General features: G+C 41.8%; 2 protein-coding genes across 8 annotated transcripts in view; one reads left to right on the top strand and one right to left on the bottom strand.

The window, feature by feature from the left end:
- Window positions 1–5,207, top strand: part of LOC112662681 (dipeptidyl peptidase 1-like) — a 6,125-nt gene extending 918 nt beyond the window's left edge. The window contains exon 2 of the mRNA XM_035710154.2: window positions 3,539–5,207. Coding sequence (XP_035566047.1) covers window positions 3,539–4,984 — 1,446 coding nt within the window. The 3' untranslated portion in view covers window positions 4,985–5,207. The remainder of the gene's footprint in view (window positions 1–3,538) is intronic.
- Window positions 5,208–16,323: 11,116 nt separating this feature from the next.
- Window positions 16,324–53,898, bottom strand: OTULIN (OTU deubiquitinase with linear linkage specificity). Of its 7 annotated transcripts, none has more exons than XM_035710295.2 (7): window positions 53,723–53,898; window positions 45,832–45,908; window positions 41,751–41,845; window positions 37,798–37,941; window positions 22,109–22,234; window positions 19,289–19,558; window positions 16,324–17,055 (listed from the first exon to the last, which is right to left on the bottom strand). In XM_035710295.2, the coding sequence occupies exons 1-7, from the start codon at window positions 53,872–53,874 to the stop codon at window positions 16,861–16,863; spliced, it is 1,059 nt and encodes a 352-aa protein (XP_035566188.1). In that variant the 5' UTR covers window positions 53,875–53,898; the 3' UTR covers window positions 16,324–16,860. The 7 variants fall into 7 exon arrangements, 6 of the variants coding, with proteins under 6 accessions (XP_035566188.1, XP_035566187.1, XP_048961618.1 ...); XM_035710294.2 differs by having other exon boundaries at window positions 41,751–41,848; XM_049105661.1 differs by lacking the exon at window positions 53,723–53,898 and adding an exon at window positions 47,512–52,986 and having other exon boundaries at window positions 41,751–41,848; window positions 45,832–47,278.
- Between the last annotated feature and the right edge of the window lie 18,191 nt (window positions 53,899–72,089).

The raw sequence follows: 72,089 nt of genomic DNA on the forward strand, positions 1-72,089 counted from the left end.
CTCAATGCCACTGGCCATTGGGGAGTAGTAAATTAAGTAGGAGATAACATTATATTCTGTTAGAATAGCTGATTTTATTTAAAAAAAAACCTGACAACGTCAAATGCTGGTGAGGATGTAGAGAAGGAAGACCTTTCTTTGCTGGTAGAAATTGAAAACGCTACAGCAAATTTGGAAGGCCACTTGACAGTTCCTTATGAAGCTAAGCATAGGCTTACCAGATGCTCCAGCAATCACATTGATGGATATCTATCTTACACATTGGAAAACTTATGCTCATACAAAAATCTGCATGCAAATTCTGATAGAAGTTTTTTTCATGATCTCCAAAACTAGAAGAAATTACACTGTCTTTCATAAGTGAACAAGTAAAAATATGGTGGTAAATCCATACAATGATATCCTATTGAACAATAAAAAGAACTAGCTGCCAAGCCATGCAAAAACATGTATGAATGAATCTTAAATTCTTATGGCTACATCATGAAGGCCAATATAAAAAGGCCATATGTGGCCTGAGGCTTGTATATGATCTTCTTCAAAAGGTTAAACTATAGAGATTGTAAAATAGTTCAGTGGCTATCTGGAGTTTGTGTGTTATGGGAAAAATGTTAACCAGAGAAAGGATGAGGGACATTTTATGGTTATAAAACTGTCCCGTGTGATAGTTTAGTGGTAGTACATGACACTTGACAATACATTTGACATAGAGGTTTATAGTACAAAGTGTTCACATATCAATATATATGTATATTTAAATATATTTCTAAATATGTTATATATGTAGGAGGTTAAGGATTATAGGATGCAATGCAGAATGTATACTGTAAATGAACAATAAAGTAAAAGAACAGCATATTATGAGATGTGGGGTGTCAATTTTCTCACTGTTGGATGGGGAAGTTATAGATCAACAAGAAAAGAAAAAGGCAGGATTAGATTACCAAATTAGGATTATAGGTGGAGACATTAGTATAAAGTTGTTTAGCTTACTATTGACACATATGGTTACATATAGAAATATTTGCAGATATGTGCATATACACAGGTCAGTATACCCACGTGTCCTTGCTCTGTCAGCTGAGAGGACCTATAAGCAACAATAATACCTCAGTAGCAACAGACACATCTAGTTCCTAAACGTTGGTTCTAATACTATTCTCTGATCAAAAGAACATAGACTCCTTAATAAAATGGTGGATGCTAGTATTAAACTGGAAACATAGATGAGCCTTGAAGTATTTTGTGGTGTCAAAAAGTAAACACACACACACACACACACACACACACACACACACAGTATGTCAACAAGAGCCAACACGAAGTATTTCCAGTGGTCCAAACTGGAACAATTTGAGTAACAAAGATATATCAGATTATAACTCAAAGTATAAAATATTTATAAGTCTACAGTGATATAAATAAATGATTAAATATGTAAATAAGACAAAGAGAATGGACAAATCTTAAGGGTAGAATAATACCAAATATGCAGGTTCTCTGTAGGTGGCATGGAGATTTTGTCACTCTGCTCAGCTCCTTAATTGTGAACTGTGCATAGTGATTTCTTTTATAATTTGTGGCAGTATCCAAAAGTACATTATAGTGCCATGATTAAGTGTGACATACACAATATATAAAACAGAAACCTAATAAAAAAAAAACGTGTTCCAGGACTCTACTAGCACAAGTTATACTGATTCACTGTTTTTGTTTAATATCAACTTATTGCTTTCAGCCATTGTACACAGGGACATTCCAATAACCTAAAATTGGTAGGAATTCTTTATTTTTAGAGAAGAAAAGAGGTACTCTACCAGAAGATAGAATACCATTTACCGAGAACACTTTAAACTAGAATTCAGATGGAACAAAGATTGAAAATCTACAATATGTTTCATTAAAAGAAGAACAACTTTTCATTACAATGAGCAACTTCCAAGAATATTTGTATTATCTTCTATGGTAAAATGACAAGCACAGTCTTCAAAATAATCCCTAAGGCACAGTGAGAAAAGGAACATGAAAGTAAAATTAAGTAACCTGCTAATTTGGTATTGCTTTTATAAATGGCTTTATAGTCTTTACTTTTAATTAAAATACCAGGCTATGTACAGCTCAGAGCTAATCTCAAATTCTCTTTTTTAAATGTTAAAGTACAGAATATGCTTATTCCCCACAGTCGTTTTAATGACAAACGCTTATAATTATGATTTCCTGCCATCAGGGTGAAGCAGCATTCTATTCTTGCCAGCATACTGTGAATTATTTGTGTTTTCTGCAGGCTCAGGGCAAAGAAAAGGGTTTCATAAAAGCGCTTAATAAAGTTTTAGGTACATGAATACAGCATGGCTTGAAAGGCCAGAAAACATGAGCTAAGACACTTGTGTGGTAGAGTCTTTCCCCTGTATCTTCAAGCATGGTACAAATAGACACCATTCCACTCCAAGTCACTTCTATAAGTTTCTGGAAAATGTTTGAATAGAAAGTAAAAGGTATATATGTGAATACTGGGTAACAGATTTGAAAAAGTTCATCCAATCTATATGTCGTCTTGGAAAAAAAAAAAAGATTTTATTTATTTGAGAGGGAGCGAGCATGAGCAAGGGGAGGGGCAAAGGGAGAAGGAGAAGTAAACTCCCAGCTGGGCAAGGGGCCTGATATGGAGCTCTACCCCAGAACCTCCCCTGCCCCCTCTGAACTCAGTCCCAGGACCCAGGAACCATGACCTGAGCTGAAGGCAGACATTTAACTGACTGAACCACCCAGGCGCTCTTCCATTGTGTCTATCTTTTAAAACATACATCCCTGAAGGGTGCCCAATTAGCTCAGTTGGTTAAGCACCTGCCTTTGGCTCAGGTCCAGATTCTGGGGTGCTGGGATGGAGCCTGGCAGGGAGGGGCAAGGGAATCAAGCTCTCTGTTGGGCGGGGAGCCTGCTTCCTCTCCCCACTGCTCATGCTTTCTCTTTCCCTCGCTCTCTCTCTCTCTCTCAAATACATAAATAACATCTTTAAAATATACACCCCTGAGAAGTTTAGGACAGCACAGGATATTCTAGGCAAAATTCACATGGGGAGGGATGGATTTTTCAATAATACCTAACATTCTAATCCTATTACAATAATTGATTCCTGATAATTTTCAGCCACAGAAATTTCATCATAGAATGATTGGCTAATTAGCTAATTGCTAGATATCTAATGTGCCAAACAGTGGGCCAGACATTGAGACTACAAAGGAGAGTAATGGTGTATTTAAGATACCATATTACAAACTATTGCTTACTTTAAAGAATTTATTTATTTTAGAAAGACAGATGGAGAGAGAGAGAGAGAGAGAGCAGAGGGAGGGGCAGAGGCTGAAGGAGAGAGAGAATCCAAGCCAACTCCTCACTGAGCAGGGCTCGATCTCACAACCCTGAGATCATGACCTAAGCTGAAATCAAGACTTGGGGCCTAACCAACTGAGCCCCCAGGCCAACTCTTAAGTATACTTTAAAAACCAAATAACTAGGGGTTTCCGGCAGCTCCGGCTAGTTTAAGGCACGCGTGGTGCGGCCGGCCTGGCCCTCGGCCTCTGCTCCCCGCCACGGACCTCGCCGGCATGGATCCCCGGCCAGCCCGCTGCTGTCCGCTGCACTCCTGCTGCTCTCCGGCTTCGGCGCCGCGCACCACGACACGCCTGCCAACTGCACCCACCCTGAGCTGCTGGGCACGTGGGTCTTCCAGGTGGGCCCCGCGGGGTCCCGCAGCGTCAACTGCTTGGTGATGGGACCACCAGAAAAAAAAGTAGTGGTGCATCTTGAGAAGTTGGACACGGCATATGATAATTTTGGCAATACGGGCGATTTTACCATCATTTACAATCAAGGCTTTGAGATTGTGTTGAATGACTACAAGTGGTTTGCCTTTTTTAAGTATAAAGAAGAGGGTCACAGGGTCACCAGTTACTGCAACGAGACCATGACCGGATGGGTGCATGATGTGCTGGGCCGGAACTGGGCTTGTTTCACTGGAACCAAGATGGGAACTACCTCTGAAAAAGCGAAGGTGAACACAAAACACATTGAGAGGCTCCAGGAAAACAATTCTAATAGGCTCTACAAATACAACTATGAGTTTGTGAAAGCGATCAATACCATTCAGAAGTCTTGGACTGCAACCAGATACATAGAATATGAGACTCTCACCTTGAGAGACATGATGAGGAGAGCTGGTGGCCGGAAAATCCCAAGGCCTAAACCCACACCACTGACTGCTGAAATACATGAAGAGATTTCACGTTTGCCAACATCATGGGACTGGAGAAATGTTCGTGGTACCAATTTTGTTAGTCCTGTTCGAAACCAAGCATCTTGTGGAAGCTGCTACGCATTTGCATCTACAGCTATGTTGGAAGCAAGAATCCGTATACTAACCAACAATACTCAGACTCCAATTTTGAGTCCTCAGGAGATTGTCTCTTGCAGCCAGTATGCTCAAGGCTGTGAAGGTGGCTTCCCGTACCTCATCGCAGGAAAATATGCCCAAGATTTTGGGTTGGTGGATGAGGCCTGCTTCTCCTACGCAGGCTCTGATTCTCCATGCAAACCAAATGACTGCTTCCATTACTACTCCTCTGAGTACCACTATGTGGGAGGTTTCTATGGGGCCTGCAATGAAGCCCTGATGAAGCTTGAGCTGGTCCGTCACGGGCCCATGGCAGTTGCTTTTGAAGTCTATGATGACTTCTTCCACTACCAGAAGGGAATCTATTACCACACTGGCCTGAGAGACCCTATCAACCCCTTTGAACTCACTAATCATGCTGTTTTGCTGGTGGGCTATGGTACTGACTCAGCCTCTGGGATGGATTACTGGATTGTGAAAAACAGCTGGGGCTCTAGGTGGGGTGAAGATGGTTACTTCCAGATCTGCAGAGGAACAGATGAATGTGCAATTGAAAGCATAGCAGTGGCAGCCACACCAATTCCTAAATTGTAGGATATGGGTCCTGGCATTTCCTGTTGACCACCATTAGTCACGAAAGGGGGTCAATTTATTCAGACCGAAAACTTTTATAGCAGCAATTTCAGATTACAGATAGATTCCTATGAAGATTTTTGCCTTTAAAATTAAAATTGCCTTTGATTTAAATATACCTTTCCATTAACCACTGGCCTACTTTATAGCTACGTAGTAATAAAATGCAGGATTCTGTTCATTATTTTGATTCAAATATAGTATATTTTTTAAAGTCTTTGGGAGAACAGACATTTTTAAAATATAAAAGTCACAAGAAAAATGGCAAAAAAAAAAAAAAACCAAATAACTATGTGGTGAGAAAAATAGTTAAAATTTATCCTATTTTCTTCCCATAAACAAATAAAATATCATATGCTTACCATAGGGTACATGGCTTCCATATGAACTAGTTTTTCAGAGAAATGGCTGGCGATTTCTTAGCCTGATAGCACCTTACTTTAGTCTCTTTCACAATTTGGGAAATGCAATGTACAGTCTATTCTTAACTTTTATTCAAAGTAAAATAGGTTTGTTTGCATTTATATTTATAAATGAAAGTGTTTTTTTAAAAATTCTTTAATTTTATTTTGGAATCATGTTTGAAACAAAGAAACACAAAATTTAAGTAACAGAGCCAATAGATTGGCTGCATGCTGTGTTAAGCATTTTTATATGATTCTCAACATCTTTCTGAAGTATTTTTTTGAAGTATTATATTTAAGGCTAGTAATTGGTTAATCCAGAAGTGAAATCAGAGCATTACTCTCATTTAGGGAAAAAAAAAAAAACAAAAAAAAAATGATTTCTACAAATCTGGAAATTTTAATTTTGCTACAAAGTAGAGTCTCTTGGAAAGATATTTTTTATAAATATTCAAAACTAAATCAGTGACTTATCTGAAAGATGTAAGAGGAGAGTATTTAGAATATTTACTTATTTATTTGTAATTTTAATTTTTTAAAAGATTTTATTTATTCATTCATTCATGAGAGACAACCGAGGAGAAGCAGAGGGAGAAGCAGGCCCCCTGCCAGGAGCCTGATGCAGGACTCGATCCCCAAACCTGGATGGTGACCTGACCTAAAGGCAGATGCTCAACCACTAAGCCACCCAGGTGCCCTGTAATTTTAATTTTTAAAAAAGATTTTATTTATTTATTTGAGACACAGAGAGCACAAGTGAGAAGGGTGGCAGAGAGAGAGATTGGGAGGGAGAAGAAGACTCCCCACTGAGCAGGGAACCCAATGTGGACTTCAGTTCCAGGACCCCAGGATCAAGAGCTGAGCTGAAGGCAGATACTTAACAGACTGAACCACCCAGATGTTCCTGGAATATTTATTTATTGTTATTGTTCCTGAACAACTATTTAAAAGGATATAGCTGAAACTAAGAAAGCATTGTTGCTATTTTAGACTTAAGATCTTAGGGTGTTAGATACAATTACAGAGTGAAAATGGATTTTTTTAACCATCCCATTTACGGCATGATGGCAAAAGAAAAAGTTCAGTGGAGCTAGGGATTTAGAGTGAAAACACCTTACCTCTTACCCTCATGGGAAACACTCTGGAATTTGAAAACAAGGTGTCACAAATAGTTCTACAATCTACATTTTTCTAGCCTCAAATGGTTTGGCATCTTGAGGGTTACTATTGCCTGTGTAGATTATGTTGCCGCTGTGTCTCAAAACTGCTAATGTATTATTAAAGAACGTCACGGCTATAAGGTTTAGTAGACAGAAGATTGAAACTAGACAGGAGACACAAAGATAAACTCAAAATGGATGAAAGATCTAAATGTGAGAAAAGATTCCATCAAAATCCTAGAGGAGAACACAGGCAACACATTTTGAACTTGGCCACAGCAACTTCTTGCAAGGTACATCCATGAAGGCAAGAGAAACAAAAGCAAAAATGAACTATTGGGACTTCATCAAGATAAGAAGCTTTTGCACAGCAAAAGAAACAGTCAAACTAAAAGACAAAATGGGAGACGATATTTGCAAAAGACGTATCAGATAAAGGGCTAGTATCCAAGATCTAGAAAGAACTTGTTAAACTCAACAGCAAAGAAACAAACAATCCAATCATGAAATGGGCAGAAGACATGAACAGAAATCTCACAGAGGAAGACATAGACATGGCCAACATGCACATGAGAAAATGCTCTGCATCACTTGCCATCAGGGAAATACAAATCAAAACCACAATGAGATACCACCTCACACCAGTGAGAATGGGGAAAATTAACAAGGCAGGAAACAACAAATGTTGGAGAGGATGTGGAAAAAAGGGAACCCTCTTACACTGTTGGTGGGAATGTGAACTGGTGCAGCCACTCTGGAAAACTGTGTGGAGGCTCCTCAAAGAGTTAAAAATAGACCTGCCCTACGACCCAGCAATTGCACTGCTGGGGATTTACCCCAAAGATATAGATGCAGAGAAACGCCGGAACAGCTGCACCCCGTGTTTCTAGCAGCAATATCCACAATAGCCAAACTGTGGAAGGAGCCTTGGTGTCCATCAAAAGATGAATGGATAAAGAAGCTGTGGTCTATGTATACAATGGAATATTACTCAGCCATTAGAAACGACAAATACCCACCCATTGCTTCGACCTGGATGGAACTGGAGGGTATTATGCTGAGTGAAATAAGTCAATCGGAGAAGGACAAACATTATAGGGTCTCATTCATTTGGGGAATATAAAAAATACTGAAAGGGAATAAAGGGGAAAGGAGAAATAATAAGTGGGAAATATCAGAAAAGGAGACAGAACATGAAAGACTCTTAACTCTGGGAAACGAACTGGGGGTGGTGGAAGGGGAGGAGGGCGGGGGGTGGGGGTGACTGGGTGATGGGCACTGAGGTGGGCACTTGATGGATGAGCTCTGGGTGTTATTCTATATGTTGACAAATTGAACACCAATAAAAAAATAAATTTATTTTTAAAAATAAATAATAAAAAATAAAAGGCAGAGGAAAAAAGGGAGGTGGGCAGGGGGTGGCGGTGACTGGGTGACGGGCACTGAGGGGGGCAGTTGATGGGATGGGCACTGGGTGTTATTCTATATGTTGGCAAATTGAACACCAATAAAAAAAAAAAAAACTAATGAGAATGAAGATACAACCTTTCAAAATCTTTGGGATACAGCAAAGCAGTCCTGAGGGGAAAATACATCACAGTACAAGCATCCATCCAAAAACGGAAAAGAACTCAAATACAAAAGCTAACCTTACACATAAAGGAGTTGGAGAAAAAACAGCAAATAGATCCTACACCCAGCAGAAGAAGAGAGTTAATGAATATTTTAGCAGAACTCAACGAAATTGAGACCAGAAGAACTGTGGAACAGATCAATGAAACCAGGAGTTGGTTCTTTGAAAGAATTAATAAGATAGATAAACCATTAGCCAGCCTTATTAAAAAGAAGAGAGAAAAGAGTCTAATAAAATCATGAATGAGAAAGGAGAGATCACCACCAATACCAAGGAAATACAAACGATTTTAAGAACGTATTATGAGCAGCTATACCCCAATAAATTAGGCAATCTAGAAGAAATGGACGCATTCCTGGAAAACCACAAACTATCAAAACTGGAACAGGAAGAAATAGAAAACCTGAACAGGCCAATAACCAGGGAGGAAATTGAAGCAGTCATCAAAAACCTCCCAAGACACAAGAGTCCAGGGCCAGATGTCCTCCCAGGGGAATTCTATCAAACGTTTAAAGAAGAAACCATACCTATTCTACTAAAGCTGTTTGGAAAGATAGAAAGAGATGGAATACTTCCAAATTCGTTCTATGAGGCCAGCATCCCCTTAATTCCAAAACCAAAGACCCCACCAAAAAGGAGAATTACAGACCAATATCCTTGATGAACATGGATGCAAAAATTCTCAACAAGATACTAGCCAATAGGATCCAACAATACATTAAGAAAATTATTCACCATGACAAGTAGGATTTATCCCCGGGACACAAGGCTGGTTCAACACCTGTAAAACAATCAATGTGATTCATCATATCAGCAAGAGAAAAACCAAGAACCATATGATCCTCTCATTAGATGCAGAGAAAGCATTTGACAAAATACAGCATCCATTCCTGATCAAAACACTTCAGAGTGTAGGGAGAGAGGGAACATTCCTCGACATCTTAAAAGCCCTCTACGAAAAGCCCACAGCAAATATCATTCTCAATGGGGAAGCACTGGGAGCCTTTCCCCTAAGATCAGGAACAAGACAGGGATGTCCACTCTCACCACTGCTGTTCAACATAGTACTGGAAGTCCTAGCCTCAGCAATCAGACAACAAAAAGATATTAAAGGCATTCAAATTGGCAAAGAAGAAGTCAAACTCTCCCTCTTCGCCGATGACATGATACTCTACATAGAAAACCCAAAAGCCTCCACCCCAAGATTGCTAGAACTCATACAACAATTTGGCAGCGTGGCAGGATACAAAATCAATGCCCAGAAATAATTGGCATTTCTATACACTAACAATGAGACTGAAGAAAGAGAAATTAAGGAGTCAATCCCATTTACAATTGCACCCAAAAGCATAAGATACCTAGAAATAAACCTCACCAAAGAGGTAAAGGATCTATACCCTCAAAACTATAGAACGCTTCTGAAAGAAATTGAGGAAGACACAAAGAAATGGAAAAATCTTCCATGCTCATGGATTGGCAGAATTAATATTGTGAAAACGTCAATGCTACCCAGGGTAATGTACACATTCAATGCAATCCCTATCAAAATCCATGGACTTTCTTCAGAGAGTTGGAACAAATCATCTTAAGATTTGTGTGGAATCAGAAAAGACCCCGATAGCAAGGGAAATTTTAAAAAAGAAAACCATACCTGGGGCATCACAATGCCAGATTTCAGGTTGTACTACAAAGCTGTGGTCATCAAGACAGTGTGGTACTGGCACAAAAACAGACACATAGATCAGTGGAACAGAATAGAGAATCCAGAAGTGGACCCTGAACTTTATGGTCAACTAATATTCGATAAAGGAGGAAAGACTATCCATTGGAAGAAAGACAGCCTCTTCAATAAATGGTGCTGGGAAAATTGGACATCCACATGCAGAAGAATGAAACTAGACCACTCTCTTGCACCATACACAAAGATAAACTCAAAATGGATGAAAGATCTAAATGTGAGAAAAGATTCCATCAAAATCCTAGAGGAGAACACAGGCAACACCCTTTTTGAACTCGGCCACAGTAACTTCTTGCAAGATACATCCACGGAGGCAAAAGAAACAAAAGCAAAAATGAACTATTGGGACTTCATCAAGATAAGAAGCTTTTGCACAGCAAAAGATACAGTCAACAAAACCAAAAGACAACCTACAGAATGGGAGTAGATATTTGCAAATGACGTATCAGATAAAGGGCTAGTTTCCAAGATCTATAAAGAACTTATTCAACTCAACAACAAAGAAACAAACAATCCAATCATGAAATGAGCAAAAGACATGAAGAGAAATCTCACAGAGGAAGACATAGACATGGCCAACATGCACATGAGAAAATGCTCTGCATCACTTGCCATCAGGGAAATACAAATCAAAACCACAATGAGATACCACCTCACACCAGTGAGAATGGGGAAAATTAACAAGGCAGGAAATAACAAATGTTGGAGAGGATGCGGAGAAAAGGGAACCCTCTTACACTGTTGGTGGGAATGTGAACTGGTGCAGCCACTCTGGAAAACTGTGTGGAGGCTCCTCAAAGAGTTAAAAATAGACCTGCCCTACGACCCAGCAATTGCACTGTTGGGGATTTACCCCCAAAGATTCAGATGCAATGAAACGCCGGGACACCTGCACCCCGATGTTTCTAGCAGCAATGTCCACAATAGCCAAACTGTGGAAGGAGCCTTGGTGTCCAACGAAAGATGAATGGATAAAGAAGATGTGGTCTATATATACAATGGAATATTACTCAGCCATTAGAAACGACGAATACCCACCATTTGCTTCGATGTGGATGGAACTGGAGGGTATTATGCTGAGTGAAATAAGTCAATCGGAGAAGGACAAACAGTATATGTTCTCATTCATTTGGGGAATATAAATAATAGTGAAAGGGAATATAAGGGAAGGGAGAAGAAATGTGCGGGAAATATCAGAAAGGGAGACAGAACATGAAGACTCCTAATTCTGGGAAACGAACTAGGGGTGGTGGGAGGGGAGGAGGGCGGGGGGTGGGGGTGATTGGTGACGGGCACTGAGGGGGACACTTGACGGGATGAGCACTGGGTGTTATTCTGTATGTTGGTAAAGTGAACACCAATAAAAATTATTTTATTAAGAAGTAAAAAAAAAAGTGCTGCTTGAATGCAGGTTTCTACTAGCCTCTCACTTTAGGGTGTTGGGCTCTATCTACACAGTACATGTGGAGGTGCAATGGAAATGAGATATACTTAACTCTGAGAAATAAGCGGTGCTTGATTGCGGGTTTCAACTAGCTCTTCACATTAGGGTGTTAGGTCCTCTCTACATAGTACATGTGGTGGTGTACTGGAAATCAATATACTAAACTCTGAGAAACAAGCGGTGTTGAATCCAGCTTTCAAGTCACTTCTCACATAAGTGGGTGAGAACCTATCTGAAAAGTTGGTATGGAGGTGCAATCTAAATGCGATATATTGTACTCTAAGATGCAAGCGTTCCTTGAATGCGTCTTTCACCTAGCATTTCACATAAGGCTTAGAACCTATCTCAACAGTAATTGTAAAGGTGCAAGGGATATGCCATATATTTAAATGTGAGAAACAAGCTTTCCTTGAATGCAGCAGTCAACTAGCTTCCCACATAAGGAGTTACAACCTACCTCAACAGAATTATTGGAGGCCCAGTGGAAATGTAATATAGTTAATACTCAGAAACAACCATTCCTTGAATGCAACTTACAAATAGACTGTCACACAATGGAGTTGTATGAGAAACAACCATTGTTGATGGCAGCCTTCCAATAGCCTCTGATTTAAGGAAGTTAGAACATCTCTCAAAAGTATGTATGGAGGCACATTGGAAATGCACTGTACTTCACTGTGAGAAACAAGCATTCCTTGATTTCAGCTTTCAACAAGCCTCTCAAATAAGGGAGTTAAAACCTACCTCAAAAGTAGGTTGTGAGGTGCAATGGATATGCAATATACCTCACTCTAAGAAACAAGGTATTCCTGAATGCACTTTTCAACTAGCCTTTCACACAAGGCAGTTAGAACATCACTCAAAGTAGGTATGGAGGCACATAGGATATGCATTGTACTTTGCTGTGAGAGACAAGCTTTGGGGAATGTAGCTTTCAACAAACCTCACATAAGTGAGGTAGAACCTATCTCAACAGAATGTGTGGAGGCACAGTGGAAATGCGATATACTTAGAACTGAGACACAAGTGTTCCTTGATGCACCTTTCAACTAGCATCTCACAGAAGGGCCTAGAACCTACCTCAACAATAGTTATGGAGGTGCAAGGACATGCCCTGTACTCAACTGTAAGAAACCAGCTTTCCTTGAATGCAGAGCTTTCAACGAGCTTCCCACATAAGAGAGTTAGAACATCTCTGAAGGGAGGCTCATTGGAAATGTGACTGTCCTGATGAATGGAAAAAGATGTGGTCTATATATACAATGGAATATTACTCAGCCATCAGAAAGAATGAATATCCACTATTTGCTTTGACATGGTTGGAACTGGAGGGTATTATGCAGAGTGAAGTAAGTCAACTGGAGAAGGACAATTATCATATGTTTTCACTCATACAGGGAATATAAGAAATAATGAAAGGGATTATGCACTGTACTTAACTGTGAAAAACAAGCATTCCTTGAATGCAGCTTACAACTAGCCTCTCACATAGGCCATTAGAACCTATCTCAAAAGTCAGTGTGGAGTTGCAATGGAAATGCAATATACTTAACTCTGTGAAACAGATTTTTATCCACTTATAAAACAGGCCAGGAGGTCTGTCTGGCATCTGTTTTGTCTTTTTGTTGTTGTTGTTGAAGTAGGCTTCACACCCAGCACTGAGTCCAAGGTAGGCATCGACCTGGGTCTAGATCAAGAGTCTGACACTTCACCACCTGAGCACCACCACCCCCCCCGCCCCGTGAGCCATGTTGTTTTAAATGACATTTTTACTCTCAAATCAGTTCCTTCTTCCATTCACTTCTTCAGTTCCTTCGGCCATGTTTTGTAAGTTACTTGATACTGTGCCCTACCTTCTGCTGAACGTGGGGATTCTATGCCTTTCACACACATTTCAGATGCGCTTCATACACACAGAGAACCTCCTTTTCATTGTGTTCTAAGTAGTCACAGGCTTTTTAAATATATATATATATATATATATATACTGTATTGGAGCTCGATTTGCCTACATATAGTGTAATACCTAGTGCTCATCCCGTCAAATGCCCCCCTCAGTGCCCATCACCCAGTCACCCCATCCCCCTGCCCACCTCCCCTTCCACTACCCCTCGTTCGTTTCCCAGAGTTAGGAGTCTCTCATGGTTTGTCAAAGACATTTATTTCTATGTATGCCTACAAGTAAGACTCCTTAGAGGTTTACATTTCTGAAAATACTTTGGGTCTTCCAAGTGGGAGTACTTGCAAAGTAATGCTTACTAAGAGAGAAAAAGAAAATAATCAAACGTTACTTTAACACCAAAAAGAAGAGACAGCTGGGAAGTCTATTTGAGTCTGATGCATATGCAGCACTAGTATGAGAGTTAGAGCAGTAAAGGCAGGAGACAGAGCACCTAAAGGCCATTCTCAGGGAGACCTTCAGGAAGCAGACCATGGATACAGAGGTGAGACAGCACCTTGGTGCGAGGGGTAGAGCAGGAGGGAAAACACAGCCTATTAAATAAAAAAGCACATAAAAACCCACAAAAGATGTTTCCTCTGACAGAGGTGTTAAGACTCATGTGGACTGAAGTTTTTACCTGGTAACCCTACATCCAGAAGGAACTAAATAATGAAAGGATACAAAGATAATGTCTGAAAACTTAGCATCATATCTTACTTAACTCAATAACAAACATCTAATACAAGTGTCAATGGCTCTACCAGGAAAGTAGAGTCAATCCTCTTCAGTGCATCGAAGGCATTTTAGGATATGCCATATTCTAAAGACAAGGAACTGCAAACACTTAGATCAAATCCCACCTAGGTTAGGATCACAAGTGAGAAACGACATCCTGGCCTCTAGTTGCCCACTGTGATCATCACTGGTCCCGACGTGAGTGCCATCAGTACGTGCAGAAGGAGCTAAGCAAGTGAGGGGAGGAGGCAGGAGAGGTCCTGAAGAAGCAGTGTTCATTACAGGGATTCCAGGGAACTCCGCATAGGGAAAGTCGTTCAGATTTAAATGTGCCTTAAATAAGCACAAAGGCATAAGTCATGCCTGCTTAGGATAGAGATCATCTTTCTGCCAAGATTATAGGGTCCAAAAATCTCTGAGCTCTGGCAATAAGCTCTGGGAATTAAAGTAAACACACTGTAGTTACCACTGCTTTCTCTTCTTCTAGAACCTTATATCACTTCAGAGACCCCCTCTAAATAGATATCCTGCATCCACTTCAGTCTCAATGCAATTTCTATTCTGGTGCTGCCACCCGACCAGCCCATGACCAGGAATGATTCATGGAATCAAGATTCTAGGCAACTGACGTTGCATGTCACAACAAAGAAACGTTATTCTATAAAGTCGGCCAATCTTTTCTATTTCCCGAAGTCCTGTTTCTTTGAAAGCTTTGCCTCTCTGATGCTGTGATCCCACTAAGCCTGAGTGACAGTCTGAGAGCAGAGTCCAAGAAAGCCTGGGGTCAGAAAGCCACTTAAACACATACTTTCAAACTTCTATCATTGTGGTGGTAAAGGCCACAATTTCTGCACACTCAAACAATACCACAGGCAGGAACAAGAAAAAAGTATGCATGTAAACAATTAAGTTGCCCAGAAGTCCAGTTCAAGTTCACAAAGATCAGAACATTTTCAAAATGCAAAGACAGATGGTCATGACTATTCTTCAATTCAATAGTAGGTATGGACCATCAAACTCAGCGTACACCCTGGAGGACAGAGACTCCCATGCCTTGTGCTGAAACGTTTTAAGTGTGCTTTGGAAAATGCATAAGAATAAACAGTAAGCATTTCCTATTATTGTACAGTTGCAAATACTAAAATGAAGCCTCAAAGCCAATAAGAAGCCATTATTATTAATTTGGCTTCTCAGTACCTCCTTATTCGAAGCACCATTACATTTCACAGTGAAAAACATAAAGCCTCTTCAACACATTCACACACGTTCGGAGAACTTGATTCAAACACTCTGAAGAATAAACACCTCCCAAAATGTGGTGAATATTACTGATGAGGTAATGGGAAAATACTAATGTAACAGTCTGCATAGTTTTGTGTGTCCTCTGAATTTTCTCAAAAAAAAATTTATTTTTAAGTATAAAGCAAAACTTACATTTTCAAAAAAAGGTTTGCCACTCCCCAAAAACACTTAATAGCTTATTAACCATACTATTGAGCCAAGTAGAGGTTTTAATTATTATAAAATAAAGCTTGGGTCCCTCAGGGTGATACTACCTTCACAAATGTTGATACAGCACTAGAGTGATGTCTGGTCCCTGAAAACAATGGACACAGCCCACACCCCCTGTGGATAACACAGCCCTAACCACATGCAACCAGGCCTCTGGGCAGCAATCATTCACCACCAGGAACACCCTCCTCCCTCAGACTTCCTGAACCAAATCACAGGCAGATGCCACTCAGCCACACTTGCGTACTTAGGTTTAGTACATGTTTCTGCTTCATCTTACTGATGAAAAATCTCAGACACTTCACTGTGTTACTCATCCTCTGGCAGGAACACGAATTTGGCAGTGGAAGCACCCTCAAAACCATCCCATGAAAAGGGCACAAGAAGACTGAGATCCAGCTCACCACCTCCTGAACTCAGAGCAGTGCCTTAAGTCACCCAGCCTTGGCTTCCTCCCCCAAAAAACCAGGTGGATCTCAGCACTGTTCTGACTATAAAGCAGGCACGTCTATGAAATGGAAAATCACTAGGAGCCCAATGCTAGAACTCAACTACGAGCAGTGCTCACCTGGCTGACAGTGCACCACCTGCAGGAAGCACCAGGGACTTCAGGCACCTGTCACATTCTCAGAGTCAGGAATTCAGGTGCCATCACATGCCTCCTGCAGCTCTTTCTCTAGCCTTCAAATAACTCCTTTTTGGACCCAGTTTTTAATTTTCTATGAGACAATCTGCTTAGAATAACTTTAATTAACAGGTAAATCCACACCATCACTCAACAAGACTGTCAGAGGATGTTATGAGTGTGCCATTAACAGACTGCATCCCAGAGTTATGCCATGTAAGCTGAATTGCATAGGAAGGGCACTGAAGAGACCCATTACCACCAAAACAAAAAACTCTATCTTAAGAAAAAACTGAGAGCCAGTTTACAATTAAAGAGAATTTGATTTTGAGACATAAAGAACAGATTCCTCTCCAAAATGAGTCTCCTCTGATACAAATGATTTGCTTTATGGAGAAGATGTACCTTGTACCTTCCAAAAGTGCTCTGAAGGCCCCCACTGAAAGTTATTGCATTAAAGATGAGGGAAAACACTTGGTTAACTCTTATTATCAAAAATTGTCTTCAGAACAGCCCAGTCCAGCTTGGCTCATAGGGCCCAAGAGTTCCCATGGGTCATTGTAAGAGACCTGGAGTCCCAAGGCCTGAGCCAAGGAGTTGGCTGTGCACCTTGGCCACGTTGCCAGGCTGTCCAGGCACGCATCTCACAGACTCGTCTCCTCGCACACTCTCACAGGGATGTTGTAGTGCCGATCATCTTCAGCAATCAACGTCACCACAGGCCAGTCCATGGGCGGATCAGTGGGGTAGACCGTGATGAATTCTTCAGTGCTGTACTTGGAGAGCCGGTACACCTGAATGGTATGGCGCACAGCATACGCAAGAAGGAACATTTCAACCTGGGGAAAAGAGCAAACAGGTATGCAGAGGTGCTCCAGGCAGGGCACAGCACAGCTATGCTGCAACGTCTCTTTCACCTCATGGGCCCAGTCCCCAGACTTTTCTAGTGGCTGCTACAAATAAGCAGATCATCCAAAATATACTGTCTGATAAGGGACTTGTATCCAGAATACATAAAGAACTTTTATAACGATTTTTAAAAAAATGACCAGTTTAAAAATTGGGCAAAGGATCTAAATACAACAGACATTAATCCAAAAAAGATATGCAAATGGACAATAAGCACATGAAAGTCATCAGAGGAACACAAGCCAAAACTACAATGAGATTCCCCTTCAGACCCACCAGAACAGTTATAATCAAACAGATAATAAATGAAGCATAACTACTTAACAGGCACCAAGTTTTATTTTGGGGTGATGAAAATATTTTGGAACTCAGTAAATGTACTAAGAACCAATGAGTCATATACTTTAAAATGGTTAATTTTATGTTATGTGAACTTCAATTAAAGAAAAAAGAAGTATATCCCAGGTATATACCCACGAGAAATGAAAACATGTGCCCACACAAAAAAAAACCTGTACATAAATGTTCATAATAGAATTATTCACAATAGCTAAAAAAGCAGAAAGACCCCAAATGTCCATCAACCAATGAATGCATGTGGTATATCTATATGATGGAATATTGTTTGTGACATGTCTTACAATATGAATGAGTCTTGAAAACACTATGCTGAGTGAAAGATGCGAGTCACAAAAGACCACATATTATATGATTCCACTTCTAGGAAATGCCCCAAATAGGCAAATCTACCGAAACAGAAAAGCAGACTAGTGGCTGCCTGGGGCTAGGGGAGGGGGAATTAGTACTAACGAGTACAGGGTTTCCTTTAGTGGTGATAAAATAGTCTAAAATTAGACTACAGTGACAACCACAAAACTCTATAAACACTCTAAAAACCACTAAGTTGCACACTTCAAAGGGATAAACTTTATGGCATGTAAATTGTATCTCAATACAGTTGTTATGTTTTCAAAAATGGACTCGCCATTACAGTACACTTTGTGAGGACTCCAAAAGAACTAACTTTGGTCTAATATGCAAACCATGCTGCACCATGCAAACCTCACTGAGGTTTGGGAGGCATAAGGAACCTACACTCTGAGTTCAGGTACGTGGGTTAAGCAGTCACTTTCAATTCTGCCTGGCCCAGCAGTGACCATCAGCCTTGGCCCTTTGCTACACACCAGGAAAAGGCAAGCAGGAGAGTCAGCTGCCTAAGTACAAAGGTGGCACTTTGGATGGAAAACCTTAAATGCTACTTTAGTAGCTGGCTATTCCACTAAAAAAGACTTTATAAACTTTTTAAGATAATATAATGAGGACACTAAAGATAGACAATTGTGTGGTAAGTCATGGGACAGTACTGCATTGGGTCTCTGTGCAGAACTCTAAACTTAGCATATTTGTAAAAGATCCAAGAGCAGGCTGGTCTCTACTGGGTAAGGTGACCCTATTTCTATTTTTAAAGGACGCTATCTAATATGCCTACGGCTGCCAAGATTAAATAATAAAACTCTTTGCTTCATCTATTTGTAAACTGCCAGGCACAGGGTACTGATCCCATCCAGTATCCCACAAAAGCAAGCCCAGGCTGAAATTAATCTGGTGGTTACAAAACAGCCCCACAATTCTTTTGCACTCCTCACTTGAAAAGCTGGATGGAATGCTTTTCAATGTTCTCCATTGAGTTTGGGATGGATTTAGTGACTTGTTCTTAATAAATAGACTGGTGTAAACAACAGTGTATAACTTCCAAGATGAGGTCATCAAACACACTGTGGCTTCCTCCTTGCTCTATTCTTGGATCACTTCATATGTTGAGAGAAGTCAGCCATCCTGTCCCAAGGCCACTCAAGCAACACTATGGAAGGGCCCACATGTCAAGAAACTAAAGAAGAAACTAAAACCCTCCTTCTAACTACCGATCAGGCCTCTGCCAACAACCAGGTAGTTGCACCATGTGGGAAGTGGACCCTCCAGCCCAGTTGGGCCCACAGACAACTGTAGCCCTGAACAACACAGGACTGCAGCCATCCTTGAGACCCCAAGCAGAACCACACAACCAAGCTGCTCCAGAATTTTTGGCCTACAGAAGCTGTGAAATAATGCTTGATGATTAAAGCTGCTGTTTTGGAATAATACATATCCAAAAGCACAACTCACCTGTTCAAGGCCTCCAGTGTGTCCCACCTGGTTTAGATGGTTCCTCAGCAGCTGTCCAGGATCATTCGATGTGTCCCGAGCAAACAGAAGCACAGAGAAAAATGGTACTTCCTTTCCATTCTCTTTATCATCATATAGTTCAATGGCTCTGTTTAGCATTAGAAATTTTATAGCTTCGTAGAGGCTATATTCTTCTTCCTCATTCATGAACAGTTCATCACAAGCTACCTGCCTTGCTTCAGCAGTTCGCATCTCTGCCAAGCCTGCCCACTACAACAAGAAAGTTACATAACAATGAAATGTTTGCTCTAAAACCTGGTATACTTCCATACTATGAACACAAAATTATTTTCAAAAATAGGAGGCCATGGGTCACATGCCAATCCTCACAACATTCAAGTTTCTAGCTCAAACAATGGTACACTCTATAGACCACACAAATCCCTTATTTCCCATTAATTTAAAACAAAAGTACAATGCACTGAGAAGTAGTGATACCATGGAATGGAATTTTCAAGTCCCCTAACCTCCTAGACAATGAAACTGAACCAGTCACTCAGAAATACTTAATGGAGGAGCAAATATGGTGTGTATGTGTGAAGCTGTGAGGGGTAGCTAAAATTATACCTTCCCTTCAGGGGCTAATGGGAGCACTTACCACCCAGAAACACCAAGCCAACTTGCAAAAATGAAGATGGGCAAGGAAGATTGTGAGGTCGCTTGAATGTTACTTTACTAAACCCACCCCTCTAACTTCCTTAAAATATACATGGAGTTTCAAATGAATACATCTACTCAGGAAATTTTTACTGACTTCCAATTAAGAATAAAGCAGAGCACTAGGTATTCAAATAACATGGACAAACTCTCTAAGTGAATGAGAAAACTCTAAAATATATGCGCTTTTTAGTTAAAGTGAATGAGGACAAGAGATTCCAAAGTGAACTAGTCCTTATGAATAAACCAGTAACAACTGTTGCTTTCAAAAACCATTAAAATTCTAAATTCAATAGTAAATTTTAATGGTAATGACTGTACCAAAGGATTCTCTTCAATATGTAGTTGAAGTATCTCTTATTTTCCAGAAGTAGACCTAGGTGACAATCAAGAGCATGGCTCTAGAGTCAGGAGAGTCAGGATGGAATGAAAGCCTTGCTACCAAGCAGGTGGTGACTTTTTGCTGGGCATTAAAGGACTTCCAGATTTTAGTTTCCTCATCTTTAAAATGGGGATAACAGCAACAACACCTTGGTAGTTATGAGAATTAAACTACACATGAAACATTTAGGACACAGTCTGGCACACAGAAAGTACTAGTAATGCTGGCTCAGATTATTAAGGAATAATTTTAATGTTATTATAAATTGGAAACACTTAAACATTCATCAAAATGAGGATCTGGTTACAGTACACATACTTAATACAGCAAAAATTGCAATTTTACAAAACCTTAAAAAGGATGAAAAGGAAATTGTCACCAGTGGCTGAGCTGAAGAGCCTTCCCATTCACTCATGTAGCCAGAGTCCTACTCTCAGGCCTCACCTAACCTAGATCCTGGGGTCCCTGGCCCCCACAAACCTTGTGCTCCACGCCAAGTGACAACAAGAACAGAATCTCTATTTCCTTCTCTTGTCACAATCTCTCAATCCCTAAACTTGCTTTGACAGTGTACTTTTGATGAAACACTTCTTACATTTGTAAATAAAAACTAGGTTCCAGGAGGTCAAGGCCTTCAGTTCATTCACTAAACAATGTATTTACCAAATGCCTATTATGTGTCAGGCTTGGTGCTGGATACTGGGTGAAAAGGAATGAGCAAGACAGACTCTCGTAGAGCTGAAAGTCTAACTGGCTGGCAGATCATACCGGAGGAAACAGAGCAACACCAGGGGAAAGTGCTAAAGGACTCCTGAAAGCCGTCCCCCGACATCTACAAAGCCTGGAGCAATCAGCAGGCCCTGAACTCAGGGTTCCTGGTAAGAACTTCAAACTCTTCCAAGGCAAGCAACCTAGTGGTCTATGTGAGGCAGTATCTAAGCAGGACCTCCAAAACCCATGGAATACTCCAGAAAGGGATACATTATAATAACCAAATCACTGGGAATCAGCCAACCAAGTTCTCCCTATGATTGTTTCAGAGAAACCCTCATGACAGTCTTCAAAAGAAAAGTTACTGGGGTGCCTAAGTGGCACACTCGGTTAAGCATCTGACTCTTGGTTTCAGCTCCAGTCACGAATCTCAGGAGCATGAGATAGGGCCTACCCATTTTGGGCTCTATGCTCAATGAGGGAGTCTGCTTGGGATTCATTCATTCTCTCTCTCTCTCTCTCCCCACTCCCTACACTTCTCACTCTCGCGCACGCTTTCTTCTCTCCCCCAAATAAATAAATAAATCTTCAAAAAAAAGATAAAAGTTACTAAACCTACTCACTGGACAATCATTCAGATGAAAACAAGTCTAATAAGGACAGTTTTTAGAAACTTAAAACACAAACATAATTGCAAAGAACTTAATAAATACACATCCATATCATTGCTACTACTCTAGGAAATAGAAACTACAGATTATCCCTGAAACTTGTCAATATGACATGGAACAAAGATCACGTTTAAGGTTTCCTTTTAAGAAAGATAAACATTTCAGTGAACATAATAAATGATGTTGCTATTTCTACACTTTACCAAAGACTTAACAGGAAGAGTTTGTGTTCATTTAAATTAAATTGTCTAAATACCAGCCATAGGCATGTGGTCTGCTGGGGCAATCAGGAGTGAGAGTTTTACACTTATCATAGGAAAAACACTACAGATTCCGAACCTTCTTCCTTAGTAATGTGAGTGACTCCTTAATTTTATCAACCAGGTCCTCGTTCTTCCCCTTAAATTTCAGTCCAAGTTTCCACTGCTTAATCCAGTTGTATTTGCTTATGAGTTTTTCTGGTAACTGGATTATCAAGAAAGAGAGAGAAAGAGGTGTTAACATTTCAAGAAATCCATCACAGGATCCTGTAGAAACCACAAAGCCTACAATACAAAACCTACCTTTGTTTCCAGAACTGATTCCCGCACATTTGTCCACTGGAGGGAAATGGATGGTGGTTCTGGCTGAGATACAAAGGCACAATCTACCTTGCTCAGCAATGACCACACCCAGAAAATTCTACAGCACTTTGTGAGGGGACCTCAAGGCAGTGTTTACACCATGTCTTCACAAACCACCCAGGTAGCTCCTGGATCACTGACAGCCTCCCTGCCACTCCCTAATGCCCAACCTGGAAAGGCACTTTGGCCATGCAAGATGGTCCAGGATAAAGTAAAAACCTGACTCTTTCCTGATGAGAAAAATAAAGCCTAATTTCCAATATTACCACATATCCTCAAAAGCTTTAATATTCACAAAAACAATGTGTATCTAGTTTAACTGCCTAAACAATGTTGTAAGATAAAAAAATAAAAAAGCAATGGAGAAGCAGCAGCAGAGGTCAACAGCTACAGTGGCCCAGCTCATTAAAGAGGAGACAGCTGCTGAGCTACACTTTGCCAGTTCCTTTTTTTCCTGGAATGTGTTTTATTTTGTTTTCCCCTAATCATCCACAGACTCTGGAGTCTGCAAGGCAAGCTGGGACACAACATGATGGATGACAGCATGGGAATTCCAACACTCCCGACAGTCTTGGATGTGTCAGGAGAAAATTCTTCATTAGGCCAGGCTCACGCATGTCACTTCACTGCTATAAAAACCAGAAAGGAAAAGAAAGTCCACCAAGTCAAAAGATATTGAAGAATTAGTTCCCACAGCATCCTATGTTGAACTCAAGCTTGTTTAACAATCATAAATAGTTTTAAATGAGGCCACATGTTCAGTTCCCTGGGAATCTAAGACTCTAAAGACCCTTTCAATCACACATGGTGATTCCAGTTTTACCTTCTCAATCTACAGCCATCATATGAAACAGGTGGTTTCATTTCTGCAAAAAACAAACCACACAGGGATGTACAATCCTCCTCAGGTGTAGTTACCACGAGGACCATGATCCACAATCACTCACTAAGCAGAGGAGGAGCTGTGTTCTCCCCATCTTATTGCGACGACCCCACCAAGGGCAGCCTAGCTCCATACCCACTGCTCAGCATTTTGGCAACATGTGGGTAGTTCGGCTACAAACTTTAAATTCAGGTTCTCAGATTTCTCACCAGAACCTAAAATACCTCAAGTGGCAATCAGCTGAAATCACAGCTGGACACAAAGAAGTGCACAACACAGGAAACAGGGGAACTTAAGCTACAGGGTAGAGAGAAGCCTGGAAGACCATCTGAGCCTCCCGCGACATGGTGCACATCCCTGGGCAAGAGTCACAATACAAAACTGAGTCCCTCGGAAGACCCTGAAGTCTAACGACAAATGGGCAAACCATTAGATAAAAGCCCGTTTCCTCATTCCTTCCATGTGCTGGGCAAACCGTGGCTAGCATAATGACCTAGCTGAGGTTTGCAGGCCTCTCAGGAGATGTGGAGATCCTGGAGAAAGTCCAAAAAATGAGGTGTGAAGAAGCAACGAGGAAAGAAGAATTCATGTGAAACACTTTCTTCAGAAGAAAAAATAGATCTAACTTTAGATCTTTAGATCCAAAGTTTTCCAGAGTGGCTGCACCAGTTCACATTCCCACCAACAGTGTAAGAGAGTTCCCTTTTCTCCGCATCCTCTCCAACATTTGTGGTTTCCTGCCTTGTTAATTTTCCCCATTCTCACTGGTGTGAGGTGGGATCTCACTGTGGTTTTGATTTGTATTTCCCTGATGGACAGTGATGCAGAGCATTTTCTCATGTGCTTATTTGACATGTCTATGTCTTCCTCTCTGAGACTTCTGTTCATGTCTTTTGCCCATTTCATGATTGGATTGTTTGTGTCTTTGCTGTTGAGTTGAATAAGTTCTTTATAGATCTTGGAAACTAGCCCTTTATCTGATACGTCATTTGCAAATATCTTCCCATTTGGTTGTCTTTTAGTTTTGTTGACTGTATCCTTTGCTGTGCAAAAGCTTCTTATCTGGATGAAGTCCCAATAGTTCATTTTTGCTTTTGTTTCTTTTGCCTTCGGGGATGTATCTTGCAAGAAGTTACCGTGGCCGAATTCAAAAAGGGTGTTGCCTGTGTTCTCTCTAGGATTTTGATGGAATCTTGTCTCACATTTAGATCTTTCATCCATTTCGAGTTTAATCTTTGTGTACGGTGCAAGAGAGTGGTCTAGTTTCATTCTTCTGCATGTGGATGTCCAATTTTCCCAGCACCATTTATTGAAGAGACTGTCTTTCTTCCAATGGATAGTCTTTCCTCCTTTGTCGAATATTAGTTGACCATAAAGTTGAGAGTCCACTTCTGGGTTCTCTATTCTGTTCCATTGATCTATGTGTCTGTTTTTGTGCCAGTACCACACTGTCTTGATGACCACAGCTTTGTAGTACAACCTGAAATCTGGCATTGTGATGCCCCCAGATATGGTTTTCTTTTTTAAAATTCCCCTAGCTATTCGGGGTCTTTTCCGATTCCACACAAATCTTAAAATAATTTGTTCTAACTCTCTGAAGAAAGTCCATGTATTTTGATAGGGATTGCATTAAACATGTAAATTGCCCTGGGTAACACTGACATTTTCACAATATTAATGCTGCCAATCCATGAGCATGGAAGATTTTTCCATCTCTTTGTGTCTTCCTCAATTTCTTTCCGAAGTGTTCTATAGTTTTGAGGGTATAGATCCTTTGCCTCTTTGGTTAGGTTTATCCCTAGGTATCTTATGCTTTTGGGTGCAATTGTAAATGGGATTAACTCCTTAATTTCTCTGTCTTCAGTCTCATTGTTAGCATATAGAAATGCCACTGACTTCTGGGCATTGATTTTGTATCCTGCCACGCTGCCAAATTGTTGTATGAGTTCTAGCAATCTTCGGGTGGAGGCTTTTGGGCTTTCTATGTAGAGTATCATGTCATTGGCGAAGAGGGAGAGTTTGATTCTTCTTGGCCAATTTGAATGCCTTTTATTTCTTTTTGTTGTCTAATTGCTGAGGCTAGGACTTCCAGTACTATGTTGAATAGCAGTGGTGAGAGTGGACATCCCTGTCTTGTTCCTGATCTTAGGGGAAAGGCTCCCAGTGCTTCCCCACTGAGAATGATATATGCTGTGGGCTTTTCGTAGATGGCTTTTAAGATGTCAAGGAAAGTTCCCTCTCTCCCTACACTCTGAAGTGTTTTGATCAGGAATGGATGCTGTATTTTGTCAAATGCTTTCTCTGCATCTAATGAGAGGATCATATGGTTCTTGGTTTTTCTCTTGCTGATATGATGAATCACATTGATTGTTTTACGAGTGTTGAACCAGCCTTGTGTCCTGGGAATAAATCCTACTTGGTCATGGTGAATAATTTTCTTAATATACTGTTGGATCCTATTGGCCAGTATCTTGTTGAGAATTTTTGTATCCATGTTAATCAGGGATATTGGTCTATAATTCTCCTTTTTGGTGGGGTCTGGTTTTGGAATTAAGGGGATGCTGGCCTCATAGAATGAATTTGGAAGTACTCCATCTCTATCTTTCCAAACAGCTTTAGTAGAATAGGTATGGTTTCTTCTTTAAACGTTTGATAGAATTCCCCTGGGAAGCCATCTGTCCCTGGACTCTTGTGTCTTGGGAGGTTTTTGATGACTGCTTCAATTTCCTCCCTGGTTATTGGCCTGTTCAGGTTTTCTATTTCTTCCTGTTCCAGTTTTGGTAGTTTGTGGTTTTCCAGGAATGTGTCCATTTCTTCTAGATTGCCTAATTTATTTCTGTATAGCTGTTCATAATATGTTTTTAAAATCGTTTGTATTTCCTTGGTGTTGGTAGTGATCTCTCCTTTCTCATTCATGTTTTTATTAATTTGAGTCTCCTCTCTCTTCTTTTTAATAAGGCTGGCTAATGGTTTATCTATCTTATTAATTCTTTCAAAGAACCAACTCCTGGTTTCGTTGATCTGTTCCACAGTTCTTCTGGTCTCGATTTCGTTGAGTTCTGCTCAAATCTTCATTAACTCTCTTCTTCTGCTGGGTGTAAGATCTATTTGCTGTTTTTTCTCTAGCTCCTTTAGGTGTAAGGTTAGCTTTTGTATTTGAGTTCTTTCCAGTTTTTGAATGGATGCTTGTATTGCGATGTATTTCCCCCTTAGGACTGCTTGTGCTGCATCCCAAAGATTTTGAAAGGTTATATCTTCATTCTCATTAGTTTCCATGAATCTTTTTAATTCTTCCTTAATTTCCTGGTTGACCCTTTCATCTTTTAGCAGGATGGTCCTTAACCTCCACGTGTTTGAAGTCCTTCCAAACTTCTTGTTGTGATTTAGTTCTAATTTCAAGGCATTATGGTCTGAGAATATGCAGGGGACGATCCCAATTTTTTGGTACCGGTTCAGACCCGATTTGTGACCCAGTATGTGGTCTATTCTGGAGAAAGTTCCATGTGCACTTGAGAAGAATGTGTATTCAGTTGAGTTTGGATGTAAAGTTCTGTAGATATCTGTGAAATCCATCAGGTCCAGTGTATCATTTAAAGCTCTCGTTTCTTTGGAGATGTTGTGCTCAGAAGACCTATCGAGGGTAGAAAGAGCTAGACTGAAGTCACCAAGTATAAGTGTATTATTATCTAAGTATTTCTTCACTTTGGTTAGTAATTGGTTTAAATATTTGGCAGCTCCCACATTTGGGGCATATATATTGAGGATTGTTAAGTCCTCTTGTTGGATAGATCCTTTAAGTATGAGATAGTGTCCCTCTTCATCTCTCACTACAGTCTTCGGGGTAAATTTTAGTTTATCTGATATAAGGATGGCTACCCCTCTTTCTTTTGAGGACCATTCGAATGGTACATGGTTCTCCAACCTTTTATTTTCAGGCTTGTAGGTGTCCTTCGGTCTAAAATGAATCTCTTGTAGACAGCAAATAGATGGGTCCTGCTTTTTCATCCAGTCTGAAACCCTGCGCCTTTTGATGGGGTCATTAAGCCTGTTCACGTTCAGAGTTACTATTGAGAGATATCAGTTTAGTGTCATCATGATATCTATTCAGTCCTTGTTTTTGTGGATTGTTCCACTGGACTTCTTAAAGGGGAATTTTAAGAGTCCCCTTTAAAATTTCTTGCAGACCTGGTTTGGAGGTCACATATCCTTTCAGTTCCTGCCTGTCTTGGAAGCTCTTTATCTCTCCTTCCATTTTGAATGAGAGCCTTGCTGGATAAAGTATTCTTGGTTGCATGTTCTTCTCACTGAGGACCCTGAATATATCCTGCCAGCCCTTTCTGGCCTGCCAGGTCTCTGTGGAGAGGTCTGCTGTTACCCTAATACTCCTCCGCATAAAAGTCAGGGATTTCTTGTCTCTTGTTGCTTTAAGGATCTTCTCTTTATCTTTGGAATTTGCAAGCTTAACTATTAAATGTCGAGGTGTTGAACGGCTTTTATTGATTTTGGGGGGGGGGGGAATCTCTCTATTTCCTGAATCTGAATGCCTGTTTCCCTTCCCAGATTAGGAAAGTTTTCAGCTATGATTTGTTCAAATACATATTCTGGACCTCTGTCCCTTTCGGCACCCTCGGGAACCCCAATTAAACGTAGGTTTTTCTTCCTCAGGCTGTCATTTATTTCCCTTAATCTATCCTCATGGTCTTTTGTCTCTTTTTTCCTCAGTTTCCCTCTTTGCCATCAACTTGTCTTCTATGTCACTCACTCATTTTTCCACCTCGTTAACCCTTGTCGTTAGGACTTCTAGTTTGGATTGCATCTCATTCAATTGATTTTTAACTTCTGCCTGATTAGATAAATTCTGCAGTCATGAAGTCTCTTAAGTCCTTTATGCTTTTTTCTAGAGCCACCAGTAGCTGTATGATAGTGCTTCTGAATTGGCTTTCTGACATTGAATTGTAATCCAGATTTTGTAACTGTGTGGATGAGAGGACTGTTTCTGATTCTTTCTTTTGAGGTGAGGTTTTCCTTCTAGTCATTTTGCTCAGTGCAGAGTAGCCAAAAACAAGTTGTATTGGGAAAAGGAGAAAAAGGAGAGAAAGAAGGAAAGAAAAGTGAAAAAAGAAAAAAAAGGAAGAAAAAAGAAAAAAAGAGAAGAAAAAATAAAGAGAAAAAAGGGTGGGGGAAGCAAACAGAAAAAAAAAAAAAAAACACAGGGGAGTATCTTCTGATTCTGTATACTTTAAGTCCCTTGACTTCCACTGGAACTTGTCCATCTAGCTGGTCTTCTGGGGGAGTGGCCTGTTGTGCTGATTTTCAGGTGTTAGCACTTGGGGGAGCTGCTCTGCCCCCTGCCTGGTGCAGGGCTCAGTGGGGGTTGTTTACCCCGTGAGGCCCCAGGAGGAACAACCACAGTGGCAGTGGCCAGCTCTGGAAACCTGGATTCAGCTCCCGCAGTAATACAGAGCTCTCCGTCTGCAGGGGTCTGGATGCTCCGGGGCGGGGCCGCTGACCTGCTCAGTTTGGGGCAGGAGCGTCCTTGCTGTCCTGGGCCCTCCTAGTCTCTGCCTGTCCGGGTGGAGGTCGGATCCTGAGCTGTGTCCCTGCGCCCTGTGCTCCTGGGCCTGTGCTGTTGGATTCGCGCTCCTGGCCGTGCAGCCCCCTCTCCACGGAGCCGCCCCCGAGCCCCTCCGAGCTGCTCCAGGGTCAAGCCGTGGGCGCGCTGCAGCCCTTTAGGGAGCTCGGCGCAGTCTCCCGGGAGCGAGCGCAGTTGTCTGTTACTGTCCCAGGGAACCTGAGGGCATCCCCGCCCTCCTGGGGTCTTGCTCTCACTCCCTGCGAGCCCCTTTCTGCCCGGGAAGGTTGGTGCAGCTCCTGCTTCTGCAGGACGGGGCTCTCCTGTCCTGGGGACACTCACCCCAGCCTTAGCCCGGCTCCTCACGGGGCCCCTCCCCCTTGGAGGCCTTTTGTTTCTTTATTTCTTTTTTCCCCGTCTTCCTACCTTGATAGAAGCATGAACTCTTCTCATTGTAGCATTCCAGCTGTTCTCTCTTTAAATCTCAGGCCGAATTCCTAGATTTTCAGGATGATTTGAAGGTTATCTAGGTAATTTGGTGGGGACAGGTGACCCTACTCTTCCGCCATATTGCCCCTCCCTCTCCTCAAGTAACAAGATTTAAATAAGAAACCATGATTGGAAGTATTTCAAAATAAGGTAGGTAATTAGCTCAGATGGAATTTCACTTGAGCCCGTACTGTAAAAGTACCTGTTTTTTCTAGCAAGTGTCTACAGTTCTTGACATCACCACCATGACTAAAAGGATTGTGGGATAACAAACATGAGTTCCCACAAATAACTCATAAAAAAGAGCTTCCACATTCTGTCACAGGTCCCACCTGTTCACAGACAGTCTAAAACTTAGTGAATTTGGAAACCAAAGGATCTCTGCCTGAAAGACACCTCGCAGGGGCCAAGGAGCTGCTCCCAAGTTTAAGAACAGTTGGACCAAGCCAGGGTCAGGGTCAGATGATCGACTCCAGTCAAATAGAAAGACTGGGATCTGGAGACAGGGAACCCAAACAGGGCAGGACGAGAGGGGCAGCAGGGCAAAGCTCAGCCTCCCAGGCTGAAAATGAGGCAAGGCTTGAGGAGGTGAGTGTGGGCACAAACCGGTCTCTCCCAGCGAGCTCAGTTAAGGGGAAGGTCTCTCAGCCTCGCTCTCCTCTTTCCCTTTAATGTTCTGAAACCAACTATGATCTGAGAAAGAGGGAAAGTGGCAAAATGCTACAGAGAACATATTTCAACCTGCAAACAGAAGCAGATCAGCCAGCTGAAGGGTGCCTGTCCCTTGGTGACAAAATACGGCTTCTCAGGGCTTGCCTGAAATCTTGATGAGGTCAGAGATGCTCAGCAGTGCACGGCCTATAGGCCACAGGCTGACACTGGTTCTGAGTCTCAGCACAAGCTTAGGTGTCCTGGCACCTCTTTGACCCTGAACTGTGTGGGTTAGCCAAGAGCCCACACAGTTCAGGAGGCCCTAAAAATGCAAAACTACATTCCCTTCACAGCTTACCTGCTGACAGCTGCTTCTTTGTGTCTCCAGGAGTGGTCAGTGCTCCCACAATTCTAAAAGCCCCATGGACACACAATAACCACAGCTCTTTGGCCGTGAACCAACCCAGACTGTCACTGTCACCGGGCACAGGGTGTGATCAGAAGAGGCCCCAGGCATTTCAGAAAGATCAAGCATCAGGGTAAATGGAGACAGATCCAACACTGGCTCTGCTCCAAGTGTTTACAATGGCATGCCTATGCCACCTTTAACACAAAAAAATTTAGACTAAGCTCTAATGGCAACAGGATTTTACTTAATATGACAGGATACACCTTATTCTGATATATCAGGAAGATGAGTAAGAAAAGACTTTCATATTACAATTACTGTATGACTGTCTTGTTCTGTAGCAATAAAGTATCAGTTGATGTGTTTGTCTTGAGCAAGTATGTTACCAAATAGGTATTTTATAGTAAACAAGTTACTAACTAGAATAAACACCAGTAGTACTAGAAGACAGAGACCCCACTCTCGAGGAGAGTTGGTCCCGCACCGTTCCAGCATCAGGCACACTGCCAGCCTCTGTAAACCACTCCATCCCTCCACCTGCACACCTGGTTCTGCCCCAATGTCTTCCAGTCACACTGTGCCACCGCTTGCTCATTTGAAAGGCCCTTGTCAGAGTGGACTTTCTGAGGGAAGACCACGGGAAGGACCAACTGAGAACAGGAGTGTAATGACCTGCACTGGTTGTGCTGAGGACAGGTGAAACTCCATATAGCTCATCTCTAGCTTGGCTTTGTTCCAGGCAAATACCTCAGCTCCTTCAACAGTTCCTGGACAACATGAATCATCTTCATCACACTCCAATCTGTACCAAGGATACAGGCACAAGGCGACAACCCTCAAGACGGGATCTAAGCAGCTCAGTTCAACATGGGACTGTCACTGCCTGTGGTGTAGGAGGGTTCAAGACAACGCTTCACTCCCACTGCCAATCACATATCATGTGGGCTCTGACTGAGCTTGGAATCAATTAATCTTGATGATCTTTAGAAGCTGCCAATTAATCCTGATGACCTTTGGAAGCTGCCAATCAATTAATCCTGACAAATTTTGGAAGCTGCCATTAAGGTAGAACTTTCACAGTGTGCACTCTTCGGTTTTCTTAGTGTTTGTGTTTTTTTATTTGGGGGGGGGTTAAAATATTTTTAAATTATTTTTTTATTGGAGTGGAATTTGCTAACATATAGCAAGCATATCACCCACCTCATCCCATCAAGTGCCCCCCCTCAGTGCCATCATCCAGTCACCCCCACCCCCACCCACCTCCCCTTCCACTACCCCTTGTTTGTTTCCTAGAGTTAGGTGTCTCTCATGTTCTGTCTCCCTCTTTGATATTTCCCACTCATTTTCTCTCCTTTCCCCTTTATTCCCTTTCACTAATTTTTATATTCCCCAAAGGAATAAGACCATATAATGTCTGTCCTTCTCTGATTGACTTATTTCACTCAGCATAATACCCTCCAGTTCCATCCACGTCGAAGCAAATGGTGGGTATTTGTCGTTTCTAATGGCTGAGTAATATTCCATTGTATACATAAACCACAGCTTCTTTATCCATTCATCTTTTGATGGACACCGAGGCTCCTTCCACAGTTTGACTATTGTGGACATTGCTGCTAGAAACATTGGGGTGCAGGTGTCTTGGTCTTTCACTGCATCTGTATCTCTGGGGTAAATCCCCAGCAGTGCAATTGCTGGGTCGTAGGGCAGGTCTATTTTTAACCCTTTGAGGAACCTCCACACAGTTTTCCAGAGTGGCTGCACCAGTTCACATTCCCACCAACAGTGCAAGAGGGTTCCCCTTTCTCCGCATCCTCTCCAACATTTGTAGTTTCCTGCCTTGTTAATTTTCCCCATTCTCACTGGTGTGAGGTGGTATCTCATTATGGTTTTGATTTGTATTTCCCTGATGGCAAGTGATGCAGAGCATTTTCTCATGTGCATGTTGGCCATGTCTATATCTTCCTCTGTGAGATTTCTGTTCATGTCTTTTGCCCATTTCATGATTGGATTGTTTGTTTCTTTGCTGTTGAGTTTAGTAAGTTATTTATAGATCTTGGAAACTAGCCCTTTATCTGATATGTCATTTGCAAATATCTTCTCCAATTCTGTAGGTTGTCTTTTAGTTTTGTTGACTGTTTCTTGGGCTGTTCAGAAGATTTTTATCTTGATGAAGTACCAATAGTTCAGTTTTGCTTTTGTTTCCCTTGCCTTCATAGATGTATCTTGCAAGAAGTTGCTGTGGCCAAGTTCAAAAAGGGTGTTGCCTGTGTTCTCCTCTAGGATTTTGATGGAATCTTGTCTCACATTTAGATCTTTCATCCATTTTGAGTTTATCTTTGTGTATGGTGTAAGACAATGGTCTACTGTCACTCTTCTGCATGTAGATGTCCAATTTTCCCAGCACCATTTATTGAAGAGACTGTCTTTCTTCCAGTGGATAGTCTTTCCTCCTTTATCGAATATTAGTTGACAACAGAGTTGAGGGCCCATTTCTGGGTTCTCTATTCTGTTCCATTGATCTATGTGTCTTTTTGTGCCAGTACCACACTGTCTTGATGATCACAGCTTTGTAGTACAACCTGAAATCCCACATTGTGACGCCCCAGCTCTTTTTCAATATTCCCCTATTTGGGGTCTTTTCTGATTCCACACAAATCTTAAGATGATTTGTTCTAACTCTCTGAAGAAAGTCCATGGTATTTTGATAGGGATTGCACTGAATGTGTACATTGCCCTGGGTAACATTGACGTTTTCACAATATTAATTCTTCCAATCCATGAGCATGGAATATTTTCCACCTCTTTGTGCCTTTCTCAATTTCTTTCAGAAGTGTTCTGTAGTTTTTAGGGTAAAAATCCTTTATCTTATTGGTTAGGTTTATTCTTAGGTAACTTATGCTCTTGGGTGCAATTGTAAATGGGATTGGCCCCTTCATTTCTTTTTCTTCAGTCTCATTGTTATGTGTATAGCAATGCCGCTGATTTCTGGGCATTGGTTTTGTATCCTGCCACACTGCTGAATTGCTTTCTGAGTTCTAGCAATCGTGGGGTGGAGACTTGGGTTTTCTAAGTAGTATCATGTCATCTGCAAAGAGGGAGAGTTTGAATTCTTCTTTACCAATTTGAATGCCTTTTATTTCTTTTTGTTGTCTGACTGCTGAGGCAAGGACTTCTAGTACTATGTTGAATAGCAGTGGTGAGAGAGGATATCCCTGTCTTGTTCCTGATCTTAGGGGAAAGGCTCCCAGTGCCTCCCCATTGAGAATGATATTTGCTGTGGGCTTTTCATAGATGGCTTTTAAGATGTTGAGGAATGTTCCCTCTATCCCTACACTCTGAAGAGTTTGGATCAGGAATGGATGCTGTATTTTGTCAAATCCTTTCTCTGCACCTATTGAGTGGATCATATGGTTCTTGTTTCTTCTCTTGTTGATATGATAAATCACATTGATTGCTTTATGAGTGTGAATCAGCCTTGCAACCCAGGGATAAATCCCACTTGGTCATGGTGGATAATCTTCTTAATATATTTTTGGATCCTATTGGCTAGAATCTTGAGAATTTTTTGCCTCTGTGTTCATCATGGATATTGGTCAATAATTCTCCTTTTTGGTGGGGTCTTTGCCTGGTTTTGGAATCAAAGTGATGCTGGCCTCATAAAACGAGTTTAGAAGTATTCCATCCCTTTCTATCTTTTGGAACAGCTTTAGTAGAATAGGTATTGTCTCCTCTTTAAACATTTGATAGAATTCCCCTGGGGAAGCCATCTGGCCCTGGACTTTTGTGTCTTGGGAGGTTTTTGATGACTGCTTCAATTTCCTCCCTGGTTATCAGCCTGTTCAGGTTTTCGATTTCTTCCTGTTTCAGTTTTGGTAGTTTGTGGTTTTCCAGAAATGCGTCCATTTCTTCTAGATTGCCTAATTTATTGGCGTATAGCTGCTCATAATACGTTTTTAAAATCGTTTGCATTTCATTGGTATTGGTGGGGATCTCTCCTGTTTCTTTCATGATTTTATTAACTAGAGTCTTTTCTCTTTTGTTTTTAATAAGGCTGGCTAGGGGTTTATCTACATTATTAATTCTTTCAAAGAATCAACTCCTGGTTTTGTTGGTCTGTTGTTCCACAGTTCTTCTGGTCTATTTCATTGAGTTCTGGTCGAATCTTTATTAACTCTCTTCTTCTGCTGGGTGTAGGTTTTATTTGCTCTATTTTATCCAATTCCTTTACGTGGGAGGTTAGCTTGTGTATTTGAGTTTTTCCAGTTTTCTAAGAGATGCTTGTATTGCGATGTATTTCCCTCTCAGGAAAGCTTTTGCTGTATCCCATAGAATTTGAACAGTTGTATCTTCATTCTCATTAGTTTCCATGAATCTTTTTAATTCTTCTCTAATTTCCTGGTTGACCCTTTCATCTTTTAGCAGGATGGTCCTTAACCTCCACGTGTTTGAATTTCTTCCAAATTTCTTCTTGTGACTGAGTTCTAGTTTCAAAGCATTATGGTCTGAAAATATGCAGGGTACAATCCCAATCTTTTGGTATTGGTTAAGACCCAGTATGTGGTCTATTTTGGAGAATGTGCACTGGAGAAGAATGTGTATTCAGTTGCATTTGGATGTAAAGTTCTGTAAATATCTGTGAAATCCATCTGGTCCAGTGTATCATTTAAAGCCCTTGTTTATTTGGAGATATTGTGCTTATATCTGTCATTTACAAAAGTGCCGTGTTGAAGTCTCCCAGTATAAGTGTATTATTATCTAAGTATGTCTTAACTTTGTTATTAATTGATATACTTGGCAGCTCCCACATTAGGGGCGTAAATATTCATGATTGTTAGGTCCTCTTGTTGGATAGATCCTTTAAGTGTGATATAGTGTCCCTCTTCATCTCTTACAACAATCTGGGATAAACTTTAATTTATCTGATATGAGGATGGCTACCTCTGCTTTCTTTTGAGGATCATTTGAATGGTAAATGGTTCTCCAACCTTTCATTTCCAGGCTATAGGTGTCCTTGGGTCTAAAATGAGTCTCTTGTAGACAGCAAATAGATGGGTCTCCCTTTTTTATCCAGTCTGAAACCCTGCGTCTTTTGATGGGATCATTAAGCCCATTCACATTCAGAGTTACTACTCAAAGATATTAATTTAGTGTCATCATACCTATTCAGTCTGTTTTCGTGGGTTGTTTCCTTGGACTTCCTCTTTCTTTTACAGTCCCCCTTAATATTTCTTGAAGAGCTTGGTTTGTTTGGTGGTCACATATTCTTTCAGTTTCTGCCTATCTTGGAAGCTCTTTATCTCTCCTTGTATTCTGATAAGAGCCTTGCTTGATAGAGTATTCTTAGCTGCATGTTCTTCTCATTTAGGATCTGGGAATATATCCTGCCAACCCTTACTAACTGCCAGGTCTCTGTGGAGAGGTCTGCTATTAATCTGATATTTCTCCCCATATAAGTTAGGGATCTCTTGTCTCTTGCTGCTTTAAGGATCTTCTCTTTATCTTTGGAATTTGCAAGTTTCACTATTAAATGTCGGGGTGTTGAATGGTTTTTATTGATTTTAGGGGGGGACCTCTCTATCTCCTGGATCTGAATGCCTGTCCCCCCCCCCCCCCCAAGTTAGGGAAGTTCTCAGCTATGATTTGTTCAAATACACTTTCTGGCCCTCTGGCCCTTTTGGCGCCCTCTGGAACTCCAATTAAACATAGATTCTTCCTTCTGAAGCTGTCATTTATTTCCCTTAGCCTTTCCTCTTGGTCTTTTAATTTTTTCCCTTTTTTTCTCAGCTTCTTTCCTTGCCATTAACTTGTTTTCTATGTCACTCCCTCATTCTTCTACCTCATTAACCCTCGTCGTTAGGACCTCCAGTTTGGGGCAGCCCCGGTGGTGCAGCGGTTTAGTGCCGCCTGCAGCCAGGGGCATGATCCTGGAGACCCGGGATCGAGTCCCAACGTCAGGCTCCCAGAGTGGAGCCTGCTTCTCCTTCTGCCTGTGTCTTTGCCTCGCTCTCTCTGTGTCTCAATAAATAAAAAAAAAAAAAAAAAAAAAAAAAAAAAAAGGACCTCCAGTTTGGATTGCATCTCAGTGAATTTTTTATTTCAGCCTGATTAGATCTCAGTTCTGCAGTCATGAAATCTCTTGATTCCTTTATGCTTTTTTCCAGAGCCACCAGTAGCTTTGTAATTGTGCTTCTGAATTGGCTTTCTAACATCAAATTATAATCCAAATTTTTAACTCTGTGGGAGAGAGTACTGTTTCTGATTCTTTCTTTTGTGGTGAGTTCTTTCTAGTCATTTTGCTCAGTGCAGAGTGGCTAACAACAAGTTGTACTTGTTAGAAGCACGAACTCTTCTCTCTGTAGCATTCCAGCTGTTCGCTCTTTAAATCTCAGGCCGAGGGGAATCTCTGGATGGCTCAGTGGTTTGGCGCCTGCCTTCAGCCCAGGGCGTGATCCTGGAGACCTGGGATCGAGTCTATGTCAGGCTCCTTGCATGGAGCCTGCTTCTCCCTCTGCCTGTGTCTCTGCATCCCTCTCTCTCTGTGTGTGTCTCATGAATAAATAAAATCTTTAAAAATCAATCAATCTATCTATCTCAGGCCGAATTCATAGGTTTTCAGGATGATTTGAAAGTTATCTAGGTAAGTTGATGGGGACAGGTCACTTGGGGACCCTACTCTTCAGCCATCTTGCCCCACCCCGTTTGTGTTCTTTTGGCTTCTTTTTAAGCACAAGGCTTCCAATTTTCTTCCAATTAATATCTTATTATCAGTTCTGCCCAATCATTCCTGCCCACCAAACTCTTTTTGAGATATTCTATCATCCAATGTATCATGTGACCTCATCTGATATAGGTCATAGATACAAGTCACACTGGCATGACATTCTAGGTTGTCACTACCACACTGAAGATTTAAAACAAGGCTAGGCACAGACACATCCCCTGACCCTCATCTCCCAGGGTGACATGAGCCTCCTACTACAGCAATCCTCTTAACAAAATGCAGAAAGTGCCCAGTTCTTGAATTTGAGCTAAAACCACAGGGTGTGCATTCTAAAACCCTGACAGGTTTTCATATGGTACAACACACAGCCCACTTACTACAGACCCCAACACTGAGGTCAAAATACTAGTAAGTACCTTTTACAAAATATAAACACCAGCTCTCTAATTCAGCTGAACTGAATATTTAAATAAATTTTTCCACTTTTCTCTTCTGGGAAATAGCAATTATTCTTGGTCACTCTATTATGCAACACCATCCTGCCACACAAAACTGAACAAACCCACATGCTGATGTCACGCTGCTGACAGTACTGGCATACAGTGCAGGCTGTAAAGAGAGTTCCTTCTCACAAAAACAACTGGAAACATTGCGGACTCAAACCTGCAGCAGCAGCGTACCAGCGTGAGCTCGGGGTCCTGCAGCCAGGAGGGCAGCGCTGCCGGCTGGCTCATCGCCTGGAACAGTGTGGCCCTCAGCGCACAGTAATTATCTCCACGGACTCGCCTTATGGAGGTGAACTTCTGAGACACCTCCTCATAGCCCTGGGTAAAAGCATCAGAGAAATCAAAATGGTCATTACTGACTCCAGACAGTAGGGAAAGTTTTATTCCTATGGAAAAAAAAAGGTGCCTCTGATCACTGAAAGAAAGAAAATAAGGCTGGCTGAGTCCTTCATATAAGCTGTTCTAATCCCTTCCTTTATTAATCAAAAGAAATAAACAAATATTAATACTATATAAAACATTAGCTTATGTAACAGATACAACATTAAAAACACATAAATGAGGGGCCGCCCAGGTGGCTCAGCAGTTTAGCGCAGCCTTCAGCCCAGGGCGTGGACCTGGGGACCCAGGATCGAGTCCCACATCAGGCTCCCTGCATGGGGCCTGCTTCTCCCTCTCCCTGTGTCTCTGCATCTGCCTCTCTCTCTCTCTGTGTCTCTCTCCCTGTCTCTCTCTCTCTCATGAATAAATAAATAAAATATTTTTTTTTAGAAAACCATAAATGATAAACCAAATAACATGAAAACACTAGCCACCCCCCAGGGTGAGAGTTAGCTGTCCTGTTCTAAACAACTGTTGTTTAACACTCACTAATAACCAACATTCTGAGGGGGTTAATCTGTGTTGAAAGTGACCCAAACTCTAATGAAGAGATAGGAAAGAACAGAGAGGTGTACTAAGTTTATACCTCCGTATTTAAAAATAAAATAAAAATCCCAAGTTTTCACAGTATATTATAAAAAAAAAAAGTCTACATGCTAGGAGACATCTGGATAAATCTATCAGATTCTTTAAAAAGTGGATTTAAGTGTCATTCTTACTTGGTCTGGAAGTGAAATGAGGAAATGAAAATGTTCAGTGACATACATGCTGTCACCCAGAAACAGCCATCCAAATGGAGCATTTGGAAGCATACTCCAAAAACAGCCACCATATAATGGTCCACAGGTACGTAGACAAGCTGATTTCTCCAGCAGAAAGATGCTTGAGCATCAGAATCAACTTTGCTGCCTCCTGCACCTCACTAGCTTCCTCCCATGGGGCCTACTGCTCCTTTTGCTCATCAGTACCAGTCCCTTGAATCTCTGCTTCCTTCCCTGCACTTAAACAAAGAAAGGAGCATTGCCCTCATCATGGGGTCCATGGGGTGGGGCACCATGCAGACTCTGCTCCAGCACTGGACCCTTGTTATTAGTTGTTTTCAAGGCTCAAGTCATAGAATGATGTTCTCAGTGGGTGTGAGCAGCGTTTTCATTCAGTGCTCCAATCGCTTCAACATACTGAGGGCTGGTCAAGCACCATTTCCCTTTAGCGGACTCCCAGTTACCCTGTATACTCGCCACGGCTGACTCAACCATAATTGCATCTTTTCAAATGCATAAATTACTCAGGTTATTTCAGAGATGAATCAAGCTTCTAAAATTAAATTTGGGTTTATACACACTTACTTTCAAAAGAATATCCAAAACAAAAATAAACCGTAAGACCAATAAGGACAAAAAGAGAATTAAGATCCAAACTGTCATTGGGCCACTGAGATGCTCTCCTTACTGCCACAGGTCCCAAGTGACACTTGTCTAACTGATGTGCCTTTTTTTATGTGGTCACTAAAAGAGTCCAACTACATGGTCAAATCTTTCATTCAAACTAAAATCACAGAGAAAGGGTTATTTATTTATTTATTTATTTATTTATTTATTTAGAGAAAGGGTTTTAGCAGGAGTTCCAAAATATGGAATATTTGGATAATTTAATAGATACTTTCAAATTAGGGATCTTGAGGTGTCAACTGTTAAAACAGATCATTTAAAGAGTCTGAGGTTGTAAGATAAAATTGCAAGTCAGGGAAACGATTTCTAGGGAAGGTGAGAAAACATATGTTAGGTAACCTGGTTATCGAGTCTGGTACAGGGCTGGAGTCTGAAAAACCTATAAGTGGCCAATATACACATTCAGCAGCTGGCTTCACAAATGTCAGCATTCATAGTCCCAGGCATTTCATGATCAACCTCTCTACCAAGTGCCTGAGACACAAAGAGATTGGCAGGGAGCAAAGCTAAGACTGGCTCTCAGAGCTTTAAGGAGCAGCTACAATCTGAGGAAGGTCAGCCCATTTCAGGGCAGGTGTGAGAGCTGAAATGTGTGTTAAAGAGGCATAATGTTTTCTATAAAAACGAGCTTGGAGGAAAAGAACAGATATATACAAGATGTTTAAAAATGTTAAACCCTGCTCCTAACTCTGGGAGATGGGCTGGGGGTGGTGGAGGGGGAGGTGGGTGGGGGGTGGGGATGGCTGGGTGGCGGGCACTGGGGGGGGTGGCGCTTGATGGGATGAGCACTGGGTGTTATTCTATATGTTGGTAAATTGAACAACACCAATAAAAAATAAATTTATATAAAAATAAATAAATAATAAATAAATAAAAATGTTAAACCCTGAACAATACAGATCTAAACAATAGAACAGATATTCCTATCAAATAGGACAGGTCAGTATCTCTAATATAGCAAGTATGTTCAAATTCGTAACATAAATAATCCTAAGAGAAAAATGAGCAAAGGATAAACCCAGAGGTTACAGAAGGTGATGGAAGTTTTAGGTTGAAACTGGCATTTTGTAGCTCAGAAATGGTCAAAGGGTAGCAATTTCACATCATTCAACCCACTAAGGAATGCTGGGTACAGGAGACATTCGAGGGAAGAACCAACAGGGTTCTTGTGCTTGACCAGTGTGCAATGGGTATGGGCCAGCGGTCTGACTTGGACAATGACCCAGCCCAGTCACAGCAGGACCATATGTCATGGGAATCCCCAATGTCCCACAGCCTTGGACACTCCATAAGGGTCGTCAGTCTATGTGATGGGACCAGGAGGGGCAGCTCCAGGGACACCCTAACAAAGGGAGTAGTTTCCCTGCACAGGGAGCGTGGGAGAGCCTAGACCCCTCGGACAGGAGGGCAGACCAAACCGAGAGAGACCTCAGTTTGGCATCTGCTAGTCCCATCCCTAAAGCTTTTACCAAACAAGGCCAGAAGGACATTCCCAAATGACCCCAAGAGGACAACCAATGATTGGCCCAACTCTGAATAGCACAGCATCATTTAGATGCATTTTTCAAAGAAACTAATGCTGGCCCTATATTAATACTGTGACTCGAAACCAGTCCCTTACATTTGAAGTCTGTCTTCTCATCTCTAAAATTCGACCACCAATATTTATGTAGTCTAGGAACAGTTGTAACTACGTCTAAAAATATAAAAGGACATATTATATATATATTTTTTATTTTTTATTGGTGTTCAACTTGCCAACATATAGAATAACACCCAGTACTCGTCCCATCAAGTGCCCCCCCTTAGTGCCCGTCACCCAGTCACCCCCACCCCTGCCCACCTCCCTTTCTACCACCCCTTGTTCATTTCCCAGATTTAGGAGTTTCTCATGTTCTGTCTCCCTTTCTGATATTTCCCACTCATTTTTTCTCCTTTCCCTTTTATTCCCTTTCACTATTTTTTATACTCCCCAAATGAATGAGACCATATAATGTTTGAAGGACATATTATATAATTACTTATGACAGACTATTGGAAAGACTTGAGGGGATTCCTGGGTGGCTCAGAGGTTTAGTGTCTGCCTTCGTCCCAGGGCGTGATCCTGGAGTCCCAGGATTGAGTCCCACATCGGGCTCCCTGTGAGGAGTCTGCTTCTCCCTTGCCTGTATCTCCGCCTCTCTCTCTTGCTCGCTCTCTCTCGCTCTTGCTCTCTTTCTCTGTCTCTCATGAATAAATAAATAAAATCTTTAAAATAAAAGGAAACACTTGAAACCTTCTTGTATCTAGGGATCATACCTTTTTCATACATGTGGCTTTTTGTGTATTGCCCCTCCATTCTTTTTTGCAGTAGTCCATGATGTCCATTTCAGGAGCCACACTTAATCTAGCTTCTGCTGAAGAATCAGAAAGGAAGGTGGGTGGATAATGAAAGAAAGCATAATCAAAATAACAGCACTGCTTTACTCAGGTTAATTTTTCTATAACTTCATTCCAAAAAGATCCAGAACCCCGCCACTACCTACAACCATCCCCTCGCTCCTAGAAACCCAGAGATCTACCAGCCAGAGTGATGCATTTAAAACCGAAGTCAGACAATTATCATCACTCCTGGGTTCTGAGAGCTCCAGAACCTCCCACTGGAGTGGAATCAATGTCCTTACTTCCTACAAGGGCCCCTGTCCTGGCCTCCCACTGCCTCTGGCCTCAGCTCTCCAAACTTGGACTGCTCTGGCCGGATCAGCAGCCTCCCTGTACTTCCACACACTGTGGGGCTCCAGCACTCCCTACAGGTCTCTGCTCAAATGTCACCCAACACTCATATGTCACAATGTCACACACACACCTTCACTCTATTCCCCTTTTACTGTTTTGTTTTTCTTCTAGGCACTCATCAACACCTGACATATTTCTTTTTCTGCATTTCTCCCTAAACCCCCACTCATGAATACAGTAAAACATAAGTTCCTTGAGCCCAAGGACTTATTTTGTGTCTCAGCTGTGTCCTGAGCACTTGGAACTTCACTGACATAAGGTGTCCAAAAATATTAATCAAACTAATTGTGCAACAGTCAGAGCTATGAAAAAATACATCTAATGGTTTTTAATTAGTTTTATATAACCATTATACAAAGAGATAACACCTACCATAACAGAAATTATATGTCTTTATTTATTTATACTCTGCCCTCATCCCAAAAGGCTATAAACTATTGATAGGAAGCCAGAAACTAATGAAGCTCTCAATGTTAGCTGAGCTACAGACCTCACATTGGATTCTAGTAATACATTAAAAATATAATTTCCAATCAGACAAATTATATAATAAAAAAATGGGCTTTAGATTTTCCTTGTTTAACATATGGGCTCTGGGGTCTGATTTTGTGGTAAACATGTACGCACGCACATGGGTATGTGTGTTTTAGGAAGATAACTTCTCAGGCAAATCTTGACTTCCTTTTTTAAATTATTAAAGAAGTAAAGGTTAGCAAGGAAATTAAGACATAAACACAGAAGTACCTTATAATGTATTTACTCCTGAGGAAAGATGTAAACTAAAAACACATTCAGCTTGATTCAACAGGTATTTACTGAATGTCTGCTATATGGCAGGCATTGAGCTAGAAACTGAGCTTACTGAGCCAGTTTACAGATGACTAAAGAAAAGACTACAAGTGCTGACAAGCCAGGGTGTGACAGATGCAGGGATGAGGCAGCACAAAGTCTTTGCAGCTTACAGACAACTCTATGGCCTAAGTTAGGACTGGCTTTACAAGTGTAACACACCACTGAAAGAGTAATACCCGGAGACCACAAATACCAATGCTGCACAGCCAATGCTAAATAGAGACCCATCAGTGTTTTAATTCAAGAAACATTTTTTGAACATGTACTTAGTGGAGGGAAGAACTCCTTGTACCTGCCTTCTCACTCACTTCCCCACAAAGTAGAAGGAATGGCAAACATCTGGAGTTGAGGACACTAATAAGGCCCTGTTTTCCCACCAGGCAACGTGAGGAGCCTCAACAGACAACACACTTCCAGCTCAGGAAGGCCCTCCACAAAGTGGAGCCTCCCTGCTCTCCTGGCCGCAATCCTCACTGCAGTCCCCAGTCCTGCCCACAACGAGATAAGCCCAGCCTGTGAGCCCGGCTGGCAGGTCCACTGCCCCCAAACTGAGAGGACACAGCAGGGGACCTCACCGGGTCAGTCAAGAGGCCAAGCCACATGTCACAGCCCTATGCTGAGAGGCCTCAGGGGACAGTGAGGGCGGGGAAGTGGAGGACCCACACAGCTGCCAGCACCAAAATGTTACCTGAAGTTCCATCCTGCTGCTGTTGTTGGGGAGGAGGGCTCCAGCAGCCAATGCATGCCCTCCTTTAGGACAGGAGGTGGGGGCACAGGACAAGGCTAGCCCTGACCTCAAGCTGCTTAGGGTCACCACAGTTCCTTTCTTTGTTGAAATACAAACTACACAGACTCTGTTACTGCTTCCAAGAAAGAACACTACTAATGTCAAAAAACCAAAACCAAAACAAAACAAAGGAGAAGCTGAAAACCAGAGTGGTAAACAGGAGCTCAAGTAACCAACAGGTCTGGTCCTTAAGCACCATATGGTAATAAAGATCTGAAGAAACTGCCCAGAGTGGAACAGAGGCTATAAGATAAAAGTCTATGAAGGGGCATGTCATGAAGGGCTTTGGATGGCTGAGGGAGGCAAGCAAAATTTCCTTCCAGTTCTGGAAGAGTAAGTAGAGAGAATAAGAAAAGGACAATATTCCAGAAAATAACGGCTGAGAATTCTTCCAAACTAATGAAAACTAGGCTTCCGGGAATCCAAAAAGAAGACTTCAAGCAGTAGGTTTTTAAAAGTCCACACTTAGCAGACATCAGAAAGAAAGTGCAGGATACCAAAGAAAAAACTGACATTATCCACCAAGGATTAGTCTGACTGCAGTACTGTCAACAACCTCATCTGCAAAAGGATTAAACAACTACTCATCTGGAGTTCTTAAAAAAGAGGTTGAGATACATTTTCAAGCAAACAGAGCTTTCCACTGACAGACCCGTACAAAGGCCTTCCAAAAAGCCTCATTTCAGGAAGGCCAATGAACCTAGAAGGACTGATATGCAAGGAGTATACAGGGACCCACTTTAACCTCGGACAAAAGCTGGAAATGACACAGCTCCCTGAAAAGCTAAAACACTTGCACAGGGAGGGCTGCCCCTGCAGACAGGGGAAACCCACGGCAGAGCACCTGCAGAGCCACAGGAAAGCAGGAGGTCCCCGCAGACGCAGCAGTGACCCGGGATGACGGAAGAAGCACTTTCTCCTGAGGAATACGACTAACAAGGACTCCACGCCCGAAGTGAATGGTGTCCAATGGCAGCAGCAGAAACAGAGCATCCTCTCAAGTGTCATGGAGGACCAACACAGATGGCACAGGGACACACCTGACTGAACAATTACAGAGACGCTCATCTCTATCACAGTAAAAATTTCCACCAGTTCCTTGTGAGGACAACTCAAGAAAAACCTGGAAATGATCAAAAACCCCACTGTGTGTCATTTGTTCCTAATTACACATATGGCAATATTTTTCTTAACCATAAACTAAACACAAACTAGTTCTCAAAACCAACCAGCAGAACATGTACATGCAAAGGTAATGAGAGAGGAAATGCCACCTGGGAATCACTAGTGGCATATCCTGCAAGTGCAACATCCCCACTTGGCTCCTGCACAAGCTAGTAGGGAAGTTCTTCTCTGAAGACAGCCCTGCTGGCCATTCCCCACAGCAGAGGACGCCAGGGGTCGGGCCTCACCCTAGCAGCAACAGCCCATAGGTATGAAGGTCTGGGAAGGATGAATGAGAAGAGCAGGCATAACTAAGAAGAAACATGGACAAAAGGTCATGAAACAATGAGACAATTCCTGCTACTGATCCCATAATCATCCTTTAAGTCAATCAAGTGCACATGGCCATTTTCATAAAAGACACATGGAGCCAGCTTCTTGAGAAGTCCTCCCATTTGAAATGAAAAGTGCATTTCAAATCCAAACTCTCCCTCTAAGAATACAAAGGAAATCACAAACTGAGAGAGGGTGGTGTCAAGGGTACACAAATACGCACATGTGCAAAAATGACATGAACATAAAGGATGCAGAGAGAATATCTGCATTACAATTTTAAAACCTCAGGAAACAGTATTCCTCAAACATACTCAGCAAAATGAATAATAGATGCAGCTAAGACCATATGCATAAGAATGTTTCCTAGGAAGGACATCTCAGCATTTTATGAAAATGGATATATTCACTTACTGCATTTCCTACTATAAATAGTAAGAACTCACAAATAAACAATTCCAAACATACCTGATAACTCTCTTTCATGTGTAAGTAATTCTTTCTCCTTTTCTATTTCATCCGCGTCACGATACATATCCTCCTCACTGAAATCACACCAAATTAAGACATTTCAAAAATTGGTTGCACTGACATTTTCCCTCCTGTTACATTATGCACGTGCTTAAAAAATTTATTAGACACTAAAAGTCTAACTTTCTCATGTTACATGATGATGATCTGATAAAATATGAATCTTAAATCTTGGATGTTCATATTTCTATCATTCCACTTCAGGGTTTCTTAATTTCAATGAGATACTTAAACATCACTTTAGTGGCTACATAGCTCTGAGGTCATTTGAACTGTAACATTTATTAATATGGGCCCTCAACTATATTCATAAGCATCTCAGCATGTGTCTTATCATTGAAGCCATGTCATGATCCTATCAAGTTCCATGAATGAAGAGAATACTAATAAAAGTATTTACACAGGAATGCAGGCCAATTGTATTATGTCACAAGCACATTTTACAATCACTAATTTAAAAACAAGGATAGGAGAACAGCAATTATTATAAGCTCAACAAAACTAAAAAACAAAAACAAAACAAAAAAACCTTCCAAGGCTCCTTCTGCTCCCTGACCCCCACATTCAAGCAGCCAGTCACATGAAAAATTAGAGAGGTTGACAATCCATGAAAGACTCCTAACTCTGGGAAACGAACAAGGGGTGGTGGAAGGGGAGGTGGGTGGGGGGATGCGGTGAGTGGGTGACAGGCACTGAGGGGGGCACTTGACGAGATGAACACTGGATGTTATACTATATGTAGGCAAACTGAGCTACAATACAAAACAAAAAATAAATTTTAAAAAAGAATATATCTCTACTGTCCCACATACCTGAAGTGCTGCCACTCTGACCAACTTATATAATAGGTTTCTAAAATATCTAGTCTCATTTAGCAAGTGATCAAGAACCTACTATGTACTAGAAAGGGAAAAAAAAACCCATTGGGTGCTAGACAAGGATTGAAAAAGGGTATTTCCTTTAACCCCTCAAGATAAGCCACAATTTGATAATGATGAGAAACCGAAATACCAACTATCTTTGCTAAAACCACAAGACATGTGAAAGCCCAAATAGCTTCAAGGGAGATGAAGAAACAGTAAATGACAGAGGACAGGGAAGCTTCCATGCCTCCATGCCAGAAAAGGAACATCTGCTGGATGGTAAGACAGTAAACCTGCAGAACCCTCAGAAGCACTTAGGAACTGGAAGTGTCAAGTACTTTTCAGGGTACAGGAGGCACCCAGAGCGGAAAACAAGGAAACTGACTGATGTACACATAAAGTGTAATCAGACCTCCAAGTCCCTAGGTTTCCTCCCCATGACGGCACATCTCCAATCTTCACACAAGACAGAGGCTCCAGGTATGATGACACACAGGAAGTAGTTAATAACAAATAAGGACCTGAGTGAAGGGGATCCCTGGGTGGCGCAGCGGTTTAGCGCCTGCCTTTGGCCCAGGGCGCGATCCTGGAGACCCGGGATCAAATCCCACATTGGGCTCCTGGTGCATGGAGCCTGCTTCTCCCTCTGCCTGTGTCTCTGCCTCTCTCTCTCTCTCTCTCTCTCTCTCTCTCTGTGACTATCATAAATAAATAAAAAAAAAAAATTTAAAAAAAAAAAAAAAAAAAAAAGGACCTGAGTGAAGGACCTGAGATACTCCTGTCCCCAATTCCCTCAGCACCCCAGCTCCTAGTACATGGCCCAGCATAGCAGGGGGAAAGAAAGAAGAGATGAGCAGGAGCAAGAGACAGATGAAGAAGGGATAGTGAGAGAAGCAGATGAAGTGGAGAATCTAACATAGCCACCTTCCCCACCTCACTGAAACCCTGTAATGGCTCCCAAATAAGCAGGGAAGTCTGTATGTAGACCTAGCCTGTATTCCACAATTCCTCTACACATACCCACACTTCAGTCCAAATACTTGACCAACACTAGCCTACGCTTTTACATCTGTGCTTGGCTCAATCCATTCCCTTTGCTAGAATGGCTCACTGCCTAACATAGTAGGACACATGTGATATGGGTGATCCCGCTGTAGAGTGCCATGGTTAGAGTGAGGACCCGAAAGTTACAAGGTCTCATTAGCCCTGTGTGTGTGTGACTATGGAGATAAAGCAACTATACCTCTTGGTGCTTAAATTTAACCACTTAAACTTAACCACTGTAAAAAGGACAGTAAGAGAACTCATCTCTAAAGATTGTTGTGAAAATGGACACATGTAAAATACCAGCTTTCCAAAAAGTTCTTCTTATTCTCATACTACACCACTGGTGTGGAATACTAATAAACAATTCACCCACTGGTCATTTATTGTTCCTTTTTTCCTCTCTAAATAAAAGTAATGTGTATGGGCCTATTTTTTTTTAAGATTTATTTATTTATTTATTCATGATAGACAGAGAGAGAGAGAGAGAAGCAGAGACACAGGCAGAGGGAGAAGCAGGCTCCATGCCGGGAGCCTGATGCGGGACTCAATCCCGGGTCTCCAGGATCGCGCCCGGAGCCAAAGGCAGGCGCCAAACCACTGGGCCACCCAGGGATCCCCGGGCCTACTTTTAAAAATAGTGTGGGGCTGAAGGGACATATTAGGAAAAGATACTTTCCATGTTCTCCCACCCCCTGTGAGATTCCAAGTAAAAGGTATGGTGTCACCCAGGGAGCCTACACTAGAGGTAAAAGCAAACAGAAACCAGATTCACAGGGACTATACATCAAAAGCCTAAAATAAAAAGTGACTAAATGTGTTAGTTCTTCTTTTAATAATTTCATTATATCTTTTGGCCTCCATTCTAATCTTATCAAATAAGAGAGAAATTCTGATCCTATAAAATAAGCATTTAAGTGAACCACTTTCTTGACGTCATCAGAAGCATGCCTTTGGGCAAGCCACTTTCCTAATCTTGGCCTTGGTTTTTCTCATCTTCAAAGTGAGAAGAGCAGATAAGATCTGTACAATCTACATGGTTCCTCTTCCAGGGCTTAAGTTCTAACAAACTATGAACCTATGCATTGTTAAAAATTGTGCTTCAAGAGAATTCTGTGGCTATGCTGCAGGCACATGTGGCTCCACTTTTGTCCTCTTCCTTTTAATTTGCAAAATAACCCAAGTGCAATTGCAACACCAGTGCCCAGAGGAAGTTCTCTAAACAAGCATCTCTTAGTACAGCTACACATACAAATTTCCACAAAGGGCAATAGGACTGGAACGAAAAGAAATCAACATGAGAACTAAATGTGAAAGGAAGACAGAGTAGAAAGGAAGATTATTGGAAATAAAAAAGCACTTATTCAAGATATACAAATGCAGTAAAGTAGAAATGGGTGAATGGGAGGCCAGAGTACATTCAAATTACTTAAACCACAACCAGATTTCATTCAGATCCTGTGCATAAATGTTTGCTAACTTCCCTGGCCACCAAGGACAAGTATCCAAGGACGTTTGCTGACTTTACAAGGCCACAAGGAAACCGTATAATATGGCCTTTAAAGGCCACTTTTAAAATGATACTAAAGCTGTAATTCCTTGGAGAGAGAATAAATTTTAAGCAATAAGTTCAATTAGTATGGTCAGAAAAGATATTTAATAGCCAAAATGAAATAAGTCATCCAACATAAGGGCAATCAACTGAAGAGATAGAGATGTGTAAGGACAAGAAAAATAAAAATATTATTTAATAGTTCACTCAATAATCTTTTGCTTTAACCTTTTTAAATATCAAAATATTAAAGCTGAAAATAGCAACAAAATATTTATATATTTATATTTTGTATTTATATAATTTATGCTTATCATACATTATATTTAAACTAGAGGTTTGAGTTTTTATGAGAAGGGAAGGTAGTGAAATAATGAAAAGAAAAAGGATATCACATTGTAAGATAAAATCGTCACGACTGGTTTCAGAAATTTGGTAAACTTTTGTGTTTACATGTCAAGTTGGGGTGGGGAGTGTCTACCATTTGACACAGAAGAGGCCACTGAAGCTCAAACTCTCAAATGATCACCATGGCCAAAGGTTTCCTTCTAGAAAACATAAAAGATAGGTAGAAAAGTAAAACGAAGTCTTAAATGTGACTTGATATCTTGGGGACCATTGCATGTGAGTCATGGTCAATAACACAAGTGAGTTAAATTTTAAAACCAAAATCCTAGTAAGTCCTACTTAAAAAAGTCTTTTTTTTAAAAGGGATTTGTTTATTCATAAGAGATAGAGAGAGAGAGGCACAGACATAGGCAGAAAGAGGGACTTGACCCCAGGATCCCAGGACCATGACCAGAGCCAAAGGCCCAACCAAAGGCCCAACCACTGAGCCACCCTGGTGCCCCTACTTAGAAAATTAAAATTCTTAGTTTAGTATATTGTTATTTCAAAGTATGTATTTTCTTTTTTAAAATTTTTTATTTATTTATTTGACAGAGACAGAGAGAGAGCACGCGCACCCACACATGTGCACACAAGCAGGGGGAGGGGCAGAGGGAGAGGAAGCAGACTCCCTGCTAAGCAGGGAGCCTGATGTAGGCTAGAACCAAGGACCCCGGGATCATGACTTGAGCCACCCTGGCGCCCCTAAAATGTGTATTTTCAAGCTTCCATTCTCTTAAGCTAGAGATGAAATATCTTATTCTTAACATCGAAGCAATATACATGATTGAGTCAACTACATGATTTTGCATACCAAATTATAACCCTTCTTGATCTGTTCAAAGACCTGCATAAGAATAAATGTTTAAAAATTTAATTTAAAAATGGTTACCACATACAAACAAAATTATACTGTTGCCAGGAACAAAAGCTATCAACTAAAGTCATAGAGCTCAGTGAAGCAAGGCGTTTCTGTAAAGCCAATTTTTCAAGTTCTGATAAAAGTAAACATGTAATATGAAAAAAGCCAATTCTAATGTATATGCAAAACTAACAAGAGAGCATTGTAATCACTCACCATTTTGAACATTTGCATTAAGTTCCCCTTAGTTGTCTAAAAAAGCTAAGCTGAGTATGGCTTTATTCAGCTTTCTAAACTTGAACGCTGCAGTTCACGCTTAACTTAGCCTATCCTAGAAGACCAATGGCCCAGGCAGTGTTGGTAAGACAGTGTCAACCGCTGTGACACCAATGTACCTTCCCACAAATGCACAGGAAAAGCAAAGACCACTCAACCCAGCCTTTCTCCACCACTTAGCAGTTTTAGAGATAGGTGAACAACACATCAAATGCAGGAAAGTACTGACACCCAAGCCAACATTCCACCTCCCTTCCGCAAGTGGACTTTCCATGACTGGCTCATGCTACTCCACGTGACTTCCAGAGGTGTCTGGGGACAACCCAGATATCCTCAACGATGAGGTTTGAAACAGTCTTTACTTCCAGGTGGGAGAAGGGATAGGAGGGAGTAGCTGTTACCTCATCAAACATAGTCCCACAGGAGCTAAGGAGTGAGGTAAGTGGGACAACACATTCACACGACAACATATTTAGCAACATCCAAGAACAATGGTTTAATGACTTATTCACAGCCCTTTTGAAGATCCAAAGCTTTCATTAGAACCTTGGCCCAGAAAAACAAATATACATAAAATTTTACCTTCAATTTCAGAGGGGTTCACAAACATGTTCCCCACCACACACTGCCAACCTATGGACCCCAGATTCAAACCATGTCCCGTCATTAGGCAGACAAAGATGGGCCTTGCCATAATCTTGCTTCTCAATTCCCTAAGCATGTCTAGCCTGGCCACCAACCATGTCCCAGGACCATCTTTGTCTTTAAGGATGGTAGTTTACTTTAGCTAAGGGCAAGAAGTAGACACAGTCTCAGCCTCAAATGCGGAGGGGGGGGGCAGGAGGAAAGAGCACAGAAGACATGCTCACAGGAAGAGTGAGGCAGCTTCAAGGAAGTCAACTGAATCTGGTGTGACCTAAGACTTCTTCAAACCAGACCGTTAAGTCATCTGTAAGCCATCCTTAGGGCTTGTCCAGGGGATGCCAGCCAACACCAGCTCTCAAATGAGCTAGAGGAGGAAAGGGGAAGGTCATTATAAATCATGCTCCTCTGCCTGGTTTTGCTGAGAAAGCCAGAAAAAGATGGAGGTAGGTTCCCACCGAGGCATCAGGAAACTTGGCCCTGAAACCTACTCCCTGTCTCCCTGGCCAAGAAGCACTTCTGTTATCTGCAACTCAGTTTCCTAATGTGTAAAATGGCAAACCTAGGCTGGGTGGTTTTGTTTTGTTTTTTTTATTCCTTTCAGACTAAGTCTGTAAATCTATTGACAGCAGTAAGAAGTATGCCTCAAAACCTTTTCATCAGCAAAGAGCCCTCCTTCCTACCGTGGCCTAATTCCCCAGGTTCTGACTCTGGAAACCACATACAACAGAAAAACTTGCCAAATAACTATGCATACTTTTAGGAACATGGTTCTGGATTCAAAGTTTCTCCATCTCAAAGGGGCATGAGAATGCTAAGGTGCAGCTTCTGAGGGGCAGGGTCTCTAACCGGGGAGTCATAGCTCCGACCACCAGGGCAAGAGCAAGGCTGCAACAGTTAGAAACCAGGATGGGCTGTGGAGGGGCAGAAGCAGAAGACACTCCCTCTCTCTCCCGGCAGCCCAGCCTGCTCTACTCTCTGCAGAGTCAGAGGTGCTTCTCTAACCCTGAAGCGAGAGACCACATTAGCTCACACATGGGCCTACACGGTGGTTTCAATTAAAAAGTAAAATGATACTACTTAAAAATCAGGATATTTCATTAAAAAGTCAGGATACCCGGATGCTTTGAATACAGAAAATCCAGGAAGCAGAGGGTAGAACCTAGTGGCCTCTGACCCCAACAGTGATGGACACAGCTCTCCAGAAACCCATGGTCCACACCTGGCCTCACTCACTCAGGTCACCTGCATAGCTCCCGGGGTTTGAGACCGCCTTCGCCAAATCTTTCCCAGTAGCCATAAACACATTGAAAGTGGATAATAATACCATCCCAAGAGGGTTTGGGTGCTCAATAAATGAGAAAGTCAATGCCCATGGTAAAGAACCATACACATGAAAGTTATTATAATACACTAGCTGCACAGGCCTGCCAAAGATTGCTTTATAGGAAATGCCAAAAAAAAAAAAAAAGAGGTCACATTTGAACGCACCTAATAATTCAACTTGCCAGCCAATAAGCTACCTGTCAAAATAGTTATCTGAGTGCTTTCATCAATTTTGGAATTCAAAGGCATTTATATGTGCCTAGAACCTGAATGTGTAGAAAAAGTTTCTACGCTTCAAGTCTATATTCGGCTTCCACCTCACTCCCACACCCTTGCTGAAATCATCAACGCTTCCGATTTATGCTGCCTTCTTTACAATTCACTAAGCAGTTGATCTAACCAGCACTGCCCTTCGTATTTAAAAATAAAGGGGGAGGGGGATAGCTAGTGAAGCCGTTAATGGGCAGAGAGCATTGGGTCAGACTCCGTCCAAAGTCTGCTCCACAGGTGGGGAGCTCATCCAGCAGCGACCTGCCTTCCGAGAACAAACTTGTCGCAGGGCTCAGTTTTCCCTCGGCTCCGACAAAAGCAACCTCACTTTCTTCCCCAACCAAGTCGGAGGAAAGACGCACTGGGAGTTAGTCAACAGTACGCTGTTCCGGCTGGTGTCCCAAGTTCCCGGCGCTTTAACTTTAGAGCCTTGCAGAAATAAGAATAGAGGGCGCTGGGGGCCGGACCCGGGAGAGCGCGGGCTCTGAGCGCCAACGGCCGAGAGCTCCTCTCCGTCGCCCACCACCCGCCCGGGCCCGGGGAGCGACGGGCTCTCCGCCCGCGCCTCCGCAGCCCCGCCCGCCCCCGCCGCACCCCCCGACTCACTGCTCGGCCGGGCACCGCACCGCGGTCCGGGGCTGCCCGCCGGCCGCCGCCTTCCCGCCCTCCCGCGGCGCGGCTCCCGCTTCCCGCGCCGACTTCTCGGCGCAGCCCGCGCCCGGCCACGCTCCGGGCTGGGGCATGGCGCCCCGACTCATGCGGCCGCCTCCGAACGACCCGGAGCCCCACCCGTCCGGGCGCCCGGCCGCAGCCGCCGCCGCCGCCGCCGCCGCCGCCGCCGCCGCTCCCAGCCCGCCGGCTTCCGAGGCTGCGCAGAACACTTCCGCACGCGTCCCAGCCGCCCGCCCCGCGGCCTCTGACCCGCGGCGGGGGCGTGGCCTCCGGGACCCGGTGGCCGCGGAGCCCTTCCGCGCCGCGTCGGCTCACGCGGCTGCGCAGGCTCAGCCCCGGACGACCAGGGCCGCCCGCCGGGGGCGCGCACTGCGCATGCTCCACGCGGCGGGCCCGCGCCGGAGTGTCCCCGGACGTTGCGGCCCGGCCGAGGCGTGACGAGCGAAGCCTGCGCGGCGGAGGGACGCGGCCTTGGGGCCGGGGAGGCGGAGGAAGGCCGCTCGCCGTGTGCTCGGGGGCCGTATTCTTTACAGTGAAATTCGATGTTAGGAGAATATGAGCAAAGGGAAAATGTTAGGAGACCTCAAAGATCGGGAGAAGGCGAAGTGTTTCTTCCCCGGGGAGAGAGCAGAGACCCCTCTGAAGCGGAGCAGCAGCCAGCGCGGGGCAGTACCGGCGAGCGCAGCCCCGCGGCTCGGAGGGAGGCGGCCCGTGTGCCGGGGACGGCTCGGCGAGGAGGCGAGTAGCCGGGGTTCTGCCGAGGGACGCTGCTGGAAGAGGGGGCCACGGACCCGAGCGGGAAAGGCTTCCCGAGGCTGGGGAGGCAGCTTGTGCTTCATCCTCGCTGAAACATCGGAAACTGGTGACTAGTTGTTTGTTTACGCAGATACCAAGAAGTCTTCTTTTTCTACTTTTTGTTTCTTTGATATTTTATTTGAATTCGATTTGCCAACATATAGTTTGACACCCAGTGCTCACCCCATCGCGTACCCCCCTCAGTGCCTGTCACCCAGCCACCCCGTCCCCCGCCCGCCTCTCCTTCCGCAACCCTTTGTGTCCCGGGGTCAGGAGTCTCTCTTGATTTGCCTTCCTCTCTAATTTTCCCCCACTCCGTTCCCCTCCTTTCCCTTATAATCTCTTTCGTTATCTCTTATACTCTGCTTATGAATGAAACCTTATGTTTGTCCTTCTCCTACTGACTTACTTGACTCAGCATAATACCCTCCAGTTGCAAACCCGTGGAAGCAAATGGTGGGTATGCATCCTTCCTGATGGCTGAGTAATATTCCACTGTGTATATAGACCACATGATCTTTAACCATATTCATCTGTCGATGGACATCAGGCTCCTTCCACAGTTTGGCCACCGTGGACATTGCTGCTGTGAACATTGGGGTGCAGGTGTCCCTTGTGGGGGAGGGAGGTGGTGACTGTTTTAAAAGACCACTTTGTTAGAGAAAAGGTTGGAAAGGGATGAGGCTGGAAGTCCAGTTTTGGGGAGACTGGAGAGTAGTGGGCATCAAAGGGAGAAACTGGATGGAAAAGAGACTATTTCCTCCTCCAAGAATATTGGAGGAAAGTAGTCAAAAGGCACAAACTTCCAGTTACAAGATTATTTATCTAAATTATTTATCTAAATAATTAGTAGGGATGTAATGTACGACATGATGACTATGTCTAATGCTGCTATATGGTACCTAGGAAAGCTTTTAAGAGTAGATCCCAGGGATCCCTGGGTGGCGCAGTGGTTTGGCTCCTGCCTTTGGCCCAGGGCGTGATCCCGGAGACCCGGGATCGAATCCCACATCCGGCTCCCGGTGCATGGAGCCTGCTTCTCCCTCTGCCTGTGTCTCTGCCTCCCTCTCTCTTTCTCTGTAACTATCATAAAAAAAAAAAAAAAAAAAAAAAAAAAAAAAAAAAAAGATGAGATCCCAGGAATCCCTTGGCGGCCCAGCAGTTTAGCGCCTTCAGCCCAAGGCCTGATCCTGGAGACCCGGGATCGAGTCCCACGTCAGGCTCCCTGCATGGAGCCTGCTTCTCCCTCTGCCTGTGTCCCTGCCTCTGTGTGTGTGTGTGTGTCTCTCATGAATAAATAAATAAAATCTTTAAAACAAACAAAAAAAGAATAGATCTCAGGAATTCTAATAACAAGGAGAATTTTTCTTGTATCTCTCTGATAGTTGTTAACTAAGCCAATTACAGTAATCATTTCACAATATATGTAAACCAAGCATCTTGCTATACACCTTAAATTCATACAGTGATGTGTACCAGTTTTTTCTCAATAAAACTGGAAAAAATGATAAAAAATACTTGTATTTTGAGGAAAGAACCATGGGATGGATTTTTTCCTTTAATTCGAAAAAGTAATAAATGCATGTGCTAAAAATATTCAGAGCATACAAAAGAATATAGGAGTTATATTTCCAATGGCTATTAAGGAAGTGGGATTATAGTGGGTTGAATAATGTCTCCCAAAATTCATGTCCACTTGGAACCTCAGTGAGACCTATTTGGAAATTGGGACTTTGTAGTTGTAATCAGTTAAGATGAGGTCATAATGGGTTAGACTGGGCCAGAAATCCAATGACTAGTATCCTTAGGAAAGGATGCTGAAATACATAGTGACAGGAAGTACGGACATGTGAAGATAAAGGCAGAGATTGGAGTGTTGTGAGTATATATGGAGAAATGCTGGGAGCCACTAGTAGCTAGGAAAAGGCAAGGAAAGATAATTCCAAAGAGCCTTCAGAAGAAGCGTGGCCCTGCTGATAACTTGATCTCAGGCATCTATCCTCCAGAACTATGAGAAAATACATTTTTAATTTTTTAAGCCCTCAGTTTGTGGTACTTTGTTGTAGCAGTTCTAGGAAAGTAACAGATGAAGACTTATAAAATTCTATCAGGCTGAATTTATTAATAAGGGCCCACCAAGCAGATATTCTAGATACAACATGTTACCTCCAGGGATTAGAAAGCTAACAATTTGTTTGAATGGTTACTGAGTATGTCTTTTTCTATTATGCATGTGAATCTGGGAAAATAATCATAAGATGGGTTTAGGGACCCACTGAGCCCACTATAAGAAGGACCTGAGTGAAATCCTATTGATCACTTGACTTCCATCCACCCCAAAGTGCTTACACTAAATGAGATGCCAGAACTGCCTAGGAGACTATTGAGGAAGGTATCCTAAGCCTTGGAGGTAAGTGGGGTTGACACGTTAGAATGGATTTATCATGTAAGACTTGCTCACCCACCCCTGGAGTGTCCAAAGGACACTACCCTTCACCATGACTATGAGAAGTAAATATACGAGGGAAGCCCCAGCATCTTTGAAGATACGCAATTGCTCTTTTCTGTAGTCAGATACATCTTACAGTGGAAACTACCACCATCAAACTCAGATTCCTAAATGCAGTGGGGATAAGGGAATCTAGGAATGCAGGAACCAAGAGGCGGCACTTAATTGTCAAAAACTAGAAAGGTGTGGTTACTGTAATGGACAGCTGAACCAAAAGAGTAATCAGAATTGTCTGACTTGCAGAGACCTATGACATTGGCCATTTGATCATAGTGTCCCTAGGGAAAAAAAGAAATGGACAATCTACTAAATTCATACTTGGTATGAGCAGAAGAGTTCTAGGTCTAGCAAACAGAAGTCCTAACTTGCACCACCAGAACAGTGTGTCACATCCCCTCCACTATTTTTCATACTTGAGCCAGGTTATACCCTCAGAACTCTTTGAATGAAGGAGAGACCAACAAGTCCTTTTGGGGAAGGACCTTGTTCCACTGCCAAAAATGTATATTACTAATTTGTTCCCAGCCTTCCCCAAAGGGTCCTATGGCCATCTATCAGGGTGATTGCTCACTGGGGAAAAGGAAATAATCAGACTTTTGAGAGATTAGTAGACAATGGGTCTACTTTGACACTGATTCATAGAAACCCAGAACATCATTGTATCTACCAATCAGAGTGTAGCGGCTTATGATTAATGGAGTTTTAGCTCCGGTTCATCTCACATTATGCCCGGTGGGTCTCTGAACACATCCTATGGTTACTTCCCCAGTTCCAGAATGTGCAATTAAAATAGACTTGCTCAGCAACGAGCAGAATCCTCACATTGTTCCCCTGAGTTGTAAAGTGAAGGTTGTTATGGTAGAAAAGGTCAAATGGGAACCACTAAAACTGTTTCTGCCTATAAAAATGTAAACCAAAAGCAATACCACATTCTTGGAGGGATTGCAAAGATTAGTACTACCATCAGGGACTTGAGAGTTAGAGATGTGATAGCCACTACATTCCTTTCAAGAATTTGTCTATTTGACATGTACGGAAGATAGATGGCTCATGGAGAATGACAGTGGATTTTCATAAATTGAATTCTGTGGTGATTCTAGTTGAACTGCTATTCCAGATGTGGTTTCATTGCTTGGGCAAATCAGCCTGTTTCCTAGTACTTGGTATGTAGGCATTGAACTGGCAAATGCTTTTTCCCCTCTACACCTGTTGAAAGTCTACCAGAAGGGATTAACTTTCAACTGACAAGGCCAGTGATTCACTTTCACTGTCTTACCACAGGATACATCAACTCTTCAGCCCTATGTAATGATTTAATCTACAAAGACCTCCTTTCCCTTCCTCAGAAAATCATACTAGCCCATTACATTGAAGATGATAGTACTGATTAGTCCTGGTAGGCAGGAAGTAGCGATTACTGTACACATATTGGTAAGATATTTGCACATTAGAGAATGGAAAATAAATCCTCCAGGATTCAATGGCCTTCTTCCATGGTGAAATTACCAGGGATCCAGTGGTACGGGGAATATCAAAATAACACTTCTAAGGGGAAGAATAAGTCATTACTAAAGGAAGAGGAAGGAGAAGTTGGCCACAGGTCCAGTCTATTGTGCAAGTTGCTCTGCCATTTGGGTCATAAGATCCAGTAGATCAATGGAGTTTGAAGTGGAAGTGGCAGATAGAGATGCTACTTGTAGTCTTTAGCAAGCATTTTTAAGTGAATCACAAGGCAAACCTCTAGGATTTGGAACTAAAGCCCTGCTATCCTTCGTGGAAATTACTCTCCTTTTGAGAAACACCTCTCGGACTGTTACTGGACCTTACTAGATAAAGAATGCCTATCCATGAGTCACAAGTTACCATGTGACCTGAGCTCAGCAATAAATCATGTCAGTGGATTGTAACCTTGATAGATGTGATCTGATGAAAATGGCTCTGCACTCATGTGATCTTCCAAAATCCCATAACCCCAGTCTAATCATGAGAAAAACATTGGACAAATTACAAATTCCATGAGAGGAGCATCCTACAAAATACTTGACTAGTATTTTTCAAAACTGTCAAGGTGATCAAAAACAAGAAAAATCTGAGAAACTATCATAGTGAAGAGGAGCCTAAGGAGATAGACTGACAACTAAGTGTAATGTGTCCTGGATGGGATCCTGGAACAAAACAACAAAACAAAATCCTCCTTCCTTAAAAGAAGTGGAGTAAACTATCACCTTTGTTAATAATAATGTATTGGGGCATCAGAGTGTCTCATCAGTTAAGCATCCAACTCTTGATTTCTGCTCAGGTCATGACCTCAGGGTCCTGGGATTGAGCCCTGCATCAGGCTCTGCACTTAGCCTGCTTGAAACTCTTTCTCTCTCCTTCTTCCTCTCACCATTTTTGTGCACACACACTCTCTCTATAAAATAAATATTCCAAAAAAATTAATGTAGCAATATTGGTTCATTAACTGTAGTAAATGTACCATACTAATGTAAGATGTTATCAGCAGGGAAAATTGGGTGCAGGGTATATAGAAACTCTCTTCTCCATTTTTCTGTAAATATGAACTATTCAAAAAAATAAAGCCTATTATACAGAAAAAATCAAATCACATCACAAACTGTTAAACAAAGACTTTCCTAAATAATGAAGAGTATCTAGTCACATTGTTCTTATTTTGCACTTCAATAGAAAATTTTCAATGTTAACGTTTCATCTTTAACCTTTTTAAACTTCCTATTGTGTATCTTTTATCATAAACATAATAAACACAGAGGAACACATACATTTTTAATATATATGTGCACATTGGAGATACACTGAATTTTTTCTGACATCACAGAACTAAATTATTAGAGGGCAAGTATGTTAGACTTAATTAAAAAATTAGAGTTTCTTAAGTCAAAAATTAGAGGAAATTGTAAAAAGTAAACCTATGAACTGTGATATAATTACAACTAGTCTAGTCTTATGTCAAGATGAATAAATAATAACAAAAAGCTATAAGCCTATACAGTGACATTGCTAGAACAAACCCAGTTAGTTTCTGGCTTCCCCTTTGATTCTTTCCTAATTTGATAACTAAAAATGATATGGTGTTGGGGATCCCTGGGTGGCTCAGTGGTTTGGCACCTGCCTTCGGCCCAGGGTGTGATTCTGGAATCCCGGGATCGAGTCCCACGTCAGTCTCCCTGCATGGAGACTGCTTCTCCCTCTGCCTGTGTCTCTGTCTCTCATGAATAAATTAATTAATTAATTAATTAATGTAATAAAAAATTATATGATGACATTATAATCTGTAAGTCCTTACACTTGGTAACTTACATTTTTTAATCACCTTGAATTGATATAATTACCTCTTCAGCTGCCTTGCCTAAAATAGTTAATTCGTGAAAGACTCCAAGTTCCTTTACTTTGAAAACACCAGCCCTTATTTGTAATAACTTCCCAAGGAACAGGGCCAAACCATTAGAGTGGTTTTTTTCTTAGTTTGATTAATTCTCTGAAAGGAACTTAATTGGATGCATATCCCCCCATTCAATACCACAAACTTACATTTTACAGCAAAGTCAAATTTTGCTCCCATTTTTACTCTATGGAATTTCCCGATGTCACAGCAATAAAAAAATAGATTTCAACTATTCTGTACATCAATTTCAAAAGTATTAACAGGAAAGGTACTTTTTAGTTTATTCTAGTTTCATAGGTTATATACTTCTCAAGCTTGAAAGGAAATATTGTTAGTTTTGCTTAAAAATTAACTACTCTAGGAATAGCCAAAATTTGACAGGCCTTTTTCCAGCCCACCCCCGGATTGTGGGATGCTCATCACTTTAAACAGGATTTGGCAGGGGGAGATACCTACTGTGTCTTGGCAGTTCTGAAACTAGAAGAAATAACTTTAAATAGAAAAAAATAGGGGAAATAGTTCATTAGAAAAAATATCTTTCAGCAGTATTAATTTACCTGGAAAGCCCCAAAACTGTCCCCAAGAGTTTTCCTGGGAGAAGTATGGGTCATAATGAAATTTATCATGAAAATAAGACTTTCTTTTTTTTTTTTTTCGATTTGATAAATTTATTTTTTATTGGTGTTCAATTTATCAACATACAGAATAACACCCAGTGCTCATCCCGTCAAGTGCCCACCTCAGTGCCCGTCACCCAGTCACCCCCACCCCCCGCCTACCTCCATTTCTACCACCCTTAGTTCGTTTCTCAGAGTTAGGAGTCTCTCATGTTCTGTCTCCCTCTCTGATATTTCCCACTTATTTTTTCTCCCTTCCCCTTTATTCCCTTTCACTATTTTTTATATTCCCCAAATGAATGAGACCATACACTGTTTGTCCTTCTCCGATTGACTTACTTCACTCAGCATAATACCCTCCAGTTCCATCCACGTCGAAGCAAATGGTGGGTATTTGTCGTTTCTAATGGCTGAGTAATATTCCATTGTATACATATACCACATCTTCTTTATCCATTCATCTTTCGATGGACACCGAGGCTCCTTCCACAGTTTGGCTATTGTGGACATTGCTGCTAGAAACATCGGGGTGCAGGTGTCCCGGCGTTTCACTGCATCCAGATCTTTGGGGTAAATCCCCAGCAGTGCAATTGCTGGGTCGTAGGGCAGATCTATTTTTAACTCTTTGAGGAACCTCCACACAGCTTTCCAGAGTGGCTGCACCAGTTCACATTCCCACCAACAGTGCAGGAGGGTTCCCTTTTCTCCACATCCTCTCCAACATTTGTGGTTTCCTGCCTTGTTAATTTTCCCCATTCTCACTGGTGTGAGGTGGGATCTCATTGTGGTTTTGATTTGTATTTCCCTGATGGCAAGTGATGCAGAGCATTTTCTCATGTGCATGTTGGCCATGTCTATGTCTTCCTCTGTGAGATTTCTGTTCATGTCTTTTACCCAGTTCATGATTGGATTGTTTGTTTCTTTGATGTTCAGTTTAATAAGTTCTTTATAGATCTTGGAAACTAGCCCTTTATCTGATACGTCATTTGCAAATATCTTCTCCCATTCTGTAGGTTGTCTTTTAGTTTTGTTGACTGTTTCTTTTTTTTTTTTAATTTTATTTATGATAGTCGCACAGAGAGAGAGAGAGAGAGAGAGAGAGAGGCAGAGACACAGGCAGAGAGAGAAGCAGGCTCCATGCACCGGGAGCCTGACGTGGGATTCAATCCCGGGTCTCCAGGATTGCGCCCTGGGCCAAAGGCAGGCGCTAAACCGCTGCGCCACCCAGGGATCCCAGTTTTGTTGACTGTTTCTTTTGCTGTGCAAAAGCTTCTTATCTGGATGAAATCCCAATAGTTCATTTTTGCTTTTGTTTCTCTTGCCTTCGTGGATTTATCTTGCAAGAAGTTACTGTGGCCGAGTTCAAAAAGGGTGTTGCCTGTGTTCTCCTCTAGGATTTTGATGGACTCTTGTCTCACATTTAGATCTTTCATCCATTTTGAGTTTATCTTTGTGTATGGTGTAAGAGAGTGGTCTAATTTCATTCTTCTGCATGTGGATGTCCAATTTTCCCAGCACCATTTATTGAAGAGACTGTCTTTTTTCCAGTGGATAGTCTTTCCTCCTTTGTCGAATATTAGTTCACCATAAAGTTGAGGGTCCACTTCTGGGTTCTCTATTCTGTTCCATTGATCTATCATACATAAGGAGATGACAGAATGATGTTATTCAAAGACTTGGGATTCTGAAAATGTTAAACTCGTCATTGGCCTCCAGATAAATAGAATTTCATACTAAATAAATCATCCAGATAGATAATAATCTTAATTTATTTACAGAGCTTCTGAAATAGAATATCATACTCTTACATACCTCAACATCTGCTATGGACTGAAATATACCCCCCCACACACAAATTCATATGTTGAAGCCCTAACTGCCAAAGTGACTATATTTGTGTCACAGCTTAAACATTTGTGCCCCCCATCCATATGGTTGAAATACCATATGGTATTAGGAGGCAGTTCTTTGGGAGGTAATTAAGATTAATTAAATGAGGTCAGGAGCCTGGAGCTTTCCTGAATGAGATTAGTACCTGTTTTAAGGGGACGGGCTCTCATGACTGAATAATAGACTCTTCAGTAATCCAGATGGTTTCTAAGTCTTTTTTGTTGTTGTTTTTTGTTTGTTTGCTTTATTGGAGTTCGATTTGGCAACATATAACACCCAGTGGTCATCCTGTCAGGTGCCCCCCTCAGTGCCCAGTCACCCCATCCCCCCATCCACCTCCCCTTCCACCATCCCTCATTCGTTTCCCAGAGTTAGGTGTCTCTCATATTCTGTTTCCCTCACTGATATTTCCCACTCATTTTCTCTCCTTTCCCCTTTATTCCCTTTCACTATTTTTTACATTCCCCAAATGAATGAGACCATATAATGTTTGTCCTTCTCTGATTGTAACTCCTTGTTTTGAATAGATTTGAAGAATCTAAAAAGTAAAATATTTTTTAAAATAAATCTTTAAAAATAAGATATTCCATGCTATGAATAGATTTGAAGAATCTAAAAAGTAAAATATTTTTTAAAATAAAACAAATCTTTAATAATAAGATATTCCATGCTCATGGAATATTTAACAACAACAAAAAAATGTCTATGCTACCCAGAGCAATCTACACATTCAATCCAATCTCTATCAAAATACCATCAACATTTTCAAAGTGCTGGAACAAATAATCCTAAAATTTGTATGGAACCAGAAAAGACCCCAAATAGCCAGAGGAATGTTGAAGAGAAAACCAAAACTGGGGGCATCACAATCCCAGACTTCAAGCTATACTACAAAACTGTGATCATCAAGACAGTGTGGTACCGGCACAAAAACAGACACATAGATCAGTGGAACCGAATAGAGAACCCAGAAATGGACACTGAACTCTCTAGTCAACTAATCTTTGACAAAGCAGGAAAAAAATATCCAATGGATAAAAAGACAGTCTTCTTTTTTATTTATTTATTTATTTTTATTTTTTTATTGGTGTTCAATTTGCCAACATATAGAATAACACCCAGTGCTCATCCCATCAAGTGCCCCTCTCAGTGCCCGTCACCCAGTCACCCCCACCCCCCTCCGCCCACCTCCCTTTCAACCACCCCTTGTTGGTTTCCCAGAATTAGGAGAACAAATGGTGTTGGGAAAATTGGACAGCCACATGCAGAAAAATGAAACTGGACCATTTTCTTATACTATACACAAAAATAAACTCCAAATGGATGAAAGACCTAAATGTGAGACAAAAATCCATGAAAATCCTAGAGAACAACACAGGCAGCAACCTCTTTGACCTCAGCCATAGTAACTTCTTGCTAGACATGTCTCCAAAGGCAAGGAAAACAAAAGCAAAAATGAACTATTGGGACTTCATCAAGATTAAAAACCTTTTGCACAGCAAAGGAAATGGTCAACAAAGCCAAAGGCAACCTACAGAATGGGAGAAGATACTTCCAAATGTCTCATCAGATAAAGGGCTAGTATCCAAAAATCTATAAAGAACTTATCAAACTCAACACCCAAAAAACAATCCAATCAAGTCAAGAAATGGGCAGAAGACATGACAAGTCTATGTCTGGCTGGGTGTTTCTCTAAAGAAGACAGACAAATGGCCAACAGACACATGAAAAATGCTCAACATTACTCAGCATCAGGGAAATAAAAATCAAAACCACAATGGATACCATCTCACACCAGTCAGAATGGCTAAAATGAACAAGTTAGGAAATGAGAGATGTTGGCAAGGATGTGGAGAACCCAAAGGGGTTCCCTTTTGCACTGTTGGTGGGAATGCAAGCTGGTGTAGCCACTCTGGAAAACAGTATGGAGGGTCCTCAAAAAATTAAAAATAGAGCTACCTTATGACTCAGCAAATGCAATACTAAGGTATTTACCCAAAGAATACAAACATAGTGATCAGAAGGAGGGTCTGCACCCCATCATTTATAGCAGCAATGACCACAATAGCCAAAATATGGAAAGAGTCCAGATGTCCTGATGGACAGTGATGAATGGTTACAGAATACGTGGTATATGTATACAACGGAATATTACTCAGCCATAAAATGAATGAAATCTTTCCACTTACAACAATGTAAATGGAACTAGAGAGTACTATGCTAAGCAAAATAAGTAAATCAGAGAAAAACAATTGTCATATGATTTTGCTCAGTGGTTTAGCATCTGCCTTTGGCTCAGGTTGTGATCCCAGGGTCCTGGGATGGAGTCCCACATCAGGCTCTCCATAGGGAGCCTGCTTCTCCCTTTACCTATGTCTCTGCCTCTCTCTGCGTGTCTCTCATGAATAAATAAATAAAATCTTGAAAAAAACAAAAAGAAACAAAATAGGATTATAGGGGAAGGGAGGGAAAAATAAAATAAAATGAAATCAGAGACAGAGACAAACCATAAGAGACTTAAATTGAGGGTTGCTTGAGGGGAGGTGGTTGGGGGGATTGGGGAATTGGGTGATGGACATTAAAGAGGGCACTTGATGTAATGAACACTGGGTATTATATGCAATTGATGAATCACTAAGCTCTACTTCTGAAACGAATAATACACAATATGTTAATTAATTGAATTTAAATAAATAAAATACTTAATGAGAGATTGCTGATACTTTTGGCATGCAATTGAGAAGCTGAAAGAATTTAATGATTTTGTTATGACAGAAATCCATTTTCATCTATCTATGAAAACAGTGTTTCTCAGTGCTTATATCTGTAAAACCTGAAACTAGGAATAGAACTGAGATTAAATCCTGTCTCTTCCTAACAATAAATAACATTCACTGATAGATTTTGAAAGGGATATATCAATAGAATCTTACTAAGGATGTGTAATAATTATCAAACTTCACAATGTATTGTAATCAAATTTTTACTATTAATAATTATAAGTATAGTTAAAACTTTCAAGTAATTTTTTTAATTTTAAGATTTAAAAAATCTTAAAAGATTTTATTTATTCATTCATGAGAGACACAGAGAGAGGGAGAAAGGCAGAGACACAGGCAGAGGGAGAAGCAAGCTCCATGCAGGGAGCCCGATGTGGGACTCAATCCCAGGACTCCAGGATTACGCTCTGTGCAGAAGGCAGACACTTAACCTCTGAGCCACCCAGGTGTCCCTCAAGTAATTTTATTTATTTATTTTTTTAAGGTAATTTTAAATAATAAAAGGCTTTCAAACATAAAAATATGCTGCGTTAAAGTTCTGGGAAAGGAGAATGGAAATGAGATTCCAGTAGGAAAAGGGAATGATGTAAAATCACAGTATTTTTTAATAAATGAGAGTGAATTTCTAATAAATATATTACTTAGATTCCATTGCAAACTTGAGTTATGTGATGATCTTATTATAAAATATCAGTAATCAGGGACACCTGATTATCAGTAATAATTTATAATACAGTGGAAATTATATCCTTTAAATTTCTAATGGGAAATTTTAAATGTCAGTTTTCAAATGTGGAAATGGTTTCAGACTTTTTCCAAAACTCTTTTACAGGGGTAGGTGGGCAAAAATATTCAGATGGATGCCTTAGATGGCAACTAGTGAAAACCCCTTCATTTAATATATGTGGCAACTGAGGACCAGAAGTTCTTGTCTTGAACCAGAACCCAAGACCACATTCATCACTGGCTCCATCTCCCATGCAGAGAAGGCCCATGGGGTTCTGTGAGAAAGTCACGTTTCTCAGTGATGAGGGACCTCAAAGCAAGAGGTCATCCTTCTGAAATGTATTTGTCTCAGAGTACATCTGCAGTACCCTGTCAGTGCTAGTCCCACCCATTGTCAGGATCCCTTTAAAGCAATTACTTACTAGTATGAGCTAGTCATACATCTATCCTAGCAACTTGGATCGTGTTTTATCTAATTACTGATTTCCCTAACCAAGCTTGAAGCACCTTGAGGGAAGTAGGTATTGTCTTACTTAGCTTGGGCTGGGCTCCCTTAAAAACTAACAAACAGGGGCGCCTGGATGGCTCAGTTTCGGCTCAGGTCATGATCTGAGGGTTGTGAGATTGAGCCCTGTGTTGGACTTTGCAAGGTCATAATTTCTGTGTTGTGGAATGAAGTAGTTCACTGAACTGGTCTAGTCCTCAGGGTAATTAAGAAACCAGGTTAAGAAATCTACCTGGTAGGGAGAGAGAAATATTAGGTGTTTTAATAGCTATTTTCTTGCAAAATTAATTAATTACTTGCAGTTTCCTTAAATGAATTATTTTTCAGAATATTTATAGCCTCGGGACACATGGCTGGCTCAATCAGTAGAGCATGCATATGACTTTTAATTTCGGGGAGGTGAGGTAAGCCCCACATAGGGGATGGGCATGCTTAAAAATATGTATGTGTGTATTTATAGTCAAAGCTTTGTGGGAAGTCCATTCACGGACACTAGGTGGCACTATAAGAACCGCTGTTGGACCAGTTCCTGACCATCCAACAGTTGGTCCCCGCCATTTATTTACAGCCTGAACACTTTTAGCAAAGAATTGGATGAAAAAAAAACATAGAGAAATGTTCTTCGTTTTCTAGGTAGAGTCTATACGTTTTCTTTCTAAGGGATTGAACTCCTACCATAACTAGTATGTAGAGAAACAAGGTTCTCACAGAAAACTACAGCTAGCATGGATCAGGTCAGGATACAATCTGAATCCCGGTGCTGATGCTTAACAGCTGGTTTTCGGGGAGAAAGTCTATTTCCTGCCCTGTGTGCCTCCCATGGGACTGCTAGGAGGACCGTATGAGAATGGCCACGCTCTACAATTAAAAACCAAAGTTCTTTCTGGGGAGGCTCCTGCCTTGCATCAGCTCTGGGTCTTTCCTCCTCTGACCCCTTGCAGATTCTTCATCAACTCCAAGATCACTCTCAAACATTTATGAAGGACTTCAACGTCAGATACCTTCATTTCAACATTCCCTTGGAAAAATGACTAAAACTCGCAGCTCAGAGTGGCCGCCCCACCGATGGTGGCCAACTTCTCTTCAGCAACTTTGTCCAATGGCTACACCCTAGACCTTGTCATCATCTGGAAGTAAAGCCCATTAGACTTGTCAACCTCACACTCCACTCTCTGGCAGAAGTCACCCCCTGCTCATTAATGTCAATGGGACTTCCAGCTCCTTCATTCCCCTCCTCCTCTCCTGTTTATCAGTTTCCCTTTCTCTATCCACAGAACCCCTTTCTCTTCTTGCCTCTGTGTTTGCAGTGAGAAGCTACTCACTCATCAACTCCTACAACTGCCCCCCACCACTTCTCCGGGTCCCCCACCTGGACCATTGTGGTTCTTCCAGGCAATGCAGAGCACCTGGGGGAGTGAGCACAGACAAAGAATTAAATTACTACTGACAAAGAGCTGTGTAGCTCTGAGCACATTATTAATCCCTCTGAGCACCAGACTTGGGTATATTAAAGGGATGAGAACATCTATTCATAGAATTAAGAGAGGTAACAGGTGAAACAAGATTTTTTTTGAAATATATTTTCATGCTTTTATCTTTAGCACTTTTTATATCTGTGCTCTTTCCCTGCATCCAGAGGTACCTACCCAGAGGGCATGTGGATGAACGGGTGGACCAGGATTATTAGAGTGCAAATGGCTGCGCAGTGTAGTTTACTTCTAAAATAGGTAACTGAGATGCAAAATCAAAAGCCCCAAGAAAGTGGGACTTAGAGATTATGCCAAAACATAGCTTGAAAAGACAATAGGAAAGAGCTGGGTATACCTGCACCTTATTCACCCACCATCCATGAAGAGGAGCCTGAGCAGGACCAGCCCTCAGAGAAAATGGGTGAGGACAGGAGAGGAGCTGGGTTTGTTGCTTTTCAAGAGCCCAACACTCACCCAAGCAGAAAACCATGAAAGCTATCTGGGGCTGGGGACCTGGAAGGAAAATCCATAGAGTAGATTAAGTCCTTTAAGTCCTTAACTCAGCTCTGCAAAACCATTATTACCCACATTAAAACATCACCACAAGAGTATTATCGGCCCGTTTCACAGAACAGGAAAGTAAACAACAGAGTCAAGATTCTAACCCAGGTCAGCTAGCCTCAAAGCCCATGCCCTCAACCATCATACCACATGGCCTTTCAAAACACGTCAGTTCCCTACACTCACCCAATCCCTAGTCTGCTAAATGTCAGGTCTAAGAAGCCCTGTTAGAAAAGTACTATGGGTTTCACGCTATTACTAGTTAACATCTAAACTCAGCTGGGCCTCAGTTCTGTTCTGCCACTTGTTTGTTCTCAGTCCACTTCCTTCCCCAAATCCTGCAGTGGCCCCTAAGCATCCCTTTCCTCCCCACACCCTCCCCATGTTTAGCAATGAGCTGGCCTGTGACTCACAGAGAAAACCAGTGTCATTCAAGAAAGACTCCATGATGGGCAGCCCAGGTGGCTCAGTGGTTTAGCGCCACCTTCAGCCCAGGGTGTGATCCTGGAGACCGAGGATCAAGTCCCACCTCAGGCTCCTTGCAGGCAGCCTGCTTCTCCCTCTGCCTGTCTCTGCCTCTCTCTCTGTGTCTTTCATGAATAAATAAATAAAATCTTTTAAAAAAAAAAAGAAAGAAAGACTCTCCAGGTGCCTGGGTGGCACGGTCAATTGAGCATCTGACTCTTGATTTCTGCTCAGGTCTGATCTCAAGGGTCGTGAGATCGAGACCTGTGTTGGGCTCCATGCTCAGTGGAGAGTCTGGTTGGATTCTTTCTTCCCCTGTCCCCTCCCCAATCTCTCTCAAATTAAAAAAACAAACAAACAAACAAACAAAAACAGACACACTCAGCTTCTCTCCTTCCCTCGACTAAATTAACCATCAACTTCACCTTCTCATCCTCCTTTCCAGCCAATTTCTGAGGCAGATATGTCTGTCTCACACCATTCCCTCCCTTGTCCTTGCAACTCCTCCAGGATTTCCACTGAGGGTCTCTTTCACAATGCCTCCAACCTCTTCTCTCTGCCAGTTCTTTCTCTCAGCCAATGACAAAGTAGGGTCTTTCCTTCCCTTCATGTCTTCCCCATCTTTAATGTCGACATCAGGAACTTCCAAATCCAGGCCTGCAACTCCAAGAAGTGATGAAATTTCACAAATTCATGAAGAAAAAAGAGAGAATGAGAAACAAGGATAAAAAGGATTTTCTCAGTAAATTGAAGTAATTAAATTTAAGCAATTTTCTTTTATTCTGACATTTTAGCCTTTTTTTGGTGTTCAATTATTCTTTGTGTGGTGCCTTTTTTTTTTAAGATTTTATTTATTTATTCATGATAGTCACACAGAGAGAGAGAGGCAGAGACACAGGCAGAGGGAGAAGCAGGCTCCATGCAGGGAGCCCAACGTGGGATTCAATCCGGGTCTCCAGGATCGCGCCCTGGGCCAAAGGCAGGCGCCAAACCGCTGCGCCACCCAAGGATCCCTGTGTGGTGCCTTTTACTTATTTTTAAGATTTTATTTATTTATTCATAAAGATACAGAGAGAGAGAGAAACAGAGACATAGGCAGAAGAAGAAGCAGGCTCCATGCAGGGAGCTGGATGCAGACCTCGATTCTAGGACCCTGGGATCATAACCTAAGCCAAAGGCAGATGCTCAGCCACTGAGCCACTCAGGTTCCTACTACGGTGTCTTTTAAAAGTGTGAAGACTGCATGCTCAAGAAAAAAAATCCCCCTTAATATTTCTTGCAGAGCTGGTTTAGTGGTCACATATTCTTCCGTTTCTGCCTTTATCTCTCCTATTCTGATGAGAGCCTTGCTTGATAGAGTATTCTTGGCTGCATGTTCTTCTCATTTAGGACCCTGAATATATCCTGCCAGCCCTTTCTGGCCTGCTAGGTCTCTGTGGAGAGGTCTGCTGTTAATCTAATACTTCTCCCCATATAAATTAGGGATCTCTTGTCTCTTGCTGTTTTAAGGATCTTCTCTTTATCTTTGGAATTTGCAAGTTTCACTATTAAATGTTGGGGTGTTGAATGGTTTTTATTGATTTTAGGGGGGACCTCTCTATCTCCTGGATCTGAATGCCTGCTTCCCTCCTCAAGTTAGGGAAGTTCTCAGCTATGATTAGTTCAAATACACTTTCTGGCCCTTTGTCCTTCTCAGCGTTTTCTGGAACCCCAATTAAATGCAGATTCTTCCTTCTGAGGCTGTCATTTATTTCCCTTAACCTTTCCTCTTGGTCTTTTTTTTTTTTAATTTCCATCTCCCTCATTTGATTTTTTTAAAAAGATTTATTTATTTATTCATGAGAATACACACAGAGAGAGAGAAAGAGAGAGAGGCAGAGACACAGGCAGAGGGAGAAGCAGGCTCCATGAAGGGACCCCGAGGTGGAACTTGATCCCTGGTCTCCAGGATCACACTCTTGGCTGAAGGTGGCACTAAACCCCTGAGCCCCCCGGGCTGCCCTCCTCTTGGTCTTTTAATTGTTTTTCTCTTTTTTCCTCAGCTTCCTTCCTTGCCATCAACTTGTCTTGTATGTCACTCACTCGCTCTTCTACCTTATTAACCCTCATTATTAGGACCTCCAGTTTGGATTGCATCTCATTTAATTGATTTTTAATTTCGGCCTGATTAGATCTCAATTCTTCAGTAACAATGTCTTTAAAGTCCTTTATGCTTTTATCCAGAGCCACCAGTAGCTTTGTAATTTTGCTTCTGAATTGGCTTTCTGACATTGAATTGTAATTCATATTCTGTAACTGTGCGGCAGAGAGTACTGTTTCTGATTCTTTCTTTTGGAGAACTTTCCATCTGAACACGACTGAATACACATTCTTCTCAAGTGCACATGGAACTTTTTCCAGAATAGACTGCATACTGGGTCACAAATCAGGTCTCAACAGATACCAAAAGATTGGAATTGTCCCCTGTATATTTTCAGACCACAATACTTTGAAACTAGAACTCAAAAACAAGAAGAAATTGGGAAGACACTCAAACACATGGAGGTTAAAGGGCATCCTACTAAAAAAAAGATGAATG

Source organism: Canis lupus, chromosome 34, assembly GCF_003254725.2.
Source record: "Canis lupus dingo isolate Sandy chromosome 34, ASM325472v2, whole genome shotgun sequence".
Classification (NCBI taxonomy): domain Eukaryota; kingdom Metazoa; phylum Chordata; class Mammalia; order Carnivora; family Canidae; genus Canis; species Canis lupus.

Bases quoted from the DNA above. Each gene is read 5' to 3' on its own strand.
- OTULIN (XM_035710294.2), bottom strand. From the start codon at position 53,874: ATGAGTCGGGGCGCCATGCCCCAGCCCGGAGCGTGGCCGGGCGCGGGC. The intron at 45,909-53,722 runs GTGAGTCGGGGG...GTGTGATTTCAG, and splicing joins GTGCGGTGCCCGGCCGAGCA to TGAGGAGGATATGTATCGTG. The intron at 22,235-37,797 runs GTACGCTGCTGC...TTGATAATCCAG, and splicing joins AGGACCCCGAGCTCACGCTG to TTACCAGAAAAACTCATAAG.